Source organism: Thermobia domestica, chromosome 18, assembly GCF_964235325.1.
Source record: "Thermobia domestica chromosome 18, izTheDome1.hap1.1, whole genome shotgun sequence".
Lineage (NCBI taxonomy): Eukaryota > Metazoa > Arthropoda > Insecta > Zygentoma > Lepismatidae > Thermobia > Thermobia domestica.
In genome coordinates, this window is record NC_137471.1 from 144,848,569 (window position 1) to 144,920,657 (window position 72,089).

At 36.4% G+C, this 72,089-nt stretch overlaps 2 protein-coding genes across 3 annotated transcripts; both read left to right on the forward strand.

The window, feature by feature from the left end:
• Nucleotides 1-4,874: 4,874 nt before the first annotated feature.
• On the forward strand, nt 4,875-16,026 carry LOC145674964 (uncharacterized). 2 transcript variants are annotated; one of them, XM_081745283.1, is made up of 5 exons: nt 4,875-5,233; nt 10,306-10,719; nt 12,478-12,637; nt 14,001-14,108; nt 15,845-16,026. In XM_081745283.1, exons 2-5 carry the CDS (start codon nt 10,309-10,311, stop codon nt 15,883-15,885), a joined length of 720 nt encoding a protein of 239 aa, XP_081601409.1. In that variant the 5' UTR covers nt 4,875-5,233; nt 10,306-10,308; the 3' UTR covers nt 15,886-16,026. The 2 variants fall into 2 exon arrangements, 1 of the variants encoding a protein (XP_081601409.1); XR_014129089.1 differs by lacking the exons at nt 10,306-10,719; nt 12,478-12,637 and having other exon boundaries at nt 5,075-5,233; nt 15,845-15,874.
• An 8,777-nt stretch (nt 16,027-24,803) lies between these two features.
• On the forward strand, nt 24,804-34,184 carry LOC145675284 (E3 SUMO-protein ligase ZBED1-like). Its single transcript, XM_081745669.1, has 3 exons — nt 24,804-24,913; nt 32,555-32,693; nt 33,069-34,184. Exons 1-3 carry the CDS (start codon nt 24,804-24,806, stop codon nt 34,182-34,184), a joined length of 1,365 nt encoding a protein of 454 aa, XP_081601795.1.
• The last annotated feature ends 37,905 nt before the right edge of the window (nt 34,185-72,089 follow it).

Genomic DNA, 72,089 nt, shown 5'->3' on the forward strand with positions numbered 1-72,089 from the left:
TACTGAGTATGAGTGCATTTCTGGGCATTTTTCGATAAGTGTTTCCACACGTGTGAATCCCCCTGCTTCATCTGTTATGCTGTACCGACACTCCAGATGTCTTTCTAGAGCATTTGAATACAATTCGCTAAAATTAATACTCAGAACCTCACTGTTGGCCAGCATCCGTACCTGGCGATTATGCAACTACACACAACGGCATAAAGGTGTCCGCCATTTTGTATTTGTTCCAGATATCGACTTAATAGAAATGAATTATTGTTACCTGGTAGAAACCCTATCAATTCATATCGATTTAGACGAAGTTTCATTTGGCAGGTTATCCGGGACTCCCTACGTTCCTTTGGGGAATCCCTTGCGCGTGCACGGTAGGATTGTGAAACATGCAAAATTCAATAGAGCAGGTATGACTTCTTCAGTGAATTTTTTACCCGCCTCTTTATGTTGGATAGTTTCCGAACTATTGGCGTCCGAAATTCATTTTCCCACGCTTTCGGCACCTTGTAGATCTGAAACTATATCCGATAGCAGAAAATCGAAGAGAACTTTTTTTCTTGTCTCAGTGGCAGGAATCACCTCCCAAGAGTTGTAACACTTATTTTGCAAAGTAATTAAAAGTCGTTGCAGTTTACGCGTCCATGACTTTTAGGGATTATCCCAAAAATGATCAAGAGATTGCGATCTTGGGCAAGAACTTTAAGAATGATTAAAAAAATGCATCAAAGGATTGCGATCTTGGCTAATAATTAGTTTTCGGATCAGGGATCACAAAATTTTTGAACGGCCTCTAAATTAAGCTTTCCTATTTTTTACGGAATGAGCACATCATACTGAGTTTAGAGATAGTTTGTCATCAATTGGATCCAATTGGCTAAAGATAAAAGTCAATGGAGAGCTTTTGTGAACGCGGCATTGAACCTCCGGGTTCTATACGCCATAGAGTTAGTTAGTTAGTTATATGTAGTTCTCCAGATGTAAGGCATACAAGAAAATTTTTGATTGAAATAAATTGGATCTTTTGGGCTAATTGGATCAGGGCCTAAAAAAAATTTTTTTACAGAATGAAAAAAAAATGAAATCTTTGAGTTTTACGTCCCAAGGTTATGCCGGTTAGACTAAACGAGACGGTGATGATGAGTAATGGATGAAATCGTGGAATGAAGAAAGTGGGAGGAAACGGGAGAACCCCGAGAGAACCCACGCACACGGTGTTTGTCCACCACAAAGCTCACTCCCACCAGAGGTGAACGCTCTACCACTGAGCCACGGCGGCCCCCTTTTACGTAATGAGCACATTATACTGAGTTAAGAGATAGTTTGGGTATGTCTATACTGCATGTAGTTCTCCAGATATAAGGCATACAAGAAAATTTTCGATTTAAATATATTGGATATTTAGATCAAAAAATTGTGAGTTTTTTTACAGTGTCTGTGTACCACTATTAGTTGTTGCTATAGCATATTGTAAACATGTTTATTTACAAATAAAAATATTTTGAAAGGTATATATATATATATTAACAACCTCCTCACGTTGTGCCTAAATCCCATGGGGATGACGAACCTAAAACGATCGGAGATTGCTACTACTCATTGTCTGAAATGAGTAGGTTGAAGTGAATTCAGAGGAAAAGATTACACAGTTGAACTTCATTTAAGAAATGTATTATTTCAAATATTATCAAAGTGTTGTTGTGTATGTTCATGTATGACTAAGTATAACTAGTGAGATCACATGTCGCTAACATCTAGAAATTCTGTCACGAATAATCCGCACATAGCTGAGATACACATACCTTTGATTATGATGAGTGTCTGGACTGGATGATTATACTTCACGATGTAGGATCTCTCTGCTTGGATAGCCGGTAGTCTGTAGTGACCGACTAGATGCCAACCATACTCCAAGTCTATGGTTGTAGTTGTTGAAGAATAGATCTCCCTTGATCTATTCGATCTGGAATGGATTGCAGCTCACTCCTTAGCTACAATGGCTCTCAGGTGGTTCAGTCTTCTGATCGTATCTCACATTCTGATCATATCTCACTTACTGATCACAATCCTCTCCGACGAGAGGTTTTTGTTCTCCTTTCCAGACACACTGGAATTCGTTTCGTTGATTTTTCTGTTTATCTCAGCTATTGGTGAAACATTGGTTTCAACCCGAATTATATCGTGACCAAATTCCCAGACTAACAATTTTCTGCAAATCTGACAGTTATGTCAGTCAAAGTGTGTCAATGTTACATACATCATTTCATATTGATGACTTTTCATATTTCGTACACAATGTTACAAATCACAACAAACACATAAAATGACGACTTAGCGTCTAGCCATAACATTCACTAATTACATTCAACACATTTACTAACCATTGACATAAGTAAACAAATAAACAAATACACGTGTGTGTACAACACAACAACATTTCATTATTACTACAATTCAGTCTTTTAATTTGACTTTGAATAAATATGAATTTCCATCACCCAAAAATAATATAACAAAATCGTATACCTCTACATGCCCCTCCTTCAAAACGAGGGAACTACGTTCTCGCCTAAATTTCTAGATAGAAATCGGCAAGACATTTAATATAAAAATACAAACAGTAAAATAATTGAACATATTTTTCCTCACCTGTATATATACATGTATCGATTTATCAATATATTCCTATAATCATTTATTATTAATACAAACTCTGTGATATATAAATTTATTTACATTAATTTCTCTTGATTTAATTTTTTTAAATCTTTGACAAGAGTCTCTGTTGAAGTGTCGGCTTCTACCATCTATTATTTTTTACATGTAACTACATTCTACTTTGTGCTCTTTCAAACACACATACATATACTTTTTATATCTCGTTCCTGTAATTTTCCTCTGCATTCAGTATCAACGTTCAAAACATTGTTTCTTACTACAACACTTCTATCGTCTTCAACACTGATTTATTTCAAAAAGATATTCACTTTATTAACCACTATTCACTTCCTAATAATGCACTTATACACTTAGTATCAACGTTTGTTTGCGTTGTTTCATTTTAAAGCGTGATTAAAAATTTAATAAAAATAAAAATCACTTCACTACTGTTACCATTTTCGTTCCTGTAGATATCAACTATGTTTCAAAACCATGCCATAGAATGTTTATTCAGCAGTTTTTGAGACCTAGACCTTGAGAATCCTCCACGTCGCATCCTCAGTTGCGTCGCTTCGATAATTGCACTTGACCTTGAAATTCGTGTCTGTGAATATTTTCGTCGAGAATTTGGAGTATTTCCAGAAAAGACCAACTTCACACGGATAGAAATAAACTTTTTCACTATTTGGATTCGTAGTAAAATATTCGTCCGTTTTTTCGGTCTCGGTGTTCTCCAAATTCGTGTTTTCGTGTACAATACTCTGGATTTTGGTAGTGTGACGTGCTATCTGTGTATCTTCTACGCTTGTGTTATGTCGTGGCAATTCCATATGTCCACGATAGTGATCCGAATTATTCTCAGTGCTATTTTTGTGTTTTTCAGTGTTATTTTTGTGCACAAGTGAATAAATAGGTGTACTTGCATAATGTGTTGTGTGTGTGGCATCTTCGTAGATTGTGTTCTTGTTTTCTACGTTACTTATCTTTTCTCTCTGCTCATTTAATTTTCGTAATCTACATACTAAATATACTATAATTATCAGGGTTCCTACTACAAATAATAATAAACCCGTTAACATTATAATTAATAGCATAATCTTCTCCTCCATAGCTCTGCAAAATATAAATGACTAAACGTGAGATTCAATTTTTGTTTGTTTTACGCTCTTATATTTCTATATCTGTGTCTATGGTTACTTTTTGTAAAATCTTACGTTATATTACCATAGGCCTACTGTTAATGTACTAAAACTCTACATTGTTCTCTCTAAAATGCACAAATGATGCATATTTTTTAACAATGAATGATGTTCCTAGTCTCATGTAACTTATTCGAGTACTAAACCTTACTCTCGTTACATATTAATTCTCTTTTCGTCGCTTTTATCATTTTTTTAAAGTCGTAGCAGCTATACATTTTCACTCATATTTACGTGCTTAAATATACTTTATGACTGCTTTTACAGCTATATTTAGGTACTACTGACTTTATTAATGTTTCTTCTACCTTTCTATAACGCTACAAAGCATTATTTAAGAAGAAATCATACGTATTGCATCAAAATTCGCGTGAAATTGTGGTATTTCTTGTATGTGGGAGTGGCTTGTGGCCAAACAGTAACCACAATGGCCGCCTGACTCCGCCCCTTAGATACGGAGTACAGCCGCTCAGCGAGAAGTGAGGAGCGCAAGAAATGCATCCTCGCTCGCTCGTACAACATCGAAGATGGAATCTGTTGATTCTCTCCCTGCATGTACATTTAAATATCTAATGAAATGAATACTTCATTTATTATTAATAACTATCGATATGCCAATTGATTATTATATAGATTATTAAGTATCAATTATTTTCACTCTTTCTTTCTCTTTTTTTTAAAAAAACTTGAATTTAGAAAACAAATTTAGTTCAAAATACCTTGTTTACATACCACGTTCGACTATTCTAGACAAGATGCACCACGTATGTATTCGCTTTTGACTATTTTACGTCTATTAACTATTCTTTTATATATTATTTTTACTTTTTCCTTCTCGATGTTTATTTCTTTTAAAAACTTTTCGCATACTTTCTACGACTTATTTATTTCACTAGTAAGCTTACTTTTTCTAGTTTGACGCTAATAGTATTTATAATATTCTTTACCCTAATAGCACAAGTAGTCCACGGGACGTCCCATTATGATCCCGTACGACCCACAACGATCCTAAAAAATCCAGGATATAAATAGGTAATCCCAGGGAAGTCCCGCTTGGGACAGGCATGGGTCTATATGCATGGGAATCCCACGGTTGTCCCGCAGGATGGCCACTAGCAACGGGAAATAGAAATTCACAAAATTATACGTATTTCTCTCATAATAAAAGAATATGTTTAAAAATCTGCAGAAAAGAAAATATAAACCATAAAATTTCGCCTGGTCCTCAGTGCTGTGGTGCGCGTTCGGAACCGTCATTTGTTTGTCACAATTGCATTGTGGTTTGTGGTATTGGAGGGAATACGTGAGGTTCAGCGGTGACGCAGTGGTTGATGTTAGTGAAATATTAAGTGTTCCAACAGATTTTAGTCTTGATTTCGGTAAGTGTGTGAAATGAAAGTTTTAGTGGTTTAAAAAAAAAATAGTTGTTGTTATTCTAGTTGTAAAAAAATGATGAAATGGTGATCATACAGCCGTAGTACTCAATGTTTAAAGTTCAACAGAGCAGGAATGCTATGAACAAATGGGCAGATTTACAATAGGTCGGAATCTTTTAAAATATTTTTCACTTTTTATGTTTCAAATAATTATCTAAAACCTTCTTACTCTTATTTCACACTGTTATTTCATGCTGAAATTATGGCGTACAGTTTAAGAATAAGCACGCAAACTGATTTACCATAAAACCTGCATTGTTGATGTAGGCTACCAAACTGATAAGCAGCCATTCAGTGTCCAGCACCAGCCTCTGGGATTTTGTTAAGATATGTGTGGTAAAGCGAAGATGAGCAAATATTGTCTAGTTATTTTTTACTAGATTTGGAGCACTAGTGTTACAAAACGCTACATAACTGATCGACTGAAGGGGCTTAGAAGCCCCGCAGGGCAAGTTGTTTTCTACCTTTGAAGTGACACATGATTTGCATGGGGAAGGTTTTAGATTACTGGTCCCCGATGTGGATTAGTAGATGGGTAGATTTCTTTCTGTACTAAAGTTTATACATTTAACTTATACAGTATTGCCGAGCGAGCGTTAGCGAGTGAAGGCGGGTTAGAGCCCCGCAGGGCACGTTGTTTTCTGTCTTTATTACTGCTCAATGGCAAGGGGGACCAGTAATCTAGAACCTTGCCTTTGCACTGCAACCATTGTTTCTAACCATTTCCCAAATCTTCAGATACAACACTTACCATCTCGTTCCTAACTTGTATTCAGCCGCCTTCTGCCTTAGCAAATAGTTCCACCATAACATATACTTTCCTATGTTACTTACTCCCACATATGGTTTATGAAATTGAATGAAATGAAATATTTATTTTAACGTCTCACGATTGTGCACCGAGGATATGGGAAACGGTGATGATGAGAAATGAATGAAATGGTGGAATGAAGAAAGTGGGAGGAAACGGGAGAACCCGAGAAAACCCACGCACACGGTGTTTGTCCACCACAGAGTTCACTTGGCGCGAGCTGGGATCGAACCCGGGACCCCAAACACCAGAGATGAACGCTCTACCTCTGAGCCACCGCGGCCCCATATGGTTTATGAGTTTAAACAATTATATTACCGTTTCACTATTTTACTACTAATATTTTTCGACCTATAAATTTTTCTTTTGGTAGAGCCGTCTGCTAAAGTTAACCCGCCAAGGTGTTAGTTAGCGAAATTGATGAACATGGATTATTTTCAATTAAAACTGCTTTCATCATATGTTTTGTGTTTCTTTTCTGTTGTGAAGTGACTTAAGCAAACACAACAGTGTTGCACTTAAAAGCAGCGCAGCAGAATCTGCCTTTTTACAAATTTTAACCGGACGTATCTCATGCAAATTTCATCATAGTGTTGAAATTTGCAAAGACGATGCAATGAAACAGTTTAAAGGCTACTGTGGAGACTTTTTTTTTTTACGTAGCTTGAGTTACATCTCTCCACTATATTAATGTTTAAATTAAAAGTGGTTTATTTACTTTACGAAATGCAGGTCTACCTGAGCGAGCGAACGGGGTTAGAAGCCCCCCGAACATATTTGCGACTTACAACTACAAATAATAGCCGAACCCCTTCAAAACGCAACGGAGGTTGAAAGGTTAGAATTTCCAAATATTGAGACTGTGAAGCGTGATTCGGGTTATCAGGCACCAGTGACGAAAGATTTTATGCGAAGAACTAAAGTCTTAATTAAATTCAATTTGGGGGTTGCTTTTAGTTTCTCCTCCAGTCTTTTACGGTAGTGATTTTGATTTAAAAAAAAAAAGCAGGGTTGGCTGGTTTAAACCAAGGTTTAAGCCAGGTGGTTTTTTCAAAAAAAAAAAAAAAAAAAGAAACTGGTTTAAACCAAAAAACGAAAATGTTCGTAAAAGTGTAAGTGTTTGTAAAATCTTGATGAACACACATTTGTGGGTTATCACGTTTCACTCCCGTATATTATTCGTATTATATTCAGACCTAAATTCCCCATTCATTACTCAAAAAGATTATACTACAAAAGCAACTCTTTTTATGTAAGTTTATAAATGTTTGTTTTGTGATTTTTTTTTGTAGTTATTATTGTTATGTAGGCCTAATTGCAATCAAAGAAACATTCTAAATATTGTTTTGTTTCAAAGTTTACTATTAATAAAATACATCGAAATTCCGTACTTTGTGTGTGTGTGGGGGGGGGGAAGGGTCATACAGACCCCACGAGAGGCATTTAGTGAAATGAGAAGTATCTTCGATATCTATTTATGTATAAATGAGTCTGAGCCAAAGTGGACCCAAATAATTCGTATCTTTGTGATATGCAAATTAAGTCGTCACCAATATAAGTCGTTGTTAACTAACTTGAATTAAATTAGTTCTTCTGTACTCCGTAGTACTTTGAAATTGTCCATATGTAATTCAGTATAATGGTCTCACTTGTGCAACTGTTTATCTTTTTGTCCTTCCGAAATGACTCTTGAGAGCTATATTAAGAAGCATGTAAAGATCAGTACAACGTATTTTTATCAGGATTCCTTCGTGAGTGAGTCGGTAGACGTATCGCATTTGTGGCCAATTAGTCCTGGTTCCGAGTTCAAATGGAGGACAATTTCTATCGGATGTAACTCGAGAAGCAGTTTTTATTCCGCTTTAAGCTTATGTGACCCCTTCCAGCATAACCCGGCTGTTGCATAATAACATCAAGGCGAAACAAACTTATTTCTGTCCATATATGATATGAAATTTTGAGCAAATTATTTAAACCAAATAAACCTGGTTTAAACCAAAAAAACGTTTTTTTTGTTTTTTTCAATAAAAACCATGGTTTTTGCCAACCCTGAGAAAAAGTGACGTAGTTGCGTTACGAAACATAGCTGAGCGAGCGAAAGGGGTGAGAAACCCCGCAGTTTTTTTTCTTTCTTTCATTAGCACAATGGTTCACTAAGCTGCAGTACCAGTTCCATGGATCGAGTTGGGGGAAATACTAAATGCCATCCCAGTTAGGCAACTTCACTCTTCACGCACTTTATTATATTTTATTCGCAAAATACGCAAACCTAATTTAATGCTAATATATTAAAATATACTAGTTTAGATTTTTTATGACAACGATTTGTAATATAAGAAAAGATAAAAGTATTGCAGTAACTCAAATTGTAAAAGCTGAGCGAGGGTTGTATTCTGAAAAGAGGAGGAAAAGAGAAAAACAATATCTGTGAAGGGTAATATTGGCTGGAACATGTTACCTTATTCTTAATCTGCACGGTGTGATTTACGTAAAAGTGGTAATTCGCAAATATAATCGAAAAATATGGATGACTATCCCAGTCATGTGTTTCTTTTATTTATATATTTAGTCAGCTTAGACAAAAGGTCTAGTGAGCTTTTGTCCTACACCCGCCAGTGAGTGATGGAAGGCGGTGTTGGATGTAAAAGTAATGGAAAGCTACAACGTATTGTGCTTACTGCTCATAAATCCTTGTTATTGCCAGGGTTGGCAGAAACCATGTTTTGTCGAAAGAAAAGAATTTGATTAAACCATATTGTTTTCACATTGTTACTTTTTGTTCAAATTGATTTCTTTATTTATTTAGGTTACATATAACTAAGTTTGTGTAGCCTTAACATCCTTATGCAACAGGAGGTTGATGAGCCCTTTCACAACATAAAAGGCTGCTCCGAAAGTAGACATCAATAAAAATGACGTAATAAAGTTAAGTCATGCGCTTAAAATACAAATTTTCGTAAAAAGCACCTTGTTCGGTTTGGTGCGATCAGTACATTAGCATAATTACAATCTGATTTTTTACTAGGGAACAACAGAATTTGGGCTTCGCCCACTTCACTTTATTCTAATGCGGATAGTATTCTGTGAATCTGGATTGTCCAGTTTCAGTACAGAGCTGGGCGGTATATATATATTTTACATCGAAAAGCTCCCGCTTTAATCGTGCCGGTGTGATTTTTCATAAGCAGATTTATTTTGCATATTAATTTTCCTAGGGTTATGCCCTAGGCTAAAGGTGACTGATGATGATAATAAGTGAAATGGTGAAATGAAAGAAATGTAAGGAAATGGGAAAACCCCGAGGAAATCAACACACATGGTGTTAAAATTTATTTTATTGTCACTGTATAATAGCCAGTTCGCTAAAACCGACGTTTATTTCTTAAAAAAGGCTGGAACTTTAAAATTAAAACTGAAAAGTCCAATTGATAAGATGTGGATGTAGCCAATAAGGTTTCGCAACTTCTAGTTCTGAAACTTAGTCGACTATGATCCTGCCAAGTTCGGTCACCAAATACCTGGGACTAGTTCTGTTAAATAAAAAAAATAAAATAAAAAAAAATAATAAAAAAAAGCTCGCTCACCTCAATAATCTGTATAGTGATTTCACTTGTGCAGTTGTCTTTCTAAAATAATTTAAAATGTTCACAAGTACGCAAGATCAATATAACATATTTCTATCAGGTCTCTTCTGTACATGAGTCTACAGAGGGTCGAGCTAGGTCTTGGGTTTGGGGCCAGGCGGAGGACAGTTTTTCTTGTGTGCAAACTGGGTAAGTGATTTGATCCCACTTTAAGCTTTAGGTTCCATCCTTCATAAGGTCTCCGCTGTTACATAAAGATGTTAAGGACAATCTAGGCTTGGAGTGTAGGGTCTCTCAGTAGCATGGCTATATGAGACGTGCAACTACAGCTTAACGTGGAATCTGAGTCACATGAGCACCCATCGCGAATTTGAGTCTCCCGCATCAAAGGCGCGTACGCTAACCATACAGCCATGAGGGAGCTTGCTAAGGTCAAACGAAATTAGTTCTATTCACATGTAATCTAAATAATTAAAGCAAATCAATTTAAACCAAAAAACCTGGTTTAAACACTAACAAAAAAAGGTCTGGTTTCAAACTCAAAGCTGTTTCTGTTTTCAAACATGGCTTTTGCGAGCCCTGCTGAAATTTCAAGCATTGATTTTTTTCATTAATTCTAGGAAATGGAAAGAAAGAGAAAATCCGCAGATTGCATATCTTCGAGGCATTTACGAAGACGGATAAAAGAAGAGACAGATGAATTGATGTTAACAATCTGTGAGAAGACTGTATCATCAGATAAGGAAGTTAATATTGAATCAAACAATGGAAAGTCCCCGATCACTGGTTACGTGTCAGCAAATGTTCGAGGTAATACTTTAGTTGTGGAGGAACCCCTATATTCTTCACAGAGGCTAACATATGATGAAAGCATATCGGGAAGTGGATTGTCTTCAGAAGAAGTTCAAGGACATAAAATATCAGATGAACATAATGAAAGATCACCGCTGGAGAATTTCCCTCTTCAAACGCTGGACGACCTCTATGAGTGTGAGAGGAGGATTGCAAATGATCCAGCATTTAGGAGACTTTTGGTATGTTTAGCTCCGTATTTGTTGAATATATTTAGTTACGAGAAGAAAATGTATGTTTTTTTACAAATGACAAATATAGTGTTGCCACCTACCGCGAAAAGCCAGTGAATTTGAAGATTCTAGAAAAGTCAGGGATTTCTTTTTTAAAAAACGGGAAATTTGAGCTTAACTGAAAACATAAGAATCACTGCCAAACCAGTTTGTTTCTGTATGTCTTATTGTAAAGGAACTCATACTGTTCTTATGGGTGAGACAGATAGTATCCCCATTTCTGTTGGCTGAGCACTAAAAGAAGTAAACAATTACGTGATTAAAAGAAGAGCGGTAGTTCGGTTCTCCTATGTTATACATATAAATTATAGGTAACAGGACATGTGCGAGTCATGTACATTTGTCAAATCAAAGTATTTTAACTTACAATTGTGCAGTTTTTTACTACTCATTTTTTGTTATGCTGGTGATCACTTTTAAATGTATAAGGAACGTTTGTGGCGTAACTTGCTTGCAGTTTTAGGTCCCATGCTGTGAAATTTTAAATTTAAATTTGAGTAGTAACAATCAGTTTTTCAGTTCTTGTTGTTGATCATCATCTTGAAATTTACGTTTTCCTTTTAGTTTAGGTTTCTTGTAATGTAAACGTGCATACAGAGGTAGAATACTGTATTTTTGTGGTGCACTAATGGTAATGTAAATTGTGCTAAGCTTCAGACTGAAAGTTGCCAAATAGAGATACATATTTATACCTTCTGTAATATTTAAAATATTCTTATGCTTCTACAATTCCTTACTTAGCTCTTCTTATCCACTATAGTATAGCTGAAGTGTTATTTATTTTCAAAATTCGAAAGTACCCATTTGAGTAACTTAGTGTAAAATTTTGTGAGAAAACTTTGAGTAAGGGAGTTTTGAAATCCCAAAAGAGTAGCCAGCCACAAATATGTTTCTAATTCAGTTTTATTAACGATATGTGTATGTTTAAGATGTAGCAGGCCCGTTGCCACAGGAGACTACGAAGAGCTAAGACCCTTCTAGAACATTTTTTAAAAACGTTGATCATGGTTACATATGTGCTCAGCCAATATGTTCTTAAAAAAAACCTACATACGGAAAAAAAATCATCAATAAAAGAGGCATTTACCATACGTACAACAGACAAATCAATCAACATTTAAAAAAAAAAAAAACAGGAGACACCATATGAAACTAATAAATCTACAGAACCAGACAACCGGCTTGAATGTGTCAGATACACCTTGAGTGCCTAAAAAATTTGCCTTATTTCTTTCTTTTTTATCTTGATTTAATTTCTTTGTTTCTTCTTCTTCTTTCTTTCTTGTGCACACCGTCGGAGACAAACATTTAGCCGAAGCCCAGTCTTCGAAATTTTTTTGTTGTGCGATAAAGCTTAGTATGTATCGTGAATATAATGGTATATGTTCTCGCGATGTGTACAATATATTGAGTATTTTTTGGTGTTTCTTAATGTCCGAGAAATATTTTTAACTGAAACATTGAAAACAACCAACTTCGATAAGAATGAAGTATACTTTAATGTGTTAGTATCGCTATTGTAATTTAAATACTTTTTTCAAAAATAATTACAAAGAATACCTCGAAAAATTTTTTTATGAAGTTCATAACGTTTAAAGTGCTAAGACCTGATAATTCCTGAAATTACCAAGTTTGCAATCAATAGAATTTTATATTTGTACTCTGATAAATTTGGTGCGTAATTTAATGTTAAATTTTATATTTCAGATTGCAGAGCTCCGTAAGATAGGGGGTACTAATATTGACAGTATTGTTACGAATATAATGAAGCGAATTCTAACCAACATGTTAGCAGCGGAAATAAGTTGGACAGGCGGAAAGACGAAGACATCATTCTCAGCCCTTGCACTTTGTGATGTTCTTACAGGTAATATATTATGATTTATTATATATTTTCTTATGTTATTATTTAAGACGATTAACTAGAATTTGTATGTGTTTCCACTCGATTCGACCATCCACTACAAAAATTATCCAGAAGTTAGTACTGTAAGACAATTCTCCGAAGTAATTTGTTCACAGAGCTCAGTTTTTCCAAAGAATTTGTATGAGAAAATAAATGTCGATATGTTTCGAGAAATTAAATTCAGGATTGTGAATTAGTATTTTATACCAGCTTACATAAACTTATTCTCTTAGTTTCTTGATACTCACTACTTGTTTAATATCATAATTGACTTTTCTTAAAATTTAATGATCGTGAACTGTTGTTTCATTCTATTTTAAAATTTATTTTTGAAAAAGAAGAATGGATGGTAGATTTTTTTATAATGTTGAGCAGTTTGCGTTATCCAGGAGATTTTTTTTTTTAAATCATGGTATAGTACACAAATATTTCTCATGTTTTGAAAAACCTCTAAACTTAATTATAAGGTAGAATTACAAGCTACCACGTGTCTGAAATGCTTCGTGATTTTAAATAAAATTAGGATGTTGTTTTTGAAATACACTAAAGTCCTACAAGTTATGGGATAGCGGTATAGAACCACTTCATGTGTTGCGGAAAACAAATATAAATGCACATAGCACTCGACTTCTGTTACTTGAACTTCTGTAAAAGGTCATTGACCGTGATGTTGCTTCTACGAGGAAAACTATCAATGTGTGTGTTGCACTTGATAACTGCCAATATGCCGGATAGCCATACTGATCATGATCCCAGTTGATACGAACTGATGGTAGAGTGCGTATGTGGCGGAGACTCTAGACGCCGTAGACTCAAGTTATCAACAAGGCAGTTACAAGCTTGTGGCCTGTAATTATGTGGTGCGTGTTTATATGGCATTCTTGGATCCTCGAGTCCGATTGACCTAGACAATATCAGCAAGCCAAAATTATTCGCGATTGGTTTGCAGAACATTCTAAACAATGAATCGGCCAACTATACTGCTAGACATAAAGTTAATAGAAACATGTACGATATCATCGTACGAACCATTTGTGCACACGTTTTACTTGCTACAATCACGTCATAATAGCCAACAACCAAGACTTTATGAAGGATTTCCACCGACTTGTCGAGTCCATGCCATTACAAGTTGCTGCACTCGCCATGCTCGAGAAGGCATAGCACAATAGACCTATTATCTTTGTATCCCATAACTTTTGGAACCTCATTTCACCTATTGAAATGCATGTCGAATATTATATTTCATATTCCTTCTTGTTATAACACATATCTATTGCAGAAATTTGCCAGTTTTTCTCATTCAGAAATATTATATTTCCAGAGACAGTGAGGCAACACGCGTCCAGCAAATTTGCTACAGATGCTGAGATCAAAAGACCAGTTCAAAGCTGGCTTCGTCACGCAACGGAAAGAATGAAAAGAGAGAAACGTAAGTAACATATTGACACTTTTAGGTTTGTAAATTGCTTGCTCTTACTTAGTCGACGTGGTGAACGGAAGCTTCAAGCAATCAATTATAATACATAAAATTATTCTGTATTATAATGTAATGTATTGTTGATGTCGCACCAAAGACACCATTGTGCGACCCTACTTAATAGTTAAGAAAAGTCGTTGTAAAATTAATAATACACTCTCTTTGCATGTGTAACGCACCCGCGATAGGCATGGAAACCCATTTACGAAGTGGGATGTGTCTACTAAATACGTTTTATGACTTTTAAATAGTGTAGATGGCTATTGTAATTATTATAGTTCTGTATTTTTATCTTCATACAGGTCAGGCAGTCTTCTTTTTTAATGTTATTTTGCCATGTCCCAAGAAATCCTACACGATATACTTTCACATAAACTATAAACATGCCAAAAGACTGCTTGGGGGCGATCGTCCTTCGGGATTCTACAGGGTGTTTACTGGAGTTGATTTCTTGACTTACAAATTTTCAAAACACCATCCTGGATAGAAAAAAAGGCATACTATGATATTCAAGAAGCTGTAAAATGTGTTGATAAAGCTAGTTCTTCAATATTCTGATGGAAAGAATGCATAGAAACTAGTGGGTTAAAAAAAAGGAAACACTATTGATTTTCTTTCTCGAATTACCAAGTTCTTTCAATGTTTGACCAATTAATTTTATCATCACCTACACCCAGATAATGGGACTGCCATCTTGAAGGGTCTCAAAGGAAATCTTTATATTTCTCCAGTATTAGACAATAATTTCCAGTACATTCCAATATTTCCAGTAAGAAAATCAAATATCAGTATTTCAAGTACCAGTAGACATCCTGTTCTACACCACAGTTGATTCACATTATCTTCATTGTGTGTGTGTGTGTGTGTGTGTGTGTGTGTGTATGTGTGTGTGTGTCCAGCGGAAATCTTGTTCTTTTTTGTACGGTTCGGGTAATTTTTGGTCATCCCATTGCAAATACTTGTATCAATATTGTATTTTGTTTATTACTTAGTTGCTTCTTTCTAACTTCTATCTCAAGGTTTGTAACAAAGTAATGCTAGTAATTTGGCTTCATATGTTCCGTTTTCCACTTTTTACATGACATCTGATACAAAAGAAAGTAAATGAATTCAATGGATAGAGTTTTTTTTCTTTCATTGAAACAATTTTTTACTTACGTCAAGGGATAGTAATGTTCAACAATGAATAAAAGAGACAAACATCATTATCCAAAGCTCGAACTGGAATGTGTGTGTGCCTCGATTGGCCTGGAAAGTTAGCTATGTTGCTTGTCTTCGCCTTTTGGCTTGATTACTGATTTAAAGGCTAACTTTATATATTCATCGCTATGCGAACTAAATCCAAACTTGGTGTGCTTTCTCTGCTTTTTAAAGTTCGTTGTTGGTTTATAATTAATACTTAGTATTATATTCACTTCTTGTCAGAAGCGCGACTGATTCGCAGCATCACATGTACTTACATATTTCTAGCGAAAAGATTTTTCAATTCAAGCAAAACAGGTCTCATTGTCTTATGACTGGATCATAATAATAAAGCGAGTAATTCCAACAAGTGTCATCTCCTTACTACTTTCCATACATCCATACGTATTTAACGTAATTATTAGATTTTTCTGTGGCTAATTTTTTATGAATATTTGCACTCACTTCGTCTTTTAACAGAATTTTTTTCCTTTTCCATTTTGTAGGGAAAGGGGATGAACAAAGCGCGATGTTGACAGGCAAATGAATACACATAAAGTGCGATGTGACTGAAGCCGGGATGAACATGCAAATGCTCACATTATAAAACCCTAGATGTATATTTTGAAAGGGTGAAAAAATCCCTTCATGTATGATAGCTTTTGAATAAAAGATTGTACGTGTGTAACCCATTTGTTTTATTAAGCATATCTTTCTTTGCTACACAGATGCTAGATAACTACGATCCAAACGTGACCTTCGGTTATTAATGATTAGTTAGGTTCATGTTTCAGAAAAGGCAGTTTTTTTTCCCTAGTTGAATCATGTTCCATTCTTATTTTCTTTCTATCCCTTGAGGAGAAATTTACAGCTGAACAACACTAAGTTAGTTATTATTACAAGTAATGTGGAAAAATACTATATGCAGATAACTTATATATTGTAAATAGCTACATCTTCGCTCTTATTTCGCATAGTCCCATATATGACTATGTTGGATCGTACAGATCACTTTGTCACAAGGAAGACGTCTGAAGGATTTGATGATGATACAATGTGGCGTCAAGCATCCACTGGCTACATTTTGCAGTTTATCCCGCCAACAAGGAGATTTTCCAAAGGCACCAATTGATATATTTTCTCACGAAATTTAAATATACCTAACCATAGCTAATATCATTGGAAACGTTACTGCGATAATAGAGAGTGCAAGTCAATGAGTCAAACATTTGCTTTTGAAATGTTTACCTATAGCCAGTGGCGTATTTAGGGGGGTGGCTTCCGGGCTTAAGCCTCCCCCCCGAAATCTTACTTAGTATAGTAAAGTAAATGAAATATCTTGCAGAATTTTCACATTTCCAGGGAAAGCCCCCCCGAAAGATAGCAAAGCCCCTCCCGAAACAAAATCGTAAATACGCCACTGCCTATAGCCTATAAATATGTACCTGACGGGACTCACTGGGACTTTGAAGCGGAAGTTCAAGTACAGGCCACCCTGTGGTATTGCACGATAGCTCTATCGGTAATTACAGAGTGAAGCTATTGGTTATTTTTAGGCTCTGGCTTTTCAAAGGCGCCTCTCAAGTAGCTACACGTGAAATAACACATATTCTGTTTGATTTGCACTGTACATTGTGTTTGCAAATCTGAAACCAGAGCCTAAAAACAGTCAATAGATTCACATCGTCATTTCTGGTGCAATGCTACACGGTTACACATGAGCTTCCGTTTGAAATCCCGTAGGATTCTCATCAGGATTTCACGGATGTCTCAGGAGTCCCACGGGATCGTCCCGGGATTATCCCATTCGCGTACGTGGTTCTGCCTGAGGATATCCTCTGGTTTCCTACGGGATTCTTCCTGCATGACTCCCGCTGGAGTCCCACGGGTCGTCCCGTTTCCCGGGACAAACGCGGACATCTGGAATTCGCGTGTCAGTCCCATGGATGTCGCAGGAGTCCTATAGGATCGTCCCGGGATAGTCCCGTTTTCCCGGGCGGGAGGGCCATGGGACATCCTAGGGAAGATTTTGTGCTGTTAGGGTATTTATCTATTTATCAAGCTTCTATCCTTATTTTAATAGACATTAATTTCTTGTTTTCGACGTTCACATAGCTTTCAGCTATTGATCTCACTGATGTTTTGATTTTATTGAGCTTAGTCATTATCTATTTGCATGTTATCTATTTTTTATCTATGATATCCTATTACTAGTTTTATTCTTCCTGCTTTTCTTGCATTACCAAAATACCGAGTTTTGTTGTTCTATTTTCGCGCGACATTTTCCGTACAAATAGCTTCTTCGTTTCGCCAATGGATAGTCTGACCCTAGTTAGTCTAGGAATCTATTACCTAGGCTTATCGACTCATGTCTACCACATTCGCTTGTTAAGTATTTATACTCATTTACCAATTGTTTAATATACTAATAAAGTGATTCTTTTCCAGGTTTTCATTCCGACATTGAATTTCTTTTTTTAAATAGTTTTCTTCTCCATACCACTAAATGTAAAACTTTTTTTCCAACCCAAGGCACATACAACATGGTTTTACATCATACACTTTACTTTATTATTATTAGTTTATTTTTATTATTAATATTATTCTTGATTTTGAATTTTATATTGCCGAATTGACTTGTAAAGTCTACAATACAATATTACAAGCAATGTAGTTGTTGATATTAAAGCTATGATGATCACACCTATTACATACATAATATAATCCGTTTTTAAATGTAGCTCAGCGATTGTTGTATCGACTTTTAATTTCAATAGCTTTTCCGGTAATCCATTCAACTCTTGTGTAAGTAAAGAAAAATTAACTTGTTTCTCTGTCCAGTTACCAATTAATTTAATGTATTTATTCCGAACTTGCACTATTTGTTTAGTTGGTATTACTAGTTCTCCTATGATTATGACTACAGTTAGTCTTGCCATTTTCATACACAAAATGACAAGGTAACAAATTCACAATATTTCGCCTAAATTCTTTTTCTTTCATTGCATATTCATTAAGAATGTTGTATGCATTGGTACACTTATCATGTACCGGCACAGATTCTTGAACATTTAAATGTAATTTTACAGTTGTGTACACCATGTTTGTTGCGTGCACGGCATATGCGTTCTGCATTAACGCTAACCCAATCTCCGGCAACGTAATCTGCTGATGATTATCTTCTGCTATGCACATGTTCATCATTAGCAATCCCAAAATTATAATCTTCAACATGGTGTTTACTGTAAATAATTGAAACCTAAAATTACTTATTCTTTTCTACATATTGAATTTATTTTATTTATTATAATAAATTTTAAATCTTTTATTTAGATATTACTTATGTTCATTTATTGATTTTTTTATCGTGTTTTAATTTACTTTATTTATGTTGTATGCGTACCTTGGACAATTTACTATACAAATATACTTATGAAATCTCTAATTAAAAAATACTCTATATTCCTAACAACTTTAAATTCTGTAAATAAAACATATTTACCAGTTGAGGGTTTTCTGATTGAAACCGACATTTCCTTCGGTTTCGGATGGACTTTGAATGATAAACGGCGCTCCAACTCGCCGTCCACTGCCAGAAACAGTTTGCTTACAGATCACCTATTAAAAAAATTAAACTTATAAAACTTTATTTTATTTTATTTTCGTTTTCGTCTCAACAATCGTTAACTATTGTTGTACTTGAGTCAGTAAAACCTACGGTTCATTTTCACGTGTTTTTTCTTAGACGTCGCTGTCTGAATTCAAATCATACCCTTCCTTGTCAGACTCTCCATCGTTTGGTCCAAAAACGGTTCTAAACGTCGGATGTCAACCGTATGCACTTTTTCTTGACCCTTTTTGTCTCGTACTGTACTTTATAAGAATTATTATTCATCCGCTCCAAAATAATACCACGAGTGTTGAACCTTCCTCCAAAACATGCAGGAATGCCAGCTCTTGGCATTTCTCTTATCCACACTTTTTGTCCAATGTCGAAGTTGGGTTGAGAAAATTTCTTCTCAATCTGCTTCTTCTGTGACCTGAAACGTTTCTGTAAATTTTGATATGCTACTTTCCTTGCTTCCTTGACAGCCTTAATTCGCACATCGTTCTCAATATACTCACAGGGAATGTCCAGATCTTGTTCTAGGAACGTTCTGGGTTCACGTCCTGTCAGTAGATAATATGGCGAATGTCTTGTCCCATCATGAACTTGAGTGTTCATAGTGAATACTATACAAGGTAGAATCTCATCCCAATTCGTGAACTCTCTGTCTATCTAGTGTTTCATCACCTGTTGTATGGATCCTATGGCGCGTTCCGTTGTCCCTATACTATAATGTGCATTAGTGTTGGCGAGGTTTAATTTCATTCCAAAACGTTCAGCCAGTTCCTCCATCACTTTGCTTCGGTGGGTGCTATGCCTATCCATAGCTAAAACTTCGGGAATCCCATGCTTAGTGATTGATTCCTCGAAAATTACCTCCGCTATGATCTCAGATGTTATTGCTGGAACTGCTTTCGCAATCACATACCTCGTCGCACTGTCAACAAACACAATGACCTACTTGTTTCGATGGTTCTTCGAACGTTTAAATGGCCCGATCTCGTCCATCGTTACGTATTGGAACGGCATATAACTTGGGTATGTTTGCGGGTGTAATGGCGTTCGACCTGCCTTTCGTTTTTGAATCTGGCAGCTTACACATTGGCTGACCTTCTCCTGGAAAAACTTCTTCATGTTAGGGAAATAGATTGACTTGAGTGCTCTATTGTAACATTTGGTGTAGGAGTAATGACCTCCACCGTAAATTGAGCAATGAAAGTTTTTGAAAACTTGCTCTCTTAACGCGAAAGGAATGCACAAGAGAAACTTCTTACCACTTGCCATTCTTTGTGTCCTATACAGTTTTCCTTCTTTAACAACATACCAACGTGCCTGCTTCTCTGCCTTAGCATCAGCTACTTCCGGATGTTCGATCTCATTCATAATTTGTTCAAAGAATGAGTCTTTTCTTTGAAGTTCGGCTACATCTACATTATCATCAAATGTAATGTTCACTTCAAGATCTTCGGTATTAATCGGCAAAGCGTCTAAATCTATATCTTCTACTGTTGGTTGAATATTCGTGTTCCGAGAAAGCACATCGGGGATTTTTCTCTCCAGGACAATGAACGGGTGTATACTGATATTGAGCCATTTCCAAACTATAACTTAATAATTTCGGTGTTGTTTGCAAATACTTTATACATCGACAATCTGTAAACAGTTCAAACTCTTTATTATAAAGATAATAATTAAATGCTTTAAACGCACTTACTACGGCTAGGATTTCTAGTTCCACGATTTGTCTTTTTGCTTCCTGAGGTCGCAATACCCTACTATAGTACGCGATCGGAGTCCATTCCTCATTCGTTTGTTTTTGCATTAACACTGCTCCTATGGACTTGGTCGAAGCATCCGTATACACTCTGCTTTCCAAATTTTCCCGAAACGGAGCCAGCAACGGTGCATCCAACAACGCATTCTTCAATCTCTCAAAGCTTTTCTGGTGTTCCTCAGTCCAGACGAACTTGTGATTCTTTCTCAGCAATGGCTGGAATATTGCTGAGATTTCTGCATAATCCTTGCAGAATTTCCGTACATAATTCGTTAAACCTAGGAATAACTTGAGTTCTTTTGCGCTTTTCGGTGGTTTACATGCTTTTATAGCTTGGATTACTTTCGGACTAATCTCATATCCGGCTTCACTCGTTATATGACCTAGTGCCAAAACTTTTTCTTCCATGAAATGGCATTTCTCGGCGGATAATTTCAAACCATATTTCCGCAGTCTTTGAGAGATGGACTTCAAAACTGACACCATTTTCTCTTGCTCATTTACATAAATGAACACATCATCCATGTAATATGACACCGCCTCCGGACTAACGTTAGCTAGTGTCATAGCCATGATTTTAGTGTATACTGCGGGCGATTGGATGTATCCCATAGGCAAAACCTATTCTGATAAGCACCGACGCCAGGGATGTTAAACGCCGTGTATTTTCTACAATCCTTCGATATAGACACCGTATGGTAAGCACTTTTAATATCCAGGACACTGAAAAATTAGTGACTCCCCATACATGTTAAGATTTGATATATGGGTGGTAACGCCACTGAATGGAACCAAACATGGTGGTTAAGATGGCGGCACTAGAGTACAGCTCTTATCGCACCAGAGGGTTTTTTAACAAACAGCATAGGGTAATTATAAGAACTGTTACTTTCCTCTATAATATTCTGTTCAAGTAAGATGTTTATCTGCTCCTGATTGGATATTGTTGTCTCCTGAAAGGAACTTCTGTCTCTAATTCTATCTTATGTTCCACACCTTTCACCCGACCTAGATCGTTTTCTTTCCATGCGAACACGTCCGCATAATCAAAACACAACATTTCTAATTTCTTCTTAATTTCGGGTCATGTCTTATCACCAAATTTCAATCTAGCCTTATCATAATTTCTTCGTGCCTCTAACACTTCTTCTATCTCATCCTCCGTCTGACCTTCCTGTCTTAACTCACTCACACTTACGCATTCTTCAGCATCGCCAATTTTCAAATTTCTTGTCAACATAATATTTTTGTTGGAGGGGTTAATTAACTCTAACTTTTGATTGTCTTTAGATAAGATTGCTCTAGGTATAAACACATTGTACTGCTTTTCTAATTGCCTATCAGGTTCTAACAGATATTCATTGCTAGCCCAAGATTTTACTAGATTGGCTTCTACAGTCGTTCTAGTCCTTGGTAACAATCTTACTTTATGATCCAACACACATTTTGGTCTTAAACTAGATTTAACATTAATAGCGATGTTATCAGAAACTGATCTCGGTTCCTCATCAATTTCACTTCTCCGTGTCGGTCTTCCGAAACTTTGTACTAAAATTTTACCATTCCCATAATCTATCTGACAATTTTGCGACTTTAGAAAATCATTCCCTATCAACATCTGATAAGGAAAATCTTTTATTACTCTAAATTCCTGATGGAATGTCTGATTAGAATTTTTAAATTTTACTATTGCCAATTTATTAATCACCAGTACATTCTGTGTTATTCCCCGTATTTTCGTCTGTTTAGGTATAACTCTAGCATTCGGCGGGACTAATTTCTCATTGATAATGGATATTTGTGATCCACTATCCAGCAATGCTTTAAGTTGTTTATTCTCAATTTCCAATGGTAAATATACTATATTGTTCTCTAATAATACTGAGGCTATTACGTCACGTGTCCTATAATTTCTATTACTTGTAAATGTGCCTCGCTCATTTACAGATCTATCTATTTTAATTACTTGCCCCTAATGGTTGGTAATACGTTGTACCATTAACCTGTGCAGGTACAACTTGCACGAATCTTTGCGAATTTTGATCATTCGAGTACTGATTTTGATGGCAACAAGAATGCTGACAATGACTATCTTTTTGCCAGTTTCCCTGTTGACTTCGACCACGGTTACCACGCCAGTACCCGCTTCGATTTCCTCGTCTATTCTGAAATCCGTTGTTTCCTCTACTATTCCGAAAATTATTCTGACCTCTTGCATTATTATTATTTGTCCAATATCTATTATTATTACCACGGTAATTGGCCCTACCATTTCCTCTGTATTGCTTATTATTCCTAAAGCTTTGATTTTTCGATTGTTTTCTACTCTGATTTTCCCGTTTTTCATCCTCCTGCGTTTTCCCTGACAACGCAATCTGGAGTTTATCAATCTTCTTTTCTAATTCCGCAATCTGTGTCAAACTATGCGGTTCTTGTTTCACTTTATGCTCATCTTTACTGTTCCTTACTATTACTTGATCTAATTCGGACTCACGCTCCTCGACCTCAACTTGCTCACGAATCTTTTTAACTAAATCCTTGATCATCACTTTCCCTGTTTCCCGTTTAACACGTTTTGCAATTTTACACTTGTTTCTTTCAATTTTTTGTAGGTCTTCTACAAATTTATCCAAGCTCGAGTAGGCCACCGTCCCTACTTTTTCCATGTAGTACGGGTGCAAACCACTCACAATTATCCCGACCTTCTTGTCCGACATACTAGTATCCAATCTTTCGCATAGGACAAGCATATCATACACATAATTTATGACTCCTTCGTCCTCGTGTTGCAATCGCTCTCTTATTCGGTCCTCAATATCAAGTGTTACATTTGACTTCGTAAACTCTTCCACAATTTCGGCCTGTAATTCTTTGTACTGAATTTCTGACACGTTCTTACGTTTAAGGAACAGCTTAATCCACTGTCTCCCAACTCCTTTAAAAATATTCGGGATAAGTTCTTTCCTCTTGTTTTCGGAGATACCTGCCATCTGACATGCATCGTCGAATTCATCGAAGAAAGAAACAATATCGCCATCGTTCTTTAAATCAAATTTAGGTAACTTATTTATATCTGCATAGAACGTTACATTTGACGCCATTTTTACGTTTTTAGTTTTTATCAAGCTCTTATCTATGTTCAAAATGGAAGGAAAATCTTCCGAAAATGATTTTACCACAGAACTGCTCGGAAAATTAAATACAGATTCTTTGCTTATCACTATTTTTGGACTCGCAGGTTCCACGGCTTTTTCCTGACTACTAAAATATCTTCGTCTCTCAGGCGTCCTCACACCAAACAAATCATTGACTTCTATCTGAATACCTTTACTTGCTTTGTGTGCCCTCGTTAACACTGTATTCTCTGTCAGTTATTAATATACATAATAACTTATAACAACTTATATATAATAACGTAGTGTAAGAGGGTGGTGAGGGTTAACCTGTTTAACTTAAATAATAATTGAGTCACTTTTAAGCCTGTCGAGATCCGAACCAAAACTTTGCATTATTCGAATGGTGAACGTAAAATGAACTTGAATATTACTTATCATACTAATTACTTAACTATAACAATGGTGAATAATATTACTACAAGCTTTATGCACACACCAGGGATCGAACCAAACGCACCTCCACCATAACAACCTCCTCACGTTGTGCCTAAATTGCATAGGGACGACGAACTTAAAACGATCGGAGATTGCTACTACTCATTGTCTGAAATGAGTAGGTTGAAGTGAATTCAGAGGAAAAATTACACAGTTGAACTTCATTTAAGAAAAGTATTATTTCAAATATTATCAAAGTGTTGGTGTCTATGTTCATATATGACTGAGTATAACTATTTAGATCACATATCGCTAACATCTAGAAATTCTGTCACGAATAATCCGCACATAGCTGAGATACACATACCTTTGATTATGATGAGTGTCTGGACTGGATGATTATACTTCACGATGTAGGATCTCTCTGCTTGGATAGCCGGTAGTCTGTAGTGACCGACTAGATGCCAACCATACTCCAAGTCTATGGTTGTAGTTGTTGAAGAATAGATCTCCCTTGATCTATTCGATCTGGAATGGATTGCAGCTCACTCCTTAGCTACAATGGCTCTCAGGTGGTTCTCTCTTATGATCCTCCACTTCTGATCATATCTCACCTTCTGATCACAATCCTCTCCGACGAGAGGTTTTTGTTCTCCTTTCCAGACACACTGGAATTCGTTTCGTTGATTTTTCTGTTTATCTCAGCTATTGGTGAAACATTGGTTTCAATCCGAATTACATCGTGACCAAATTCCCAGACCAACAATTTTCAGCAAATCTCAGAGTTATGCCACAGTCAAAGTGTGTCAATGTTACATACATCATTTCACATTGATGACTTTTCATATTTCGTACACAATGTTACAAATCACAACAAACACATAAAATGACGACTTAGCGTCTAGCCATAACATTCACTAATTACATTCAACACATTTACTAACCATTGACATAAGTAAACAAATAAACAAATACACGTGTTTGTACAACACAACAACATTTCATTACTACTACAATTCAGTCTTTTAATTTGACTTCGAATAAATATGAATTTCCATCACCCAAAAATAATATAACAAAATCATATACCTCTAGAATATACAATGGCGTATTTAGGGGGGCTTCCAGGCTTAAGACCCCCCGAAATCTTACTTACTATTGTAAAATATATGTAATATCTTGCAGAATTTTCACATTTTCAGGCAAAGCCCCCCGAAACAAAATCGTAAATACGCCACTTTATATATTAACCGCGATTCTTAATTAATAATTTATAAGGATAATCATATGCTATAAAACATTTTAGAATATTTTTTACGTCAAAGTTTTTACGTTTAGATGATTAACTTAAAACCTATTTATTCAAGTTGAAAGAGTATATAGTAGAAAATCACTATATTATTGTCATGATAACCAATCGACATATTACTTCACTTACTTCGACACTTCCTCCTTCACCTACACTCAATATACATTTCGTTTTTTTAATCTCTTGAGAAAATGAAATCTTTTTTTCTTTTTATCTCCATAAATATAAACAAATCTCTATAAGTATAATCAGAATAGCACTAAGCAAGTGTGGAGTATTGAAGAAAGTATTAATATGGTATTAGTAAGAGAACGTGTAAAGAAATTATTAACATTTGGACAATAGCTTTATCCGCAATGCTTGTGTGGGTACTGTTTCGGTATACTCTAGAAATAATAATAATAATTTAAAAAAACTTCAGATGTTTCTTCAAATATGTAGACGAAGTCCTGCCTATTGATAAATATTTCCCGCCGGTACACTTCAGACATTTTACTTGTAAATTATGTCCTCATTCTCAGCTTTAAAAAAAAATATTTTTTCAAATATTTTCGTTAAGGAAAGCTAGACTATCATTGCACTTGCAGTTCACTCACTGAATGTATTGATTTAGAACTGTAAAAATCTACTAGAAAATCTTCCAGGTGCTTGGCCTGCAATCAGTACACGTGATTTCCCTGAGGTTATACTCCACTTCTGAAACCAGGAAGTGGCCCTAAGATCTTATCTGTTTCTTTGTGTGTCGGTGACTGTTGGTCACTGACAGTTCATGCTCCATTGCTCCATTCTAAGAGATTTACAACAGGAAAGAAAACAAAGATTTGTTTCCGGAAAACATACATATTATAGTTACTCGTCCGAAATGTAACGCAAAGGAAACTAAAGCTAACTATGTATATTCCTTAGAAATTTGTAACGCGTTACCGTTACAGTTAGTTTGGAAAAAAGGGCTTAGCGGAATAACGATGTGAAAGCTTCCACAAGCATATCCGCACCAAATTTACAGTATCTATTAACATTTATGAGAAACTCGGTTTCCAAAATTTTTAGCCCCCCAAGCGCTTTTGGAGGGGTGTTAGGACGGGGGAAGGAAAATTGAATTTTTTTCTCTCCTAAACGGCTCAACTCATTTGCATGAAAAAAAAAAGATGTTAGGTGTTCTCAACAAGAGAAAAATCGGAAATTTTTTTTTTTTTAATATTTTGAGGTTGAAATTTTCAAAAAAATTAGTAGAAGACTAACTGGGACACCCACAATTTTTTGCCAGCTTTCTCTTGAGAGGGTCCCTAACAACATATATTGTTTTCATTTTGTTCGCAAGTGTACCTCATAGTGAAAAAAGGCAAATGTACATAGGTCAGCATCTATGTGGTATACGTATGATACACACTGTACATCACTAGGATAACCAATACCTTTGAGTGGGGGAGGAGATGAGGTTTTTATAACATTGGAATCTTATGATAACAGGTATTTTTAATCTTAACGGTAATTGGTCTCTGAGGATGAAGGGGATTCTCGACCATGTTCACACCTCCTTTGGCTACACCAACTGAAATTATACATTCCCGCATTTTGTGTGAATTGTGCACATAATCCATGTTCTGTGATATTAATCGCTTACTGTAGCTTGGCGCTGTGTTTTGACACAAAAGCTGGCTAGCGAATCTTAGCAGTCCTTCCCCTTCTTTCCCCTTATCGCAGTGGTAACAGCGGCACTAACTCATCAACTTTAGCACTAGTAGGGTTTGGTATTTGCAAGTTGCGTAAATTTCGAAACAGTTTACTTCTTCTCTAATCAGGGCCCGTAACTTGTGTGGGCAGGGGAGGGACAAATGCCCCCCAGGGAGGTTCCCCGCCGTTCGAAGGGGCCCATTTTGCGGCAAAATTTTCTTAATCCATATACGATACGAACATGAAATTATAAATGAAGCATCAAACAGTTTCACTACATTACATAAAGCAGCGCACAAAAGGTAAATAAAACAAAAGTGAGTCGTGGGCCCACTTCAGTAAAAAATGTGTACTATTAGGGGTCCTAGAAATAACATTTATTCGTATGTTTTTGAGATTTTTCAATATTGTCCCCTGAATTAAGTTGCCATGTGCGGAAGGGGCCCTGGGGCGCAAGTTACGGCCCCGCAGACCTTGCCGTGTGGGAGGGTCACAGGCTCCGGGGGGACATAAATAGTAAGAGAAAGATAGAAAGAGGAGGGCCCTAGAATGAGAAAAAAACTTTTTCTAGGAGGCCCAAATACATGCTTGCCCCCCAGAAAAAATCTAAGTTACGGCGCTGTCTCTAATGTGAATATATTGGTACAATTCTGCTAATAGTTAACTATATCAGGTTGATCTCTTTAAACCTTGGGTCGTGGAGAGAACCAATCTTACAGGAGGATAGTATTCAGGTTTTAAGAAGGTGAGGAAAAGAAAGCGAGGAGGAGAAAGATGAGAAGAAAGAAAGAAAGAGAATGAAAGAATCACTTCTTTATTTACTTCATAATGAATTTAAACACATATAAATGAAAAAGGGATATCGGAACCCACCACCATAATATTTGTGGAAGTTTTGGCAACATTCTGGCGTAATATATTTCCCGCCAATTCTGGGACCGCAGTGTTTGGCCCAATTCGGGCCTTACAGCAGTGGCGGGTCCAGGGGACGATCGGGAACCCCCGGAGAGAAAACTTTCTTATTTAATATATTTATTAAAAAAACCATCCCAGAGTTTGGAGCTCTTAAAAGTCGCTCTAAGTAGCAGTACTAAACCTCCCCCAGAAGTCCGTCCTGAATCCGCCGCTGTCTTACAGAAGCTATCGTCTAAGCATTCACCTCGCGGGACTGAGGAAAACCTTAATAAGGAATACCAGCCAGAACTGGTTTCATACCCACGCTCGATCTACCTATTTTAATGCCTTTTTTGTGTTGGACAGTGTCTGGTAAGGGCACCCAAACAGGGTAAATGCGTACTGCTTTAAAATATTTACATGTTAAAATTCGCTTTATACTGTACTTTGAACACGTAATTCAATGTGTATTATATTCTTCTTACAGCAGCATGCTTTATTTCCTAATACTTTAAATATATGGTTGTTAGTATTTATAATTATTGCACCATACTAATCCTTCTCAAAGCTCGTTCAATTAGTATGAAATTCTAGACTTGGCAGTTTGCATCATTGCAAACCTTCACCAACAGGCAATAGTGTGGCGAGAGTATTTCCACCTATACTCGCATCGAAATTCCCAGCCATTGTTTACAATCAGTACAAGGTGTTTCTGTCGCCTTATCATGAAAACAACGCTGTCCAGCGAACCTAACAGTCTTCGCGATCTCTGTTTATTGTTTACAATACGAACTGCATGCTTCCAATATTGCCAGGCGTACAAGGTTTTCACACACTTTCGAACAAGAACACTTGTACGAGATTGAGTGTGCATTATATGTAAGATTGTATTACATAATAACTAACTCGATTTGTCATAACGTTAATATCTCAGTCATCTCAAAAGCAGCAATTTATGTAGTAATAATAATTGTTCTATGACTGTGTAGAAGTAGGTACATTCGGTTTAGCGATTCACGTGCCTGGCCTAGAGTGAACGAACAATACATATAGATCTTTCTTTAGTAATTGTTCTTGTTTTTTTTTTTTTTTTTTTTTTTTTTTGTAACAGTTGGTTAATAATATGCCTGTTGTTAATAGCTATTCATGTGTTTAGTTTGTTTCGATGGTATTACTGTATATGTGTGTTTAATATGATCAAATAAAGAATGAATAGAAAGAAATTAATCCTCATCACTGTTTCCGTTCAATATTGGAACAATTTCGGTTTTCGTGAACAGAACTGTTGGCTGCTGTTCTCACGTTGCTGCTATTTTGTATTATTTATCACATGCGAGGTACTTATCGAAAATCATTCGACCCGAACGAAAGAAGTTCCACATTCTGACTGTTTGTACTTCTAGTAAGTTATATTGGTTTATCGCACACAATATTTTCTAGACCGATACTTCGGTCAGAATCATAGTGCTTTCTCCAAAGTAGGGTCACGATGGCTTAGTGATAGAGCGCTTACTTCTGGTACGAGATGGACCTCGTTAGATCCCAGGTTATAAAAGTTCGTGGTGAATACCATCGTACCAGTGAGTCTTCTCGGGATTATCTGTTTTCACTTACATTCTCATTTCACGAATTATTTTCCAATAACTTAATTAGCTTCCATCTATTACCTGTCTGTATTAATAGATCGGATTTGAGTTTAGCATTCCTTCGGTAGCAAAGTTACATGAGCCATGGAGCTACGAATTAACGTGAGATTCAAACCGCTTGCGTTCCTGCCGGGAATCGGAGCCGGGTCTCCTATGTCAAAGTCCCGTATGCTACCCACATAGCCGTGAGTGATTTCTCTGTCTTCATTAGTCTAGAAGACATAATATTTAAAAGTTTTGGATTTCATATAATTTCAGTTCTTCCTCGATAGCTAATTCTGTACTGAGACAAAGTAGATCAATCAAATATACTTATCTTTCCTTTTTCGAATTCTAACGAGGTTCTTGTAACTTGGACCACGTTCTAAGACTTTTGTCAGTTGAAACATCGTCTTTAGTTTTAGTTAGTTTAATCGTATGTCATTAACTCAACGTTTAATAAAATATCCCAGGATTTCTTCAATTTCTTTGGGGTGACCCTTTCCCCCGCCCTGTACCACATCGAGTTGCGTATTAATGGAAACTACGGCTAAAAATAATAAACTTTCCCTTTCCACCAACTTCGGTCCGACATTTTGTTCTCGAGTTATGGCTTTTTTTGCATCTTCCGACAGATTTTTTGCTGGTAATAGTACCGAAAGGAAGTATTTGTACACCCAGGTTGGTCTATACCTTTTGTCTTATCTTGGTGTCAGGAATCTGCTCCCAAACGTTGTCAGTGTTGTTTTGAAATACTGTATATTTCTATCCTGTTTCTGATTAGCTCCAGACTGCAAAGCACCTTCCAGTTTTCCCAAAACCAACGAAAAGTGAACTACATCCACTTCATCGTCCCCCTCCCCTATCCTTTCTTGTTGTATAGTACTTATTAAATATTTATATTTTAGTTGACAGAAATTGAAAATATTGATTAAAATATCTGGTTAAAATGCAAGTAGAGGAATTCTCTCTTTAGTGCAGAAATTCCCTCCTTGTATCTTACCGCCATTTTAGGCGAGAAAAGATTAGGCAAGATGTGAATTACCATCTCACTTAAAATAGCTGACATTCTTCTTTTGGAGATATCAGTGACTTGTAAATCGTTAGGCAAGATGGAATGGAATCTCTTTTTCTATGGAAGATATTTTTGCTTCTCTGATAACTTACTACAAGGATACTGGTGACCAGAACGCCATCCAGTTTCCCATCACCCTAATTTCAAGACAGCGGAAGTGCGAACAAATCTCCTGAGGCAAATTTGTCAGAACAACTGTTCCATGCATACCCACTTAGTGGCTTGACGAGTAAAATAGTAATACACTAAAACAAGTTTCAATGCTTATATTCATAATTTCTTTGCTTTTGTATTTAAAACAAGTTTATATTTAATTTGTTCATAGAATTACAGGGTGTCCGAGAAGTCCTTCCCTGATTACAGAAATTGATAACTCAGGCTAGAAATAAGATAGAAATATGAAACTGGTGTTGAATTGTTTACAAACTATAAAAGTTTTTGTCTGTGTTAGGTTTGTTCTGTTTTACCAAGTCTCAATTTTTTTGTTTTAGATTTGTAGTACGTAAGTAAAAAGCCCAAGAAGCCATGCCAACCAACCAGGAGAATGCACAGTGTGTCCTGTGGTACCATGAGGCACGATCACCAACCACGGTGCAGAGACAGTTCCAGACAACATTTGGGAGGACTCCACCTGATGTCAAGAGCATTAAAGCGTGGTATGAGAAGTTCAAGAACACAGGGTCGGTTGCTGACCTTCCGAGGTCTGGTCGACCAAGAACCTGTGCGGCAGTCTTTTCTGAGACGTCCTAAGAAATCGGTGCGCAGAGCCTCACGTGAATTACAGATGCCAAAAAGCTCTATCCATGACATTTTACACAAACGTTTATTGTTTCGTGCTTACCAAGTGCAACTCGTTCAGGCCTTGTCGCCCGACGACGGTACACGTCGATATGACTTTGCGGTCGAAATGCTATCACGTATTAAGGACGATAATGGTTATCTCAGACGAATTGCCTTTTCCGACGAAGCGACATTCTTTGTCAGTGGAGTAGTGAATCTCCATAATGTACGCATTTGGGGTTCAGAACCCCCAGGGAGGTCAGGGAGTTCACCAGAGGCAGTCCAAAGGTGAATGTTTGGTGCGCGTTATTGCACGATCGAATTATCGGGACATTCTTCTTCGCTGAGGATACCATCACATCTGCAGTGTACCTGGATATGTTGCAGCTGTATGCTGTTCCTCAGCTGCTTCAGTATCGCCCCGATGTCGTTTTTCAGCAAGACGGTGCACCATGTCATTGGGGTTTGGACGTCCGTGCCTATCTCGATAGGACATTTCCTGGGCGATGGATTGGTCGTGATGGACCAACAGCTTGGCCTCCACGCTCTCCTGACATAACCCCATTAGACTTCTTTCTATGGGGTTATGTCAAGGATGAGGTCTACCGAACACGTGTACCAGATCTTGAAACCCTGCAGCAACGAATAACCACAGTCGTATCGATCCCTCCAGTGATGTTGGCTAATGTGTGGATGGAAATTGAATATCGCCTAGATGTGCTACGTGCTACCAAGGGTGCTCATGTGGAAGTGTACTGATGTGACCAAAACTTTTATAGCTCGTAAACAATTCAACACCAGTTTCATATTTATATCTTATTTCTAGCCTGAGTTATCAATTTCTGTAATCAGGGAAGGACTTCTCGGACACCCTGTACATTGTGATTTTTCTTAAACATAATATTGTGTCATTTTATTTTTCAACAGTACCTTTGTGGAAGCTTCCTATTCGGATAGTTCTGAAGATTCTCCTGGACCATCAGACTGTGTTGAGGCCACAAATATATCAGAAGATACTACTGTGAAAGTTTCCTGTGAAACTGTCACCAATGACGAAACGCGTGATGTAATTAGAGTTCTGAAACACACAATAAAAAGTGAACGTATGAACAAAGATCAATAGTAAAGTATCTTAAAAATAGCCGGCCGTGCACACCAGAACATGAAGAACAGATTGCGAAAAGGATTGCAAACATGATAGTAACAAATCTACTCGCAATTTCATTTATTGAAGGAAAAGGGTTTCGGGAGTTAATGTCCTTTCTTGAACCAAATTATAGCGTACCGTCTAGGCGGACACTATGGAGACGCTTGCAGCTTCTTTATTCTGAACTGAAAGAGCAAGTACAACAGAGGCTACAAGAAGCAGAAGTAGTTGCTTTAATGGACGTCCCGAGCAACAGATTCTTATATTACAGTGACATGTCATGCTCTGTATAAGAACTTCTGTACAGAAGATTTAGTTCTCAAGACAATTGAACTAGAAGAACGACATACAGCTGAAAATGTAGCTAATGCTATTAAACTGTGTATGGAGGAATGGTACATCAAAGACAAAGTAGTTGCATTAGTTCACGACAATGCATCGAATATGATCAATGCTGGACGTTTGTTGCCGGTTTACAATGTATCATGTTTGGCACATACATTGCAGCGATCCATACTTACCAGTTTAGAGAAAAGCGAGGTAACAAATATAATTTCAATCTGTAGCAAAGTGGTAGGGCACTTCAAACATAGCACCACTGCTTCAGTTGCGCTTGAAAAGAAACAAGAAATTCTGAAGTTACCAAAGCATCGCTTTATTCAATATACAAAGACTCGCTGGAACAGTGTATATTCGATGATCGAACGGTTGCTGGAACAAAGAGAAGCAATAAATGCAGTGTTCTCTGATAGAAATGTCACTAAACCTATGGATGATAGGAATTTACAGTTAACTGAAGACAAGTGGCAAATCATGGAAGATATCGTTCGAGTACTGAAGCCACTACAAATGGCTACAACAGTTATATGTGATCAAAAGTGTTCCATTTCTTTTGCTTTACCATTAGGCTATGGTCTTTTTTCTAACCACCTGTCGGAATGTTCTTCAGATTCTGAAATTGTTAAGAACTTGAAATCTTCAATATCGGTTGACTTAGGAAAGCGTCTTCAGCTCGATGCATTATGCGATTCTGAATCATCAGATCTTTTGTCAAATAGTGTTCTGAAATATTACCTCTTAGCAACATTCTTGGACCCAAAGAACAAATCATTACCATTTCTGAATTTTAAAATACAAACAAAGATCCTTAGATTGGTTCATGATATGCTCGTAGAATCTGAAGGATCAGAAGATGATTTATCACAGCAATCGTCCGGTGGGCCATCAGCATTAGACTATTTGCTTGGAATATTTCCATCGTGTTCAAAAAGTCCTAATGTAACAGATGACCTTACTCTTTATAAATCAGATCAGTGTATTTCGCATAGTGGCAACAGCCTTGAATGGTGGAAACTTAACGAACATCGGCTTCAAAAGTTAGCATGTCTTGCTAAAAAAAAATCATGGTGATTTCAGCAACTTCAGACGAATCTGAACGAGTATTTTCACTTGCTGGTAATATCGTTACTGCCAGTAGATCTAGACTTCTCCCTGAAAATGCAGATATATTAATATTTTTGAACAAATATCTAAAAACTCGCTTGCAAACCACAATAGGTTGGCACAAGTTGCACTGGTGAATTAAATTTTAAATTAAAAAACGCTTCGAACGCTTAAAATGCAATATGCAAACACGATTTCACAATCAAACTCAACTCGTAAAATTTATGTTAATGAAAGTTTTATAGCTTTTCTTAAGCTATATCAATCAATACCATTTTAAGTTTTCTTTCGGTATATTTTCTTACGTTTCTTTTCTTGTTTTGAATTGATAGAATTCACTAGTGTTTATCTAATGAAAGTCGTTGTCCTTAGGGTTTATTTTATGTAGGTTTCGTTACTGGCGTAAGTTAAGTATTCAATTTTAGGTGAATGAATATAATTATTTGATATCTTTCTTTAGTTTTTGATAACATTCTATTATTTTCCAATTGAATGTTACTGAACATTTTTGAACTTGCCTCATTAAAAAAATACTACAACTGTCCGTTAACTTATAACTTAAGCAAAATATGGAAATTTGAAGCATGTAGTTTGGTTGATGCTACTTAAGCAGTGTCGCTAATCGAGAAATTTCGTCGATTTCTGCATTGAATTTTAAATTCACATGGGACAAAGTATGTATAAAATACATAATGAATACGGTAATTTTCATAAAGTACAAATTAAACCCATAATAAATAATAATATCCATCCATAACGTTTTCTTATTTCAATTAACTTTTCTAACGCTTTCAATCTCAATGAATCAATGCATATACATGCAGTTTGTATTTGTTTTTGTTTGACTAGTATTGGCGGATGGCAAATGCTTCACCTGCAGATATTAATATAAGTTTAGGGAGCTTATATCTCAAACTTTGGTTTAAGCTCAGGGTGAGAACTGCAGCACCTTTTTTTTCGCTGCGTAAGTAAACAGAAGTGTAGTCCTTGGTTCTATTGATGTATGTGATGCATGTGAAATGTTTGCAAAGGGCTTTATTATTTCGCCGCATATACGGTACGTTAGTGGATAGTGAAGTAAGATAAGAGTACTATTAGTAAGGCGCTTTTGCTATTTTTGATCTAATGTCGTTAAGAAGAATAAAGGTATGATATATCCATGAATCTCTGAGATGTATTTCAGTTTTCTCTTTTGGTGAATTTTTGTAAGTTTATGTAATTTATACATTATTTCAAATAATGACATTCCCAGGCTTGTGATCATAAATTTGCATGCAAACAAAAACATTTGTATATGTAAAGAAGCAGTTTTTGTTTTCATTATCAGTGCATTTTTAGGACAAAAGCTCAGTTGTCTAAAAATGACTTTCAGAGCTTCATATTGTATCTTCGTGAATGACTGTAAAATTTATTAAGAAATCTGGTTGCTGTACACTACTTGTGTATAATTATCAATTTCTTGTAGAGTATTTTTTCCGTGTGAAGTATTTTTGAAAATAAAATAACTAATTACATAGCACAGCATTAATATTTAGGAAGAAACTTTTTCATAAAATGAAATAACAGCTTCATTTCTTTGTAATGAAGAAACTTCATGTATTTTGAGTTCTAGAAACTTGATGTATTTGGAGTTCATAAATTTTGTGAATGTCAACGCGTGTTCTTTTATCTTGCTTTGATTCTAGATGTAGAAATTTTGAATTGAAGTATATATTTATTACGTATGTATCTTCTTAATAAACTTATAAAGTGTACCAACAGTATATATAAACATTTAAAAACAAACTAATACAACTTTTGTATCTTTCAACATAAAACTCCACAATTTGCAGACAAATAAAACCGGTTTTGAAGCTTCTAAATAGTTTTGTAATTTATTTCGTACTTTCTTTCTACTTGCTTAAGAGCATGTAGGTTAAGAGATAATACGAGCAGCAAATTTAAACGCATAAAGAAGTATGAATGTACTTGCAAATGCCTCCACGACACCACGTATGGAGGATATCTTAGCGAACCATTCTGACTTTTTTTAATCCCTTCTACGTAACTAAAATCAAAGAACGCTGAAATACGTATTCGTTTGTTTTAAATGAGAGGTTCAAATTACATGTGTGTAACCTTAAAAGTTTACCTCACATTTAGCGAAACTCACCGTATTATTTATTTATTTATTTATTTATTTATTTATTTTGTGGTGAGGTTTAACTGCATTGTTGACGCAACTTGCACAATACAATATTTTAAGTTTTTGTTTGCAAATAAACCTACATCTGTTTTATTTTCTGGTTATAATCACCATAATTAGCATCGTTGGTTTCTTGAGCAATGAAAAATTCGTATTTTCCATTGAACCGATGTTCAACGTAGTAGTACTTTTCTAGTAGTAGCTTGCAATTCCCATCTAAGCGCTTCACATCGTTTGGACTTAACAGTGGAAATTCTCAAGACTACGTTTCGTTCAGTTTGACAAACTGTCGTGATTGTCTAGTCAAGTTTTCAGCTTTTACTAGAACCTCTAAAAGATTGGGTTTATTTATCTTTACAAGCAATTCGTAAGGGGGAATAGAGTTCGATCCCAAAACCTTTGGCATGCAGTACAACTGCGTTTACCACTCGATCATCTGTCTTATGTGATAAGCAGCCTCTTATTAGGCTTTTATATTTAAAATATCAACTTGGTCCAAATTTGATTACCTGTAGTTCGCTAATGGTATATTTCCACAAGGCGAGTATAGGTTCCTTCTAAAGGTCTTACTAAATACTATTGAAAAATATAATAAAAACTCAAACTTCATGTTTTTTTTTTAAATTTTTGCATATTTGCGTATTTTTCCCGTAGACGATAATATTTATTCCAAATTCAATTTTCGCGCCGCTATTTGCCCATTACCCAAATTAATATATACAGAATTCGCGACGACAAGAGATATTGATGTGAATAATAACACGAATTCCCTGCTTTTAATTGACATTAAATTATTCGTGAATATGGTTTTCGTCTGTTAATATTGATCCCAAATATTTGAAAGTATTCACTTTATCAAAAGTATTATTCCATATTTTTACGCATCCATGAGTTGCCGTATTACGATCCTGACGAACTTCCATGTATTTAGTTTTCTCTGCATTTACTTCTAAACCTATGACCCTGTAAGCGTTTAATAAGACCTCTGCATTTCCTTCTACTGTTTTCCTATCATCCCCTATTAAATTTACATCATCACACGCCATAACCTGGTGAATCCCATTTAACTCTAGGCCCTGGTTGCTATCTTGCAAAGTTGAATAATAATGGCGACAACGCATCTCCTTGTTTCAGGCCATTCTCGACGTTAAAGCTCGTGGATATAAATTTTCCTACCCGTACTTTAGTTTGTTATTCATTTAAACATATCTTAATTAATCTAATTAGCTTCTTCGGTATTTCAAATTATGTAAGAATGTCGTACAATGCTTCTCTTCTAACCGGGTCGTAAGCCTTTCTAAAATCAATATAGAGATGATGTACCAGAATATTTACAGTGAGCTTATGTCCGGTTAACTTTTGTCCGCTTTTGCATTAATATAGGTGAACTTATGTTCGGTGAGGTTATGTCCGCGACCCGCCACTACATGCAAGAAGAAAATAAGGATGGAAAACTTGCTAACTTAATTTCAAATATCTATATGTTAATGATAAAAGATCACTTTGGAAGAACTGGGAAATAACGAAACAAACCCTTCCCCTCTTCAACTCTGCCTTCCAGATGGTGGTGTGCAGCGAACAAGCGCAAATGTGACGCCTGGGGCAGAATTCAAGAAATAGGGGTCTCCTTAGGAGAAAGCGAACTTTTCTGAATGTACAGCTGCCGACTTGCCAGACGAACAACAAACACAGTCCCAAAACTCTAGTATTAGTGATCATCTCATAGGTGACCTTCCCTCCTCTCCCTCTATTTATTCATAAGCTCTGTAAGTGAAATCTCCTCGTAGTGTTGATAGAACAACAACGAAAGGCAAGAATTTATCCCTCTCCCAGCACTCAACCATGCGTCAGTCTTCGGCAACAAATTTCCAAGAAAAAGCGACGTACTTGCCAAAAAGAAACATCTCATTCCAGTAGAAATGTTGATGGCAAACAATGCAAGCAACGCTTGCATTAGGAAAGAATGTGCGGAAACAAGTAATGGCAGTGGTCACGGTATTGAGGTATATATATATATATATATATATATATATATATATATATATATATATATATATATATATATATATATACAGAGAGAGAGAGAGAGAGAGAAAAGGCTATTTACATCAACAGTGGATTTTGTTTCGAGAGAGGCTTGAGAAACGGGTAAAAATATTTGTGTTGTAAGTGTAATGCGAAGAAATTATCACACATTTATTTCTGCAGGGGATTGAGTCCGATAACCACTCCTAAATACGCTACTGTACATGAGTCAACTGTTCCCATATTATCTAGCAGCAACGAAACAAATTTTGAGTAAAAGCAATTTTAATAACTATCAATATTCGAGACAAGACCGATTTTTCGACACTGACCTAAGTCTCGTCTCGATTTATAGAGGTCTATCTCGGTCTCTGTCTCGTCTCGGTATATAAAAGTCTTGGTCTCGGTAGCATCACTACTTTATTTGCCATAGCATCTGCAAAGCGAATATAATTAAGTTTCCTGCCTACTAGCTACTACGAAAATGTCATCTTCGGTGAAATACTTTTTTGGTGTTTCTTCTAAATATATAGGGTGTTTGAAAACAACATCGATAGCGTTTGGGAGGTGATTCCTGACACCAAGATGAGATCAAAAGTATAGATCAACCTGGGCGCACAAATGCTTCCTTTCGGAGTTATAGGCTACCGAAAACATGAAAAAATGAAATTTAAAGGTCCATAGGTCATAAACTATGGGACGTACCGTTGTCGGGTCAAGACTTTACTTAGGCACTAATATGTGCCGTATGCAAAAATGCATGTTTCAGAATCCTAAGGTACTCAACCAATAATTTTTATAGAGGGAGTTTGGCTACAGGCATATAAGTTCAAGTACTCACCAATTATCTCTATAAAAATTGTTGCGGAAATGCCCCAGGATTCTGAAACATGTATATTTGAATAGGCCACATATAAGTTCCTAAGTGAAGTCTTGACCCGACTACAGGAGGTCCCATAGTTCAGGAGCTATGGACCTTTAAAGTTCATTTTTTCATGTTTTCGGCAGCCTATAACTCCGAAAGGAAGCATTTAGGCACCCAGGTTTGTCTACTATTCGTCTCATCTTGGTGTCAGGGGTCATCTCCCAAACGTTGTCGGTGTTGGTTTGAAAACCCTGTAGAAGTTGGTGAAAGGCAATATATCTGTCAAACTTCCTTCTAACTGTACTTGCCTCCGTCATTTCAACTCTTATTTGAGGTTAATAAAAGGGTGCGTTCATTAATGCATACTGTATTACACTTTGATTTATTTCAAAGTGCAAAGCATTCTTATATTTTTTTAAAAAATGATTTACTTGGGGAAGCCAGCCCAAACCAACATATACTGCATTTTATCTTTCTCTTTACCCGATAACTTGAAGTAACATATCCATGTAGTATGTACTGTATAATAAATTAAATTTATATATATTAATATATAAATTAATATATATTATACATATATTAATATATTAATATTATATATATTTATATATAATATTAATTGTATATTTATTTTAGGTAGTGCAATTAATATTCCTGATCAGTGAACAGAAGGCTAAAGCTAGCATACATAAGTTCTATCTGTAGCCGCGGGTTGGATTCTACTCGTAGTAACACTGATTTCAAACTTCATGCCTTTTTGAGGCATAGGTTTTTAACATAACTTGAAGAACACAGAAAAAGCTTAAAAACCAATATATTTAAAAAAACTGCATCTGTTGTAAACGGATCCGGTTTACGGAGAAAAACGAAACTTCACTCTGGTGAGAAACGAAACTGGCTTGAAGAAACTTGAAACCAGTTTCGCCTAAATCCGAACTTTTTTTAGAAATCCGAACCGTTTTAGGAGAAAACAGAAACCGGGTTTGGAGAAAAACCGAACCGGTTTTTGGAAAAAACGTAACAGATTCCTGAAAAAACCGAAACCGTCTTCCGAAAAACCGAAACCGGTTCCGGCGAAAAACCGAACCGATTTTGGTAAAAAACCGAACCGGTCCCGGTAAAAACCGTACCGGTTTTGAAGAAAACTGAAACCGGTTTCGGCGGAAAACGAACCGGTTTTGGAGAAAACCGAAACCGGTTTCGGCGAAAAATCCATCCGGTTTTTGGAGAAAATCGAAATTTCGGTTTTTCGGATTTCGGTTTTTTTAGAAACCGGTTTCCGGTTTTTATAAAAACCGGTTTTGCCTATCCCTAGTATATACTCATATACTATACAACCACATATATATCTATATATAAATACATATACTATAACATATATACATATATACACACGTATATAGAGATAACGATTATAGACTAATAAATACATAAACACGTGTGAGACAATCAATATATATACCACAATATAATAGATATGTGTATTCATATCTTATACTATAAGCTTTTTCAACAACCTATTCCACTGTTGGTAGATGATCAGTTTTGAGTTCCAGTTCATAGCTTTATTACCCTCCATTTCTATAAACCGTGTCTCCTTCCATTTCTTAACTATGCTTCTTTCTTCCTGGGCTAGAATTTTTACTTCATTCCAATTAACTGAATGTCCCATGTCCCTTACGTGTTTGTAGACCGCATTTTTGTTCCTTTCTATCCTAACGTCATCCTTATGTTGTCTTATACGCTCTCTTAGTCTCTTTCCAGTTTCCCCAATATAACACATATCACACTCGCCACACTGAATTTTATAAAGGAGTCCTTTTTTCTCCATCATTACCCTTTGTTCTTCTTCTGTCTTCTTCCTTCTTTTTTCCCTTATTACATCCAGAAGCCTCTTGCTCATTTTTCTGTATGTTGAGATGCCCCCTTCTTCTTAAGCATTCTTTTAATAATTTCTGTTTCTTCTCCCAAATTTCTATCCCCCACCACACTTTTCTTCTTTCTTCTATTCCTCCTTCACTTTGCTCTCCTTCTCGGCTTAATTCTTTTTCTTCGTTTATCTTCTCCCATCTCTTTCTGTATTTTATCCTCTTTCTATCGTCTCCATTATTCTCCACCTGCTTATGGAATGATTGTATACTCTGTTCCGCCTTGTCTCTTTCACTGGTTATTTGCTTAATTCTATTCTCCATGTTAATGATGAAATTCCTCTTGGTCGAGTAATCTACATCACTTCGGGCGAGGCAATAGTTTCCCGACGCGCAACTTTTTTGATACCATTCTGTGTATATCACTCCTTGTTCCCTCCTTATTCTCATATGCAGGAAAACTATAGCCTCTTCCTTATCTAACTCTAGCTCCAGTTGTATGCCTTTCTCTATATCCTCAATTTCTTTACAAACTTTTCCAATTGCCTTACAGTTCCTTTCCGAATCCCCAAGCAATCGTCAACATATCTAGCTAAAAACACTAATCTGTCACTTCCTTTCATCCTTACTTTCTTCTCCCAGTCGTTCGTAGTAATTTCTGCTAGCACTGGACTCAACCTGGAACCTATGCTTAGTCCTTCCTTGATTTTCAATAAATTATCACCTATAACACAATAACTGTTATTCCGTATAGTCTTCAGGGCCTCCTTCAGTCCCTCTCCACTCCAACCATTCATCTTCCTATCCTTCATCAATTTAGTGATGACTTTAACAATGTTGTTTCTTCTTAGACTTGGAAACATAGCCTTCACATCGACACTGAAAATGATTGTTTTAGCTTTGCTCTGTCCTACTTCCTCCAACCTTCTTCTTAACTCAACCGAGTTTTTCACACTGCTACTGTCTTGTTGCCTCCTTAACATTTCCACAACCTTCTTTAACTCCTCCTTCAATGGTTCAAATATATTTCCTCGACAATCTAATACTGGTCTCATTTTTACCTCCTCCTTGTGAACTTTTGGAAAACCTTTCATTACCGGTATCCTACCTTCTTTAATAAGACCTCTTTCAAAACCTGCTTTTGTTAGTGATACTAAAACTTTTCTTTAATTTCCTCGCACATAGATCTTTCACCTATCACCTCGTAAGTATCATCACAGATATCATTCAATGTTTCTTTGTATCATTGTTTTTCCATCACCACAATGGCACCACCTTTGTCCGCTTGTTGCACACATATGTCTTTTCGCTTCTTTATATCCTTCAACACACTGTACTCGTGTTTTGAAAGGTTTCCCTTTGGCTTCTTTATGTTCCTTTCCACAATCTCCTTAGCCTTTCTCCTTATCTTATCCCTTATCTCCTTGTCCTGAACTTGAACTATGGCTTGCTCTACCGAGTATATAACCTCTTCTGCATCCAATCTTTGTTCTTTCACTTTAAACTTATAGCCTAAACTTAACACTTTCTTCTCATCATCCGACAACGTCACATCACCTATTACTACCACCTTTTTGTCAATGTCCTCCTCCTGATTTGACTTCCACCCTAACCGCCTTCCCTTTTCCATTAATCTTTTATTCACTTTCATATTAAATTCCTCTTCCCACACTTCGAGTCTCTTCACAACTATTTCCCTAGTAAATATTAACAAACTATCACTAATGTCACTTTTTAACTGGTATGCACATAATATAGTACTAACTCTCCATATAATATTCCAGAACATCTAATCATAACTATTTATTACAAATCTTTATGTGTCACAATGACATTCATGTATGTTCTACCAGGTCGTCCTATTCCCCTCCCATTCCAATATATTTATAATAATTTCCAGCACTACCTGATCTCTTCTAATATTAACATCTATAGCCGCTCAGACCGAGAGAAATTGCTTTTAACCATTTTATCACTCCCTCCACTACAGGCTTTATTCACCCATTACCAAAACCAATCCGTTCCTGATCTAACACTACTCCTGACATAGTGATCACATGATCTCTCGCCCACAGTATTTTCATCTACATTCTAGATCCTCTGGAATGTAGATCGCTACTAAACTTACTAAACTCATACAATGTCAGCGACCTATCCTCCTTTTACTGAAAATGAATTTAACCCTTCGAATACCAAGGCTGGATCAATTTGGCCCAGATGATGTTTTATAAAGAAATGCTACAATATCAAAGAGAGGTAGTGTGCTAATGTTTTAGGTATTCCTGCATGAACCATTCCGCAAGCCACGTGATTATTTATTCCTCAAAAGTATGTAACCTGTCACATGATTGCTTTCAAAGCGCACTGCACCAGCAAACCGCTCTGCAAGAACTGTCAGGTGTAATCAAAATACAATGTGTGACAGAATTTATTCCTAACAAAGACAGCGTATTTCTATGTATAAATTTCTAATGTTACCGTACTATAATTCAAGTATTGTTTGAAAGAATCACGAACCGCCACTGACAGTGTATACTGCGTATAATATGTACTGTAATATAAAGAACGATCAGGTACATTGCCCTTGTCATTGTACGTTAGAAATTTTAACTCCCTGAATGAAACTTGATATATATATATATATATATATATATATATATATATATATATATATATATATATATATATATATATATATTTACAAGAAGCAGGAATGGGTCAAAATAAGTCACTTTACCTAACATTGTAAGCTTGGTATTCTAAGGGTAAATTCACTCTAATCTTTACCACCAATCATTCAACTCGCAATTGAGCAGTTCATCTCTCAAACCGCTTATATATCACTTCATCATCCTAAAATTCCTCCGCAATAATTTCGTCTAGTCAAAACTATACAGAATATGTTTGTACTGGAAACCACGAAGCTCTTTAGCATCATAGGGCCCTCCACCGAACAGTGTTTAATTATCTTAAAGTATATAAATTACGACAATGGATTAAAATTTGATACACAATTTCTGCCATATCACACCCTTCGCAATATTAGATGCGTTTCAACGCATTAGCTGGTAAATTTACCCAAACCTTTTATCCTCTCTTACATCACGATCAGGAATTGCACAGAGACCAAGAAGAAGCTAAAACCTTTGCTTCCTAATTATAGGAGATTTTCACACCTCTATCATTCACTTAGCATTTTTATTATCATCCTGTAGACCATTTAAACTTCAATTCACCACATATTCATCTTCAAAACAAAATATCTACTCACAAAGCATTCACTACCTTCATTTCTACCACGCAAATGACTATTGTCATCTATCATAAATGTTATAATGACCCTAAAATCAATAACATCTATCGACATGTAAGACAAAGTCCACCAATACTGCTCAATCTTAGCAATCATCCAAATTTCTCTTGTTTTTGAAAATCAAGAATACCGTCCGATACAGCTCAACAGAATCTTCACCAAAATCCTAGGAAAAAAATATCCTCAAATGACTTCATATTTATCTTTCTCATTACCATCTTTACCACACCATCTTGCAGGCTCCCGCCCACAAATTAGCATCAACGATCAGGTTCTGCGTCTCCTCAACTGCATCCATAAGCAGTATAATACCACCAAGCCATCCTGTCTGTACTCTTTAATTTAAAGAAGGCATTTTTTTGACATGTAGTGTTAGGGTTTGCTTTCAAAACTGCTACATTTTCGCCTTCTAATCGCATATATCCGTTTTATTTAAAATTTCTTGTTTGGCCACCGTACTTACGAATACATTAATCAACAGTAATATCAAACCATATTTATGCACTCAGGCATATCTAAGGCTCTTTACTTTCACCCTCTTTATATCTACTTTATGTTGTTGACATGCCTCTTCCCCCACAAAATATTCAGTTATTTCCATACGCTGATGATACAACTTTTCTTGCAATTTGCCGTATTATTCACTAAGTAAACAACGCCTTACAACCAACAATACACACTTTTGTTCTTTGGTGCAATAAACGGCGACTGAAATCCAATGCTGCTAAAACCCAAACTACAGTTTCTGCCTCCTAAGAAACGCTCCAGATTTCACAGTAATTCACACTTACTTCCATCACTCTTAACGACAACCGTCTTAGAATCTCCGAAACCATTAATACTTAAAACTCACCATAGATAGATACCTCAGATGGAATACTATGTCCAGGACATCAACAAAAAGGCATATAATCGACTAAATATATTGAAACTACTATCTCGCACAACCTGGAGTATTTCTGCAAAACTACTCTTAAGCACATATATAGTCATCCTTCGACCTGTGCTTAGTTACGGCCATACCGTTAGGTTTTGGCAGCCTCCCCCTTTTTTATCAAAAACTTAAGTTTCTCGAAGATCACAAACTCAGAATTCTATACCACATCAAACTTCCGAGCTCTGCTCCAGAGCTCTATGCTCGCGTGACTTTTCCATACATTTAGTTAAATGTAAAAAAACCTTGCCTCAAATACGTCCGGAATGCTCAATCCTCATCATCCACTCCTCTCCGATTCCATCAACGCCCATATCAATTTTTATATCGTTCACAGCATCAGTCATTCTACCTCTTCCTCCTCTTTACAATGTATCATTATTCCTTACCACCGAATCATCAAGATCTTCCGCTCATCAGAAAGTTTCTTCTCTATCACCTTCCGCACAATATCATACAATCATATTCTACACAATAATTCCTTTGTCACTAACAGAGTTTTCCATTTCCTTTGCTTAATGCTTCAAGCAGCCCCCAAGGCAGAAGAATAACCTATATCCGTCATTTTACAATATCTTATAGTTTGTCTCTTCCAAAAAAAACCTCATCTCATAGATATTTCACTCATCGACCCAATATGATGAAATGTAAATCCAAATACTTTCATCATGATGTCTATAATTCATTGTACAATCTCCTTTCTCCACCGTCATTATGATTACGATTGTAAATACCGTAATGTTCTATTTACTTACGTTATTTATGACATAAAGTTATTATAAAATGTCGAAAATCACTTAGACCATGTCTAACTCCTTTCTCGCTATACCCTTGATTTCTCTTTCCCCCGTGGAGAGCATAACCCTCGAGCGGGTGGTTAGCTAAAACAATCATGCGTCATACCTTTACGTTATAATTTCACTTACGATGTTATTTCTAAATGGTGTTTCATAGGTAATTTGTGTCTTGAAGCAACGTAGAGTTCTTTGTTTTATACTTTTATCACAAGACTGAAGTCGCTGTGAAACCGAAAGTAAAATTTTGCTCAAATATATACCCCGTTGGCACTTTCAGATAATGAAATTTTTATAAAATTCCGTATCAGGGAGCCAACAAAAATATAGGGGAAAAGTGTGAGGTTTGGGAAAGTTGGAGATGTGGGAGAGTGATATATCTCTCTGGTGATTTGCGTTAAGTCATAGTGGTTGCTAGCAGATCTGGTGGAAACATTTAAAGAGCATTGCTACCAGGTTCAGAACGTCCACAAGGTTTTAGAAGCAAAGACAAATTTTCCTTCACCCCTGATAACTATTATGTGAGATGTATATTTAAAAAATTTGAGAATATGAAGAGGTAGTAGAGAATTTAATAAAAAAGTAGAGAGTTAGGTATTGAAAGTATATTTAGAACATTTTTGTATCATTCTAATACCAGAGTTCGTGGCTTTATAGTGACAGTAGTAAAAGTGGGTATACAGGGAGCATTATGGCATGATGAATTAAGGAGGATTGGGACACTGTCCCACTCCTTTCTACACACAAGTGTGAAAACATTAGGTAGCTTTATTATAATTCCTGTGTTTCCGCTTGGCTAACGCTATATTTATTTAGTATTTTTCACAATTGTTTCAGAAAAATGCCACGCAAGTGGAAGAAGATAAACCTAGACTACATACAAACAGCAAACAGTGATATTCTGCAAGCCGTAAAGATAGTAATAGAGAAAAAGAAGAGTATACGAGAGGTAGCAAGAGAACACAACATATCGAAATCAGCCTTTGCTAGACATATTAAAAAGTACAAGGAAGACTGAAATAGAGATACTGTAATATTTCAAGAAAATCTTTTTGTGGGAAACTCTCCTTAGTGCAAGTAAGATGAACTATGTGCTTAGAACAAGGCGCGGACGAACTTTGACTCACGCATACGAAAATTCCTTGAAGAAGAATATGCCGGAATCTTAAACTGTGCAGAAAAGTGCGGAATATGGCTGGCTTAATGGCTTTAGTTATCACTGCGATCTCTGGAATCAAAAGTTTATCAAGAAGTACCAGCTTCAATAAGCAGACTTTTTGAACAATTTGAAGTTAGCATATGAGAAATGTAACTTCACTTTGAAGTGTTCTTTTAACTGTGATCAAACTGGATTTCGTACCGTACACACAACGCCACGTGTGATATTTTCACGAGGACAGAAACAAGTCGGATAGGTAACTTGAGCGAAAGGTGCTGAACAAGTGACAGTCCTATGTACCTTCAATGCAGTTAGGAATAGCATTCCTCCAGTTTTTCTATATTCGAGAGTAGGGTACAAGGATTTCTTCCTGAAGAAAATACCACCTCATAGCTTGACATTAGCAAGGATCACTGGATGGATGATTGCTGATATATTTGGTGTTTGTTTAGAACACATTAACAAAATTTCAAATTTTTGAAAGAAAATCCAATCATATTGCTCCTCTAACACCACGAAACCACGTAAATATCATTGAAGTAGAGAATGCTTACCAAAAGGCGTGTTATGAACGTTTTCTTCGAATTGAGGTCACAAAATGCAACTGTTGGAAGTTTCGGTTTGTGGACCTCTGAAGACCCATTACAATCGGGTGTACAATGACTGACTGATTAATAATCCAAGAAAAAAACTATTTCTCTTCGTTCTAATGATGAGTTTATAGGACGGGTATACCCCTGTGCTACGACACAATAGAATATCGTATCTGAATTTTAAAAAAAGGCTGTAAAATACCCTTTCAACAGTGTTCCTTTTACAGAAGACTAATACCTGATATCTTCAGTAAATGACCGTCCAAATCCCTCGTTGAACAGAAACGCACCGTCTCACCAACGAAAATTATAGACAACCTTACCGCACGGAATATTGCTGGCACATCTGAGGGTATGGACAATGGGTCATCAGAGCTTCTGCCTGAAAGCTCGCTTACATTAGCTATCCAAGAAACTACGTTTGTTATATTTTGGAGCAATATCTTCCTCTACGTTAGTAACCACTCAGAATATCCGTCCTTATCCGAAGGCTGCCTACCCCTCTTAATAAAACCAACAGTGGGAAAAAGAGTAGTGGTCGAACAAGAATACTAACAGCAACTGCAGAAAAGATGAAACCAAACAAGAAGGTTTTGCAAAGCTAAAGCGAAAGAGATGTCGGTATTAGAATTCATTTACAACAGGTAATAGGAAGGTTGATACAAATTCAGAGTCCTCAATCAAAGATAGTATTTTCCCTCGAGAACACTGTGTTGATATATCCTTTAGTAATTCTGTTAGTGATGTAGATCTATCAATGAACGAAATAGGATGGGAAAACATTAATGTGAATGTTGAAAACAGTAATATTATACTTCTTAAATTTTACATCAAAAAGTGTGTAGTGTATTATGTAGGAATTGTCTAAAATGTTTAGAGCAGTGGATGCGAAGTGAAAAGGATGCGTAACAAAGAAGGATGTTCTAAATTTGTTTCTCGTAAACAGCAGATACTAGTTCGGTTGAGCTTCAAAATATAAATCTGAAATTAACTTATCCTCTCATGGGTAAGGTAACAGTACGTGTGCAGTCTTCGTATTCGTTTTGCCTTAACCTTTATGCATATAACATCCATTAAACAGTAACCTTTATAATAGAGATTATTCTTGTCCTCATGTAGTTCAATTAATTTCATATTCGCTGTATACTGTCCCAGAAAAGTCGAACTCGACTACGATAACGTGTGCATTGCTTTGTTGGCGTATTTTCTTTTCTTTTTAATACTAATTTTCGGCTTTAACCCTATTTTTGGATTTAATAAAAAAAAGCAAAATTAATGTCACACAGGAAAGTGGTAAGATGCCTGCTTACCTTTATTGGCAGAACTATTATTCTCAAACTGAAATATTTAGAAGGATGATAGCGTAGTACACAATGTTGTTTAATCACTTTCAGTATAGCAATATATTATACTGTATTTCTTGCCACTTTGCTTTATTTCTGAATATCATTTCATTCTGTCCCATTCCTCTCTAGGGTCTACAGGAACGAGACAATTCGGGTAGTGCCTAAAAGAATTCAATATTTTCAGAGTACTTCAACTTAAAACGCAGTTAGTTTATATATATATATATATATACAGAGTGAATCAAAAGTCTAGACACGGTGGAATAACTCAAGAACTTAACTTTGAATCGAAAAACAAAAAAACACGTGTTTAGCAGTGTTGGGAAGTAACGTAACGCAAGTAACGCGTTACTTGTAACGCGTTACTTTTTAAGTAACGTTTCCTAGTAACGCGTTACATTTTTTCCAAAGTAACTGTAACGGTAACGCGTTACAAATTTTTAAGTAACGTACCTAGTTTGCGTTACTTTTTTCGCGTTACATTTCGGATGAGTAACTACAACATATGTATATACTTGTTTTAGGAAACAAATGTTTCTTTCCTGTAAATGAATTTCTCAGAATGAAACAATCGAGCATGAACTATGTATGTCAGTGACCAACAGTCACAGACACACAGAGAAACAGATAAGTTCGTAATGCCAGTTGCTGCTTTTTGAAGATGAGGACAACCTTAGGGAAATCAAGTGTACTGATTGCAAGCACCCGGAAGATTTTGTCGTAGATTTTGACAGCTCCAAATCAATACATTTAGTGAGTGAACTATTAGTGCAATGATACCGGTAGTCTATTTTACTTTGATTGGTGTTGTTTTTATAAAGATGGAGAACGAAAATATTTTACCGATCGAACATTTTACTCAGCTCTTAAGAATACTTTCTTCTTAAGAGCTGAAGATGATGGTGGACAGAATTTAAAAGTAAAGTGTCTGAAGTGCCCCGGCGGAAAATATTTATCAACAACTAGGGTGCCATAATTAACGATTTACAGTAAGGGGTTAATATGAATAAACTGTGTTCTGATGAGCAGGCCTACTTTATTACTAGAAAATAGTTTGCTGATGGTATGTAATATTGGAGTTCTTTCAGATCAGTTGCTTATCCTAGAGTCCCGTTGATTATAGAGTAGTGTAATATTTCTCTATATTCTTTATTTTCAATTTTACTAGTTTACCAGAATAATAATAAGCAACCATTTTTTTCTAACGCTAAGGGATGAGCACAAGTCAAGCTAAAATTCGACTCGAATCGAATTCAAGTCGAGTTTCGAGTCATGTCAAGGGTAATATCCTCGAGTCGAGTTCCGAGCCGATTCAGTTTTTCGCGTCGAGTTTCGAGTCCAGTCGAGATTGATAAATGTCTCATTCGTTTTAAGCCGTCTTGAAATCTAAGCTAAACAGTAATATGGAATACTTTTAGTGTTGCTCACGAGAGGAGACACTGCTTGCATCTCGTCTCGTCTCGATAACGAAACCACAAGAGATTTTTTATAACAAGCTCAGCTCGGCTCGGCTCAACTGAGAAGATGGTTCGAGCAGGCTCACTTGGGGTGAACCATTGGCTCGGGCTGGCTTGGTAGGGATGAGCCATTTGCTCGGTTCGGTTCAACTGAGCCGAGGGCTCTGGCCGAGTCGGTTTTGTGAGCTGTTGGCTCGGCTCACTTCTCGATTCGGGTCGATAGTGAATGAGCTGTAAGCCGAGCTGCTCGAGTCATTGACAATTCTAAACCCAGGCCAAGCAGTTTTGAAGATACTTGGCCAGTGTCCTATAAGTTTTAACAGTGTTTGGCTCGAGCCCGAATACTCAAAACCCTCAACTCAAATTCAGAAGCTCGTGAACAATGTCCTTGACTCCTAGACTTCACGGCTACCGAGGTTGGCAATCAACTAGTTTTTTAGTATTCAAATACAAACCGCCTATCTTTCTTTTTATATACAATGTTGTTATAATAATAATAATAATAATAATAATAATAATAATAATAATAATAATAATAATAATAATAATAATAATAATAATAAGTAGTAGTAGTAGTAGTAGTAGTGTAATTGATAATAATTACACTGTCTATGTAATATAGTTGAAGAATGTACTCGGAACTACACACCGGATTTGGCTCGAGTTGACTCGAAACTCGACCCCAATTCAAGTCGAGCTGGAGAAAATTTTTCGAGTCGAATTCTCGGGTCGAGCTCAAAGATGTCTGTTTCTAGTCGAATCGAGTGTCAAAGAAAACTCGCTCGTGTCCATCCCTACGAGTAACGCAGTATGGCATTTTATCAATGTTACATTATATGAAAATGTTCATATATCAAGTAAAAATTTGTCCTTGCATTTACATAAAGCGATTCAGAACGTGCAGTAATAATAATAATAATAATAATAATAATAATAATAATAATAATAATAATAATAATAGCGATAGTAATAGTAGTACGGAAAATTGAAGCCATATTTTTTGACATTTTTAAAGTTTCGGACCTAAAAGTAACGCGTTAGTAACGCGTTACTTTCGAAGTAAAGTAATAGTTACTTTTTTGGGGCAAGTAACGCGTTACTAACGCGTTACATTTTATGGGAAAGTAAAGTAACTTGTAACGCGTTACATTTTTACTAGTAACTTACCCAACACTGGTGTTTAGTAATATTAAAAAACTATCTGGCGAAATCAAACTTGAATTTCTAGACCCACCCTCTGCGGCTGGGGTGGGGTCAACCTTGAAATTTCAATTTCAAATGGAAACCCCAATTTTTGATTGCAGATTTGGATTCTGCGGCCCAAGTTATGTAAGGTTTCATCAACACTTTTCCGTCGATGCATAATATGGCGCTATAATCGGCGAAAGTAAATTATCTGTTTGGGATAAAAAAGAAAAACATTTTGCTGTTAGACCGACAATTGTTACTAACAGTTCCGTCACCGTTAAGGAGCTGCCACTTATAAACGAATCGTTCAAGTGAACGTCGCTTTAGCGTGTGAATGAACGAACGAGCAATGCATCCCAATGTTGCAATCCCATGTCATGTGTCACTAAACGTGTTATAATTCACACATACATACATTGCATGTGAGAAGAGAAAACAATAATGAAACGAATACACACACACACACACACACACACACACACACACACACATACACACACACATACACACACACACACACACACACACACAGGTATCACTTCTTGTACAAATACTCCACTATAATACGGAAATTACAGGTTACGCCTATAACCTTCGTCATGTCTATCCCGAACAAAAGGTCGATCAACGTACTTAAGAGGCCTCCATGCCTCGAAATTAAGGTGGTGCCATACATACGTATTGAAATGTGCACTCTGTTCACACAATGATCTTTAATAGTAACTCCTTTAGTTTTGAAATTATATTGGAACGGCATAATCAAATCTTGTCTAGGGTCCGATGTGATCAATTTGTTGATGACACATTATAGACATTTAAAAATTAAAGGATGTAAGGATTAAAAAGAAAAAGAAAAAATACTACAACAGACTACTACTACTACCACTACTACTGCTATTAGTACTACTACAATACTACTACCACTACAACTATTACTACTAATGGTAGATTTATTACTACTACTACAGCTGCTACTAGTTCAAGTACTATTACTACTACAACTAATGCTATAATTCCTATTACTACTGATACTACTACTACTACTAGCAGGTAATATAACATGCCATAATAATAATAATAACAAGAAGAAGAAAAGAAAGAATTCGATAATATCAACTATCTAAAACTATGCGAGACCGCGAGCAGTATCGTGAGACTACTCGTACAAGTCAGCCGAAACGATGGCGAAAATCTTCATGATGCCGTCGCTTCGGGGGACGATGTCCTGCCACTGCTAGGCCGAAGACAACCGTCTGTCTCATAGCTGCCGTTCCTGAACAGCGGCGGGCCGTTACGGTGTCCGCTGCCAAGCCGACAAATAGGCAGCCGCTTTTGAACCAGCACTAGCTCACCCTTTTCGCTACTGCCACCCAATAACCGACGACGGTCGGACGATCTTCGTCGGCAATTGTTCATGGGGAACGTCTCGGTTCCTAAACCTAATAGAAGTTCTGATACCACTTTCAACTGTAGGTCCACTCTCTCGCGTCCCACTGCGGAAAAGGAACGATAAACACCCTAACGAACCCAATAGTCACACATTTTATTTTGTTTTTTGGTCGCATATATACTTATTTCACAATGTCCAAGGCATTGAAGTTAATTAAAATTCATATAGGAAGTTCTCCTGATTTCGCCATTAAGGCGCCACGTCACACAGCGACAACGATGTTTCGACTAAATCTTATACAGGTTTGTGCGCAGAATCCGACTCTGCAATAAGAAATAAAAGCTTCCATTTCAAATATCTCAGCTAACCCCACTTAGCGGTAGGATGCGTTATCGTGTTTGGCACCATTGAATAACTTTGTTGATCCGACGCGTATTTCCCAAAATACTGCACCGTGTACAGATGGTCGGAGCTAATATCAAGCTCAAGAACGAAGAGGGGAGTATCTAATTTCGCCGATTACAGCGCGATATCACACATCGACGAGAAAGTTTTGATTATACCTTACAATATTTGCGATGTAGTCTCCGAATCTGCAATAAAATATTGGAGTTTCCATTTGAAAAATCAATGCCCGCCACTCCCTTCCAGAACGTGGCGGTAGAGTGTTGCGTTTGATATAATCGGATAGCTTCTTGAAACATATTGAATACTTTTTTTTGCGCATTTTTGATTAGAAGTGTTCTTCTCCAGTTACTCTACCGTGCCCAAACTTTTGGTTCGCCCGTTATTTCAAACATAAATTAGCTTGACAGTTACAAACTATTTTTGATAATTTCACACCATTCGAACATTTGCACATTATAAGGCCACTTCTACACTATCCTGATATCTTTTAATCGTCACATAAGGTAACACTGGTCGCAAGGTCATGTGTGTCATGTCGCACTGGTCGCAAATAATTTTGTGTTGGATGAGATCTACTACCGCGATAAGGTTGGATCATTCCGGTAATTTATCTTTATCAGAGAATGGTGCAATCGACCCTAATGAATGTCATATTTTAGCGATTAGGAAACAATTATATCAATATATTTTCATCTCAGACACACAAGTCAAAAAACACCAAGGTGCAATAAGCAGATACTTCAATAGCTATACTTTTCTTTAATTTTCCTTTTACTTTTAATTGTTTTACTTTTCTTCCCTCTACTCGCTGCTTTTGAATTTTCTGGTTTGCAACACTGATACTTCCCGAAGACCGAATGAAGAAGATGTGACTTTCACTGTGTCTTCTGTCTAGTGTGTAGTGTGCTTTTTTCCAGTGACGAGAAGGAACAGAGAATTGAACCAAACCTAATATTGTAATAATATTACAATAAGAGTAATATTAGTAATGTTATATTGTTATTGAAACTTGTAACAGAGGAGAGACGCTTTTGCTATTTTTGATCTAATGTCGTTAAGAAGAATAAAGGTATGATATATCCATGAATCTGTGAGATGTATTTCAGTTTTCTCTTTTGGTGAATTTTGGCAAATTTATGTAATTTATACATTATTTCAAATAATGACATTCCCAGGCTTGTCATCATAAATTTCAATGCAAACAAAAACATTTGTATATGTAAAGAAGCAGTTCTTGTTTTCATTATCAGTGCATTTTTATAACAAAAGCTCAGCTGTCTAAAAATGACTTACAGAGCTTCATATTGTATCTTCGTGAGTGACTGTAAAATTTATTAATAAATCTGGTTGCTGGACACTACTTGTGTATAATTATCAATTTCTTGTAGTGTATTTTTTTCTGTGTGAAGTATTTTTTGAAAATAAAATAACTAATTACATAGCACAGCATTAATATTTAGAAAGAAACTTTTTCATAAAATGAAATACCAACTTCATTTCTTTGTAATGAAGAAACTTGATGTATTTCGAGTTCTAGAAACTTGATGTATTTGGAGCTCACAAATTTTGTCAATGTCAACGCGTGTTTATTTATCTTGCTTTGATTCTAGACGTAGAAAGTTTGAATTGAAGTACATGTCTATTACGTATGTATCTTCCTAATAAACTTCTAAAGTGCACCAACAGTATATATAAACATTTAAAAACAAACTAATACAACTTTTGTATCTTTCAACACAAAACTCCACAATTTGCAGACAAATAAAACCGGTTTTCAAGCTTCTAAATAGTTTTGTAATTTATTTCGTACTTTCTTTCTACTTGTTGAAGAGCATGTAGGTTAAGAGATAATACGAGCAGCAAATTTAAACGCATAAAGAAGTATGAAGGTACTAGCAAATGGCTCCACGACACCACGTATGGAGGATATCTTAGCGAACCATTCTGACTTTTTTTAATCCCTTCTACATAGCTAAAATCAAAGAACGCTGAAATACGTATTTATTTGTTTTAAATGAGAGGTTAAAATTACATGTGTGTAACCTTAAAAGTTTACCTCACATTTAGCGAAACTCACCGTATTTTTTTATTTTTTTTATTTATTTCTTTATTTATTTTTTGGTGAGGTTTAACTGGATTGTTGACGGAACTTGCACAATAAAATGTTTTAAAGTTTTTGTTTGCAAATAAACCTACATCTGTTTTATTTTCTGGTTATAATCACCTTAATTTCATCGCCAGTAACTAAACCTACATAAAATAAACCCTAAGAGCAACGAATTTTATTAGAAAAACACTACCGAATTCTATCAATTCAAAACAAGAAAAGAAACATAAGAAAATATGCCGAAAGGAAACAAAATGGTAATGATTGATATAACTTAAGAAAAACTATCAAACTTTCCCTAAACATAAATTTTACGAGTTGAGTTTGATTGTGAAATCGTGTTTGCATATTGCATTTTAAGCGTTTTTTAATTTAAAATGTTAGTGCCAACCTATTGCGGTTTGCAAGTGAGAGTTTTTAGATTTTTGTTCAAAAATATTAATATATTTGCATTTTCAGGGAGAAGTCTAGATCTACTGGCAGTAACGATATTAGTAGCAAGCGAAAATACTCGTTTAGATTCGACTGAAGTTGCTGGAATCACCATGAATTTTTTAGCAAGACATGCTAATTTTTGAAGCCGATGTTCGTTAAGTTTCCACCATTCAAGGCTGTTGCCACTTTGCGAAAGACACTGATCTGATTTATAAAGAGTAAGGTCATCTGTTACATTAGGACTTTTTGAACACGATGGAAATATTCCAAGCAAATAGTCTAATGCTGATGACCCACCGGACGATTGCTATGATAAATCATCTTCTGATCCTTCAGATTCTACGAGCATATCATGAACCAATCTATGGATCTTTGTTTGTATTTTAAAATTCAGAAATGGTAATGATTTGTACTTTGGGTCGAAGAATGTTGCTAAGAGGTAACATTTCAGAACACTATTTGACAAAAAATCTGATGATTCAGAATCGCATAATGCATCGAGCTGAAGACGTTTTCCTAAGTCAACTGATATTGAAGATTTCAAGTTCTTAACAATTTCAGAATCTGAAGAACATTCCGACAGGTGGTTAGAAATAAGACCATAGCCTAATGGTAAAGCAAAAGAAATGGAACACTTTTGATCACACATAACTGTTGTAGCCATTTGTAGTGGCTTCAGTACTCGAACGATATCTTCCATGATTTGCCACTTGTCTTCAGTTAATGTTTAGTGACATTTCTATCAGAGAACACTGCAATTATTGCTTCTCTTTGTTCCAGCAACCGTTCGATCATCGATTATACACTGTTCCAGCGAGTCTTTGTATATTGAATAAGGCGATCCTTTGATAACTTCAGAATTTCTTGTTTCTATTCAAGCGCGACTGAAGCAGTGGTGCTATGTTTGAAGTGCCCTACCACTTTGCTACAGATTGAAATTATATTTGTTACCTCGCTTTTCTCTAAACTGGTAAGTATGGATCGCTGCAATGTATGTGCCAAACATGATACATTGTAAACCGGCAACAAACGTCCAGCATTAATCATATTCGATGCATTGTCGTGAACTAATGCAACTACTTTGTCTTTGATGCACCATTCCTCCATACGCAGTTTAATAGCATTAGCTACATTTTCAGTTCTATATCGTTCTTCTAGTTCAATTGTCTTGAGAACTAAATCTTCTGTACAGAAGTTCTTATACAGAGCATGACATGTCACTGTAATGTAAGAATCTGTTGCTCGAGACGTCCATATATCTGTCGTTAAAGCAACTACTTCTGCTTTCTGTAGCCTCTGTTGTACTTGCTCTTTCAGTTCAGAATAAAAAAAGCTGCAAGCGTCTCCATAGTGTCCGCCTAGACGGTACGCTATAATCTGTTTAAGAAAGGACATTAACTCCCGAAACCCTTTCCTGGGAGTAGATCTGTTACTATCATGTTTGCAATCCTTTTCGCAATCTGTTCTTCATGTTCTGGTGTGCACGGCCGGCTATTATTAAGATACTTTACTATTGATCTTTGTTTATACGTTCACTTTTTATTGTGTGTTTGAGGAACTCTAATTACATCATCACGCGTTTCGTCATTGGTGATAGTTTCACAGGAAACTTTCACAGTAGTATCTTCTGACATATTTGTGGCCTCAACACAGTCTGATGGTCCAGGAGAATCTTCAGAACTATCCGAATAGGAAGCTTCCACAAAGGTACTGTTGAAAAAGAAAATGACACAATATTATGTTTAAGAAAAAATCACAATGTAATTCTATGAACAAATTAAATATAAAATTATTTTAAAGACAAAAGCAAAGAAATTATGAATATAAGCATTGAAACTTGTTTTAGTGTATTACTATTTGACTCATCAAGCCACTAAGTGGGTATGCATGTAACAGTTGTTTTGACAAATTTTCCTCAGGAGATTTGTTCGTACTTCCGCTGTCTTGAAATTAGGGTGGTGGGAAACTGGAAGGCGTTCTGGTCACCAGCATCCTTGTAGTAAGTTATCAGAGAAGGAAAAATATCTTCCATAAAAAAGGAGATTCCATTCCATGTCGCCTAACGATTTATCAGTCACTGATATCTCCAAGAGAAGAATGTCAGCTATTTTAGGTGAGATGGGAATTCACATCTTGCCTAATCCCTTCTCGCCTATAATGGCGGTAAGATACAAGGAGGGAATTTCTGCACTAAAGAGAGAATTCCTCTACTAGCATTTTAACCAGATATTTTAATCAATATTTTCAATTTCTGTCAACTACAATATAAATATTTAATAAGTACTACACAACAAGAAAGCATAGGGGAGGGGGACGATTAAGGTGGATGTAGTTCACTTTTGGTTTGTTTTGGGAGAACTGGAAGGTGCTTAGCAGACAGGAGCTAATCAGAAACAGGATAGAAATATACAGTGTTTCAAAACAACACTGACAACGTTTGGGAGCAGATTCCTGACACCAAGATAAGACAAAAAGTATAGACCAACCTGGGTGTACAAATACTTCCTTTCGGTACTATGACCAGCCAAAAATCTGTCGGAAGACGCAAAAAAAAAAAAAAACATAACTCGAGAACAAAATGTCGGATCGAAGTTGGGGGAAAGGGAATGTTTATTATTTTTAGCCGTAGTTTCCATTAATACGCAACTCGATGTGGTGCAGGGCGGGAGCAAGGGTCACCCCAAAGAAATTGAAGAAATCCTGGGATATTTTATTAAACGTTGAGTATAATGACATACGATTAAACTAACTAAAACCAAAGACGATGTTTCAACTAACAAAAGTCTTAGAAGTGGTCCATGTTACAAGAACCTCGTTAGAATTCGAAAAAGGAAAGATAAGTATATTTGATTGATCTACTTTGTCTCAGTACAGAATTGGCTATCGAGGAAGAACTGAAATTATATGAAATCCAAAACGTTTAAATATTATGCCTTCTAGGCTAATGAAGACAGAGAAATCACTCACGGCTATGTGGGTAGCATACGGGACTTTGGCATAGGAGACCCGGCTCCGATTCCCGGCAGGAACGCAAGCGGTTTGAATCTCACGTTAATTCGCAGCTCCATGGCTGATATAACCTTGCTACCGAAGGAATGCTAAACACAAATCCGATCCAATAATACAGACAGGTAATAGATGGAAGCTAATTATTGGAAAATAATTCGTGAAATGAGAATGTAAGTGAAAACAGATAATCCCGAGAAGACTCACTGGTACGATGGTATCCACCACGAACTTTTATAACCTGGGATCTAACGAGGTCCATCTCGCACCAGAACTAAGCGCTCTATCACTAAGCCATCGTGACCCTACTTTGGAGAAAGCACTATGATTCTGACCGAAGTATCGGTCTAGAAAATATTGCGTGTGATAAACCAATGTAACTTGCTAGAAGTACAAACAGTCAGAATGTGGAACTTCTTTCGTTCTGGTCGAATGGTTTCCGATAAGTACCTCGCATATGATAAATAATATAAAATAGCAGCAACGTGAGAACAGTAGCCAACAGTTCTGTTCACGAAAACCGAAATTATTCCAATATCGGACGGAAACAGTGATGAGGATTAATTTCTTTCTATTCATTCTTTATTTGATCATATTAAACACACATATACAGTAGTACCATCGAAACAAACTAAACACATGAATAGCTATTAACAACAGGCATATTATTAACCAACTGTTACAAAAAAAAAAAAACAAGAACAATTACTAAAGAAAGATCTATATGTATCACACAACATTGATTATGTGCAATATTAACACAAAATGCGGGAATGTATAATTTCAGTTGATATACAGCAGTGGTGTAGCCAAAGGAGGTGTGAACATGGTCGAGAATCCCCTTCATCCTCAGAGACCAATTACCGTTAAGACAAAAAATACTTGTTATCATAAGATTCCAATGTTATAACAACTTCATCTCCTCCCCCATTCAAAGGTATTGGTTATCCTAGTGGTGTACAGTGTGTATCATACGTATACCACATAGATGCTGACCTATGTACATTTGCCTTTTTTCACTATGAGGTACACTTGCGAACAAAATGAAAACAATATGTGTTGTTAGGGACCCTCTCAACAAAAAGCTGGCAAATAATTGTGGGTGTCCCAGTTAGTCTTCTACTATTTTTTTGAAGATTTCAAAAAAAATTACCAATTTTCAACCTCAAATAGTAAAAAAATATTTTCCGACTTTTCTCTTGCTGAGAACACCTAACTTCTTTTTTTGATGCAAATCAGTTGAGCCGTTTATGATAGAAAAAATAATTTCAATTTTCCTTCCCCCTCCTAACACTCCTCCAAAAGCGCTTGGGAGGCTGAAACTTTTGGAAAACGAGTTTCTCATAAATGTTACCGTAATCGATACTGTAAATTTGGTGCAGATATGCTTGGGGGAGCTTTCACATCCTTATTCCGCTAAGCCCTTTTTTCCAAAGTAACTTTAACGGTAACGCGTTACAAATTTCTAAGGAATATACCTAGTTTGCTTTAGTTTCTTTTGCGTTACATTTCGGACGAGTAACTATTATATGTATTGTTTTCCGGAAACTAATATTTATTTTCTTTCCTGTTGTAAATCTCTTAGAATGGAGCAATGGAGCATGAACTGTCAGTGACCAACAGTCACCGACACACAAAGAAACAGATAAGATCTTAGGGCCACTTGCTGGTTCCAGAAAGGGAGTATAACCAGGGGTGGATAACTTAACGTAACTGTAACGTAACGAAAATAGTTCTCCGTAACAAAATTATTGGTTATTTAATGTAGGTAGGTACAAGGTATACCACCAATTTTTGTTACGACACCGTAACGTTATTCGAGCATGTAACGTTATTGTACCGTAACTAATTGAAGGAACAAATCTGTTTCGGGTATTCCTTTCACGCTTGGTGGGAGAAAATCAACAACTGGTACCAACTGAATGAGATTCTTTCCTCTGCGGGTATCTAATGGAACGAAAATGTGTGGAACAGAAGCTATTTCGTTACAAATACTATTTGCCACATGAGTAACACAGTTGACCAGACAGGTTTGGTAAAATTATTGTGTTCATCAGTTACAGATCTTATCAGATCTTTGGAGAGTTCCTCGGACATGGTATCTATTGTATTGTTCTTCAGAGGGTCACATTGAATTTCGTTCTTCAGGTGGTGAAGCAGAATGAATATTTCACTTTCATATGTTGTTATTGCAAATAAGAAGTAGAGACAGGGAGAAAAAAAAAAGATCGATTTCTGTGAATATCATAGGAGGAAGTCAGTCACATACAAGGAAAAAGGCAGGTGGAAGGGGATAGCAGGGTCAGGGGGAAGCACAGAGTGAGACAAAAGTAGCAAAGGGGAGGGAAAATAGACAATCTCTTTCATTCTTCATCTTGCTTTGTTTTCATAGCGCTCTTCGCTGTCCACAACAAGAGTAGGATTAATTTATGTAAGAACTGTTCCATGAATGGTGGGCGCAAGCCTGTGAAAATCATATTATTATTATTATTAAAACAAAGCCCACAAAATAGCTAGAAAATTGTGTGATGCATGGCCACGTCATTGGCTATCGATCTGCATTATTTTTGGGATATTTCACCGTTGTTTGCTGATTCTTAATCCAGGCACATCCCCAATTTGTTCACTATATTGAATCAAACTATATTATTATTATTATTATTATTATTATTATTATTATTATTATTATTATTATTATTATTATTATTATTATGTCTAGTGAGCATAGCCTAGTGGCTAGCGTTCTTCTTTCGCAAAAGGGAGATCCTGGGTTCAAAGCATGTGGCCTGCTACCTGACCGATTTTACCAGCTTTTTTCGTTGTTCCACAAAGTGAATGTCGGGATGTTATCTTTAAGCATAAATCCTGCCTGATTTTCTCCTTTCCTTTTTCCATTATTGATGTTAAAATATTCTGTTGTAAATTGGCCTTAGAAGCTGCATTTGAAATATTTTACATAAATAAATGAATGTTTAGAGCACGCCAGGCACGCGCCCAGAATTTTTTTTTGTTTGGAGGGATCCGAAAACTTTTGCAGGTCTAATACGTATGATCTGTCAGGAAAGTAAATGTACACCTATTTTTCGAGTCTGGCATTCCTGCGCTCCATCCGTGACGAGTATGAGAATTAAATCAATCAAATGTTTACTGAGGGGCAAAAAGAAAAGCTTAATCTGAATAATACATTGCAGAGGGGCACAAGCTGTAAATACGAATAGTGCATAGTGTAAATAAAGGACGACACCGAAAGAGAAAGCCAGAAACAGCTGTTAAACTTACAAAAAAAGAGTAAAAATGTCGAAGTGGGAACATAAAACACAAATACAACAAATACACCGACAACTAAACGATCACCATGCCATGATCTTCGTGTAGTTTTTAAGGTGCTGACTTACAAATGCAAAGGACGCAAGTTCGAATCCTCGGCAAGGACATTTTTAAAAATTTTTGTTAATAATACATACAACTCATGAGAGATGGTAAAAGAGGTCGTATTTAGTTTTTCGTAGCAATTATTATTGGTAATGTTTAATACTGATAATACTTTTTGTCTTTGCGTATTGCTTTTGTTCTTGTCTTCATTTCGAAAGAGAAGAATATCCGAACAAATGCCACCAAAATTCCTCATATTTTGAATGTAAACGCCATTTGCAATTAGTAAAGAATAAAAATTGAACGTTCCGAAGTAGCTGCAAAAAGTAAAAGGACAAACATGGAAGTCGACCATACTCATGGTTACTAAAAATACAATTTTTACATGCCTTACACCTCCCGACAACGTTTCTACGTTAGCAAGTAAGAGGCTTGTGTTTAGGTTAGGCTCGTAAATACGTTTTGCAAACGGGCCCGGTTTAGCTCTGACGCACCACAGGTGCGAGAAGGGAGAAAAACACTTTTTCTCTCTCCCTCTGTGTGTCTATTTATCTATCTATTTGTATATATATAACGCTATTTGTGAATGCCATAACCACCCTAATTTTCAGCGGATTGAGACGAAACTTGGCACAAACATTAATTGTTGAAATATCTTGGTGAGTTCGTTAACCAGAATAATCAGATGAAAATGTTCAAAATGGTGGCCCTTCAAACTCTTAAAAAGTTCCAAGGGAACCAAATTTCGCCCATAAATAGGTATTCAGAAAGTTTGAATAAATTTTCCTCTTTTACTGAAATATTTTTGTGCAGAAACTTATTGAAATACTGGACCCGATTAATCGCCTAAAGAAGGTTCACGCCCTTTCGCTACGGTCAGTTTTTTTTTCAGGAGGAGGTTATTTTCCTATTGGAACAAGATGATTGTTAGTGATGATATGAAATTACACATTGAAAGTGAAGTAACTTGTGTAACGTGTTATTTGAAAGAATATAATAAATGTGCATTCCTCTAACACAGAGAACTGTAAATCATGTATTTCGAATTCGGGAGCCTGAATGGCGAGGAGTGTTATTTGATTTTCTTTTTAGTAACACATTGCATTGCAAATAAAGGTAGGCAACATTACTGGTAAGTAAAATAATAATAATAATAATAATAATAATAATAATAATAATAATAATAATAATAATAATAATAATAATAATAATAATTGGTGTTGTTTGTGGCAAGGCAATATCTTTTTCAGTTCTTCTTCAAACGTAATGATTGTAACGCCATATCTCCCTTACAAACAAAATATTAGCAATTTATATCGAGAGAACGGGAAACTGTAGAGCGATGGGAGCAACGTTGGACAGTATGCACTCATAGTACTCAGAAAAGTAAGCGATTTCAATGCAAAATGAACGAAGAGTCATTGTCATGGGTACTCATGGGGCCAAGCCAGAGCCCTCTTTAGGCAAAATGTCGATAGCTTATATCGAGAAAACAAAAGGTGATAGTGGGATGGGACCAACGTTGGACACCGTGGACCCATAAGGCGCATCGAAAAAATTAGGGAGGCGGGCGCCAGCCAGCCTTACTTATTTCCACATAATAATATAAAATTATATTGTCGAAATACACACACGAGTTAGCTACTAATATTTCATATTATTATTACTATTATTATTATTATTATTATTATTATTATTATTATTATTATTATTATTATTATTATTATTATTATTATCTACAGCGTCTTTTCATTACGTGAGCATGTTTGACATGAAACCAAAGAGAAAATCCATCCTGTAGCGAAAAGAAACAATACTTTCTCTCAAATGGATAAAATATCAAGCCGAGATTGATTCGAACTCGCATGGACGGCGCGAAAAGCCAGTGCTTTGTCCACTATTTTGTTCACTGACTCACCGAACGCGTTTCAGTAACTTACTTATTGCTAATTTTACTTGCTTCACTCGTTTAACTTGCTTTTCTAATAACTTATAACGATAGGGACACGAAAACAGAAACATCGAGAACAGTTAAAAATGATAGATGCTCTCCCGCCGAGAATCGAACCCGAGACTCCATACACTCAAGGCTCACGTGCTAGCCTCTAGACCAGCGGCGATGGCAACGCTCACTTCCTGTGTCGTTAGGGATTACGACCACTGTATTGCCAGCTATCACTTCTGTGGGTTGTATACTATGATCGCATGTTTCTTCTTTGCTGGAAGAGTAAAACCTACATTATATGTAATACATGAGGTATTTAGACCTACATGCTCTTCATATAATGTAATAAAAGGGTCATGGTGTCGGATTTTAATACATGACGTATTGCAGGATACAACATGCTTTGCATTACTTGTTTGTTTGTAGACAGCTACTAGCTTAGTGTTCTGAAAGGTTGTGTATAAACTAGGGATAGCCCGTTCCGGAATTATTAGTTCTCGGACTCCCGAAAGTAAAGCCGGACAAATTCCGGAATTCGAAAAATTCCAATTTTGTAATAATTTCGGAATTCGGAAAAATCCGGAATTTAGAAATTTCTGATTTCGTTAACATTCCGGAATTCGGAAAATCCGGATTTTTTCGAAAGTCGGAGTTTTTCTCAATTCCGGAATTTTCTAAATTCCGGATTCTTTCCGAGTTCCGAAATTCTTCCGAATTCCGGAGTATAACTGAATTCCATAATTTTGCGAAATCCGGAAAGTGAAAGTTCCGCTTCCGAAAAATGAATTGATTTTGGTTAATATGAATCGTGGCGGAAATAAGTCTTTGACCAGGTAATGGCGACTGCTTTGAAAGAAATGGGGAGTATGAGAATTCAATCTGTCATATTTGTAGTTTCGTGTGGAGAAAGAACGAACTTGTGAACCAGTGGTTTAAGAAAAACTCAAGTTATTAATGTAAACTTTGCTGACTTCATAAAAGAAATACGAAAGACATCTTGAATCGAAAAATATAACATACAAGTTTGCAAGCGGAGACAAAGAAACCTAACGTAACCAGACTAAAGACGGATCGTTTACCGCGTAGCGATCGCGGTTCAGTGGTCAAGGTGCTTCTGCGAATGCACGTTGCAATTTTTTTTTCTTACTTTAGAATTTTTGATGGCGATTGATCAGCAATAACATACGTTTTATTATATTCAGATATTTGAATACTCGGATGTTTCAATACTTGAACTATCAAATCTTCAGGAATAATAATAGTAATAATAATAATTATTATTATCTCGTAGAAGATTAAAATTATCGCTCAGGTCATACCATTACAAGGAGAAACGTGACATTTGGAAAGAATATTTCGGTTTGGTTTAATGTTGCTCACGAGAAGAGGAGTTTCTCATCTCGTTTCTAAAACAAATAAAATAACATGAGAATTAACATTTTACATTCGAGACGAGTCAGGGCTAAATCAAAATTTTCGTCTCTCTTTGAAGATGAGAATCGAGACGAGACGAAAAGTGTCGTAAACATTTCCCGTCTTGTCTCGATTCTCGATATAGTGTATGTCCATTCTTTAAGTAACAATTGCTCTGTAGACTGAATCTCATAGGCTATTTCGTTACATTGTATTTCAGAGCTCATTGAATTATGCTCTGTGTAGGTATTTTTGTAGCAAAGCTTTTATATTTACCTCTGCATATTCTAAAAATTCGTTTATTATATGCCTTACTGTCGCGTGATATTCAGTTATATTCAGGGATGTAGCCACGGGGGGGCCCATCAGGGCCAGGCCACCCCAAATGAGTTCTTGCCCTCCCCCCAAATGACCAGCTTATAAAACATCATCGTAAGATTACCTCGCTTCAGTCATTTAAAAATAACAAAGTTTACATATAATTAATAATTTACGGTAAAATAGTATGGAAAATACTATTTTAACATACCAATAGAAAAATAGTGTAGTATCCAGTGGCGTCGTTAAGGGGGTAAGAGTGGAGCTTCCCCCCTCCCACAAAGTTCCCAATGTCTTAACAAGTTGGCAAATTAAAATACCTAGTTGGTAATTTGAAGAATGCCGTTTTGTTCGTGCTGCAAATCATTTTCAGTTCTGAGCTCCTCCGTGGCTAAGCGGTTAGCGTACGCGCCTTTAGCGCGGGAGACCCGGGTTCGATTCCCGGCGGGAGCTCATGTGGTTCGGATTCCACGTTAATCAGTAGGTCCACGTCTCATATAGCCTCGCTGCTGAAAGGGTCGCTAAACTGAAATTCAACTCAACTCAACTCATTTTCAGTTCTTTTATAGACTTGGCATAAATTTTGTGTAGTTTCCTATCTTGAAATAAATTGATATATTCCTTGAAAGCTTCTTTACTTGTTGTAAGTAATCAGTGCCGGATTTATGTATAAGCTAAACAAGCTATAACTTAGAGCCCCACTGTTTTAGGGGTCCCGAAAACCTGAAAAAAACTGGATATCAATTTCCAATGTATAAGAAAATCAATCAATAAAATAAAATTTACATATACGTAGGACATAGCAACAGTGCTTCCTGTTGTGTAGGCTACTATGATGTAAGTAATGGTGCCGCTTCTGCTAGTCTGCTTCCTAAAATATCATTAGTTTATCCATTTCAGTATATAGGGTGCCTACGTTCACCGGGACACATAAAGGGCCCCATTACCTTCAACAGTTTAGGGCCCCACTAAACCTAAATCCGACTCTGCAAGTTATCACACTTCACTTTTGTTCATTTGATATTCCTAAACATTTTGAAGAATCTTTAATGAAAAATCGGGAAATTGTACCACTGGCAAAAGCTGAATAGAGGTGGCGTGCAAAATTAAAACAAAGACAGAAGAAGCGTTTCGGTTGCAGGTAGAGTATTGGACGCAAAAGTATTTGATACAAGAGCGTATACAAGACAACACGTAGATTGTGGAGATTAATAAGAAAATAATAAGAATTAATATGCCTATTAATAAAATAAGAACAAGGCAGTGACTGGTTAGTATAAACTTTTTACTATGTATAGTATGTAAATTTGACAAACTTAAGAGTTTTTTCCCAATATTAAAATATCAAAGGTAAGAAGATTTTGATACCAGAGTGAATATATTGTGTAACCGTATCTGCTTTGTGTGTGAATAGACCTTTGCCTTTGAACAAAAAGTGATCATATTAATATGAATGAAAACAATAGATTATTTCAGTTGTTTTGCAGTAAGACTCTATTTACAGGGCTTTTCGACTAGGGAGAATTGAACAAAATGCGTTTTGGGAATGGTATCACATTAGATTTTTGGGGGTGTTGTTCGGTAGGTAGAAAAGCTACAATGGATGTCAAGCAGTGCCGTGCCTTGTGGTTGGGCGACCGCCCCGGGTGCAGATGTAAAGGGAGACGAACTTCGGGAGGAAAATGCATGTGTGTGCACCAGGGGTGCCCACAAGTGGGGGCTATGACGCAAACTGCGTCATTGAAATATTGGGGGGGTTAAAAATCTATATAAATATGTTTGATGGGGGGTAAAATTAATCGAAAAGAAGATTTTTTTCATGGAAGAACACCTACGGATAGACAATTAGGGGGGTGCGTCATGGACATAAGGGGGGGTGGGCACCACTGGTGTGCACATGTATAAAATGCAAGGAAAAAAGTAATTAAAAGTGCTCAAAATCAAGAGAAAGCAGGGATTAATTTTGAAAATTTTCTACCGCTTCGCGCCAAGCATGGTAGCGCTTCGCGGCTGGTCTGTCGATCTCACCCATATGTACGGGGGCATCGTCGTATACTCTCCCCCCGGGCGCTGAGTTACCACGGCACGGCACTGGAGTCAAGTCATTTCGTCGCTTCCGCTGTGAACCTAAGTGCAAGATGCCAAGTCAAATTTTGGGGTTCGAAACAATATGTCTGCTGGGTGAAAGCATAGACCGGTGTGTGTTTCACTTCATTTTCATACAAATGTGTTGCCTTTCCTACCTTATTTTTAATCCCGTAATTGCTTCTTTCGAAAGTTAAACAAAAATTGCAATTCTTCCTTCTTCCGCATTTGTAAGTCAAAGCGTATGTTACTTATGTAGCTCATAGGGCCGCAACTATGGGGGAGGAAGCGAGGCACGTGCCCCGGGCGCGTGGTTGGAGGGGCGCCTAAAAGGGAGGTTATATATTAGTATTTTTCCTGCCGGTATTTAATATATTTCATCAGAGTGCGAAATCATGAAATCGAAGTGGGAGGAGACGAGGACTGAAGAGTTAAAAAATGCGCAATTCTATGCTTCAAAGTTTCAATATAGGAAGTTCACGTATTTGGGCATCTAGAAGTAGTAAACTATACAAAGTTAGATGTTACTAGTGTACCGCTGATCACTAGTTCATTTAATAATTAAATATGAAATACACGTTAATTACATATGAATTACGGTAATTACTTTGGAAACTTCTGACATTATTTCAGTGTATTATCTCCCCCAGCAAGGATTTAGTGAGGGAGTTTTGTTCAAAAATATTCAGTGGGGGGAATTCCCCTGTTCCCCAAGGATTTCGCACCCTGTTTTTCAAAATTTCACTATTTCAATTCGATAATAAATAATGAATTTTGGTAGAAAATCATTCTACAAAGACATTCCCTCAGGCTTTCTCCCACTTCTCTGCCGGAGCCTTTTTCCGCATCCTACCCAACAAGATCCGACGTTTTACCAAACGTCCTTATAATATGAAGTAGATGAGCTAAGGAGGTATTAGCCTGGTCTCTCACTGAACCCCTCAATTGAATGTTTATGTAAATTATATGTCCCTATATCACAAGCAGTAAATGTAGCCTACCTTATTCTACATTTTTTTTATGCATTTCTACAACAGATTATAGCTTTAGAGGTCCTTGTGAGGATTGGGTGACGCCTAACCTAGCCATTAGTTGTCAAATTAGCAGTTGTGCATCGTGCATGGTGATAATGATCCTGAGTTGAGGTGTAAAATTGCACTCGAAAGTGGGACAAGGGCTGTTCGTATTCGCATCTTAGACGAGGCATGGAATGGGACGAATATGAAACTAAGGTTGCTGTAATAGATTGCCACAGGGTTGGTAAAAGTGAGACTAAGACTTTCGAAACACTTTTCATTTTTTAAAAGTAAGACTTGGCATTTTTTAAAATCAAAACTTGGCAATGTCAAGTTTCACCCCCCCCCCCAATCTTGTAATGCTCGCTACGCCGCTGATGGTATCTCTTCCTTATACCGATCGGAAAGTAGCATGGTATACTTTTTCTGTGACAGCAGATTACACAATTTACTGCGATTTATATTTGACAGTTTGATGACAAACGTTTTAAAAAGATACTATAAATACTACCATAAAACATTGGTATTAAATTAATTTGTAAGTACATTATATTTTTATATGCTCTACCTCGTGTTTTATAAAACATTTTTTATCATATCGAAAATTTGGTGAAAAACAAAGTTTTTATTTATTTTTTTCAGTTTGGATTTCATTCGTTTTTTTTAAAATGCTACTTAGTGTAAAACAGGAAGTAAGTTATAGCTGTTAATAAAATAATCATGTTTGTTTATTCACGAATAATAAATAAATATTTTTGTTAGGAAATGTTAAAGAAATTAAGTGCAATTTTAAACAAAATCAATCTTATGTAGATAGGTTCTGTGTACAAAAGCTTAAACTGAAATAGTTACGCAAAAGGTATAACATTTGGTCCGGGACAGTAGTTCTGAGTTAAATAAAATAAAAACTATCTGGAATATAATTTATGGAGAAAAAGTATAATAATAATAATAATAATAATAATAATAATAATAATAATAATAATAATAATAATAATAATAATAATAAGCTTAAAAGCAGTGGTTTTAGTGTTCCGGACTAAAAAACACTAGATGCAACACATTTTTGGCTTGGCCCCCCTTCAAAAACGACAGCCCCCCCTACATTAACCTGCTGGCTACACCCCTGGTTATATTTATTACAGTTATTTTCCTCAAAACATACTTTCTACATGAAACTTCAATGAAAGGTTCTAGTTTAAAATGTTGGTAGTTGCAGAGGTGTGTCTTGAAGGTACGGACCCCTTTCCCCGAAATCTCTACTTTTAAGTAAGTTTTGCCAAATTTCAGGGCAAGTTTAAAACTATTATTATTATTATTATTATTATTATTATTATTATTATTATTATTATTATTATTATTATTATTATATCAACTCCATGTATAATCTTTAAAAGATATAGTAAAAGTAAAAGTAATAGTAAAAGCTAATTGACTGTCAATCTCGGTCGTCTGGAAGTCTTCAGGAGGCAAGGACATTGGTCACGTTCTGGGTTTGAGTTCCGAAGGGACAAGTATTCGGGCTCGAGCAAAAATTGTTAAAAGTTATAGGCTTCATCCAAACATATTCAAAAGACCTGGGACCGGGTTTGGGCTTCTCAACGGCTCGAGCGGCTCGGCTTACAGCTCATTCAATATCGAACCGAATCGAGAAGTGAGCCGAGCCAACAGCTCACCACACCGAGCCAATTTGAGACATCGGCTTAGTTGAGCTGAGTCGAAACGTGCTGATGAACTAGTTTCAACTTAGCTGGCTCGAACCGGTTCACATGAGCCGAATAGGTGACCCATCCCAACCGAGAAAGCTCGAGCCATCGGCTCAATTGAGCTGAGTCGATGGCTTGTTCCAACTAAGCCGGCTCGGGTCATCGGCTCATCCCAACCGAGCTGACTCGAGCTGTTCGCTCAGTTGATACGAGCCGAGCCGGTTGATATCACTACCCGAGTTAGTCTTCTGCTTGGGCTCAAGAGTTCGACCGTGCAGATCTCAGCCTTGATTTTAAGAACAACAGTATATACTTATATTGGTGATTACGACATTTGAGACTGTCTCGTAATAATAATAATAATAATAATAATAATAATAAACTCTTGTCTTCTCGTTATCTAGACGAGACGAGATACACTAAAATTGCCCCACGAGATGCACTAAAATTACGAGAGGAGACGCACCTCTGTCGTGAGCAACAATAAAAGTATTCCACATTACTGCTTACATTTCTCATGGCTTTTGCTTTCCAGTCTGATCAGGCCAATATTTCAAAACGAGTTAAAAGGAGCTTAACGAGCGAGCGAGCCATTACCAAACTCAACTCAACTCGAAACTCGACCTCGAAAACAGCGACTTGGCTCGGAACTCAATTCAAGAAAATTACCTTTGACTCGACTCAAATTGTACTCGAGTCGAATTGAATTTTGGCTCGACTTGTGCGCATCCCTATTCGTGTTTGTATTTTATGTTTCCACTTCAACAATGTCTACTCTTTTTTCTCCTTTTACCTGCTGTTTCTGGATTTCTCTTTCGGTGTCGTCCTTTATTTACACCGTGCACTATTCTTATTCCCAGCTTGTGACCCGCTTCAATGTCTTATTCAGTTTAGGCTTTTCTCCTTACATTGACTTCACATGTGATTGATTTAATTCTCACTTT

Bases quoted from the DNA above. Each gene is read 5' to 3' on its own strand.
- LOC145675284 (XM_081745669.1), top strand. From the start codon at position 24,804: ATGGATTGCAGCTCACTCCTTAGCTACAATGGCTCTCAGGTGGTTCTC. The intron at 24,914-32,554 runs GTTTTTGTTCTC...ATTTTTCAACAG, and splicing joins ACAATCCTCTCCGACGAGAG to TACCTTTGTGGAAGCTTCCT. The intron at 32,694-33,068 runs GTAATTAGAGTT...GCTCTGTATAAG, and splicing joins CCAATGACGAAACGCGTGAT to AACTTCTGTACAGAAGATTT.
- LOC145674964 (XM_081745283.1), top strand. From the start codon at position 10,309: ATGGAAAGAAAGAGAAAATCCGCAGATTGCATATCTTCGAGGCATTTA. The intron at 10,720-12,477 runs GTATGTTTAGCT...TTTATATTTCAG, and splicing joins CAGCATTTAGGAGACTTTTG to ATTGCAGAGCTCCGTAAGAT. The intron at 14,109-15,844 runs GTAAGTAACATA...TCCATTTTGTAG, and splicing joins AAGAATGAAAAGAGAGAAAC to GGAAAGGGGATGAACAAAGC.